This window comes from Adiantum capillus-veneris, chromosome 9 (assembly GCF_014529385.1).
Source record: "Adiantum capillus-veneris isolate H3 chromosome 9, ASM1452938v2, whole genome shotgun sequence".
In the NCBI taxonomy this organism is placed as follows: domain Eukaryota; kingdom Viridiplantae; phylum Streptophyta; class Polypodiopsida; order Polypodiales; family Pteridaceae; genus Adiantum; species Adiantum capillus-veneris.
The window spans coordinates 64,492,527-64,564,615 of record NC_140939.1 but is presented as its reverse complement, the minus strand read 5'-3'; the positions used below and the strand labels follow the sequence as shown (position 1 = coordinate 64,564,615).

Below are 72,089 nucleotides of genomic sequence, written 5' to 3'. Positions count from 1 at the left end.
TGGACAACTTATTATGCTTATCCTTTATGTAGATGACATGCTTATTGCTGGTCATTCCAAGAAGGACATTGCTGACTTGAAAACCAAGTTGAAAAGTCAATTTGACATAAAAGATTTGGGTGAAGCCAATCACATTTTGGATATGCGCATTACTCGTGACCGTAAGAACAGGTTGTTGTACCTTTCTCAAAAAGAGTATGTGCACAAGGTTCTTGATCATTTCAACATGCAGAAGGGGAAAGCTTTGAGTACTCCATTGCTTGCATATTTGAAACTTAGCAAGAATGACTATCCCAAATCCGCTGAGGAAAAAGCTGCGATGGCTAAGGTTCCTTATGCTTCAGCTTGTGGTAGTCTCATGTATGCCTTGGTGGCTACAAGACCCGACATTGCACATGCAGTGGGAGTTGTCAGCATATTTATGTCTAACCCTAGTAAAAAGCATTGGGATGCTGTCAAGTTGATTCTCAGATACTTGAGTGGCACTAGAGATAGACAATTATACTATGGTCATGGAGAGTCATCCATTCAGGGATTTGTAGATTGTGATTATGCAGGCTGTGTTGATAGTCGTAAATCAACAACAGGTTAGATTTACACATTTGTTGGTTCTACTATTTCTTGGAGATCCGTTCTTCACGACTGTACATCCATTTCTACCACAGATGCAGAGTATGCTGCATTGAGTGAGGCATGCAAAGAATCTATTTGGCTTGCTCGCCTAGTGAAAGATCTTGGATTGGAGCAGCGTACACCAGTACTTCATTGTGATAGTCAGAGTGCTATTGCCTTGGCTAACAATCCAGTGTTTCATTCCAGAACGAAACACATCGATGTGCGTTATCACTTCAGGCGTGAATGCCTGGCAAACAAGAGCCTTGATTTAGTGAAGATTCCTACATCAGAGAACACAGCGGATGCACTCACTAAAAGTCTCTCTAGCCATTAGTTTCAGCACTGTCATGAGTTGATGGGCATTGGGTGAAGAGTGGTTCTCTTCCATTCTTATGGTTTCCCACATTGGCCACCAAGTGGGAGAATGTTAGGTTTAATGGCCATGTGGTCGACCGCCCATCACTAACTGCTATTAACCCTAAGTGTACAGATATACACTTGTGTGAGCCACTAACACTAAGTAAAATGTGTATTGTGACTTAGAGCATAAGATAGAGAAGAAAGAAATGGGGCACACAGTGTGTGTTGGCTCTCTCCCTCCAACCTGTGTGTGTGGCTATGGTGGAATGTGTGTGTGTGTGTGTGTGTGTGTGTGTGTGTGTGTGTGTGTGTGTGTGTGTGTGTGTGTGTGTGTGTGTGTGTATTCTTCTTCCTCTTGTGCTGTGCTCCTGGATCCTCTCCTTCATCTCTTCAAATCTTGTACTTTAAGCTAAAATTTTTGCATCCATGGCACCACCTAGCGCAATGTATGCCATAATTATCATTAAGGATTTCATCATGTGCGTCTGTACTAAGTTTAGACAGTGTCCTTGGCATAAATATGAAGCGATAAGACCTCTCCAATGCACAATGGGAGAGCAAAGGAGAGATCTACCTTCAAGGGGAGGAAAATTAGCATCAATTTTCTTTTTTCATTGGTGTTATTTAGATTTTCATTTTCATTCAATAAGGCTCTTGAGCAAGCTATGGCGTCAACCATGGCAGCAGCAGCACCAAGATGGTGCGGGCAGCAGAGTCAGAAGACGAAGAAGTAGGAGTGGAGGAGGACATACAATGAAGTTGTGGGAATGAAAGTTTTGTAGACTCTTGAACTAGAGCTGTGTGTTGAACTCCTGGATTGGATTTGTGCTCCTGGATTGGACTATTGATCATGAGTTGTCTCCTAGATTGGAGATGGTCCTCTGGATTGGGGATGATGGTCAACCTAGATTCGCGTAGCTATTTTCTATTTTCATAGTCCAAACCCCAAAGGGGAGGGTTGTTGGGAATTGTGGGCTTTGTCCTATGTTGGTGAGTGTCTCCTCTATCCTACTGGGATGTATAGGTGGCAGATAACCATGTGTTAGCATGTGGAAAAGGTACTCAAGGGTGTGGGTACCCATGGGGGTCATTACTAGAGGGTATGGACTCACCTAAAGTTAGTTGATGGACCCCTAAATTGGCTTGAAAGGTCACCCACGAGTTTGCAAGTTGGACGAGATGATTTGGAGCCTTTGTATGATGTCATCGGTGATGCCAAATGAGATGTCTAAGCCAGCTCTATATAATGAGCCCTTTGTACACACTTTCATGTTGAATCAATCAATCTAGTTTTTTGTCTATGGCCTACTCTATTTCTATTGTGTATTTAACATTGTCATTGGCATGTTAGCACCATGAATGATCCTCTCTCTAATCCTCCCTATACACATTTGCCATAATCGAGTTATACTCTAATTGCATTGCCTGCTCCCATTCACACTATCTTCCATCTAAATGGCCTCTTGGTATTAGTAGATAGTCTCTCCATAGCAGTCAGTGACCAACAAGTAGTCTAGCCCTAACTGAAAACATTTAGGGGCACGAGAGACTCATGTAGATCTCCTCACTATGTGACTGGACTTTTCTCTCTCAGGAGCAATCGTAGTGATAGGAACATCACTAGTAGATTGAGCTATTTGTTTGATCTCACTAGAGGCTATGTCCTCAATTTTTGACCTTGTGATACTCAACCTCTTTTATAGGTTTTCTATACATCTTTGACTCGTTGAAGATAGGTTGCGAGTTGCAAATGACTTTTCTAGATTCCGAGTGCCAAAGATGATAGCCCATCTCTCCAGCTACACCATATCCAATGAAGATGCATTTGTGTGATTTGGGATCTAGCTTCTTGTGTAGCTCTTTAGGGACATGTGAGAATGCCACATACCCAAATACTCGTAATCTCTGGCTTCTTCCAAGTATGCATCTCCTGCAAAATCTTATAGTTAGGTGGCATACTAGGCAAACGATTAATAATGTAAACTGCTTTTAAAATAGCTTCTCCGAAAAACTCGGGAAGTAAGTTCACCATAGATAACGTGGCTGTGAATCTCTCTTGGATTTTCCTATTCATACACTCAGTAATGCCATTTTGAGCAGGTATGTTTGGCATAATAAACTATTGTCTAAAATTCTTGAAAATGGAAACGTACTCTCCCCATTGTCAGTGCGTAAAGCCTTTAGCTTCTTGTTTGACGGGTTCTCTACCATGGCAAGGAATAGTTGGAATGTAGAAAAAACTTCATCTTTCCTCTTCAAGAGGTAGATCCACACCTTCGAGGTAGATTCATCTATGAATGTTAGGAAATATAACACCCCTCCTAGAGATTTATGCAGCGTAGTCCCACATAGATCACTATGCACCAAATCAAGAGGATTCCCTAACCTTCTATTCAATAATGAAGTGGTAATAGTTTGTTTTCCATAAATGCAAGGTGCAAACCACTATGAGGCTAGGCTCTTTGTGAGAGCATTTGTAGGGTTATCATCTGTATGAACTTTGTGAATCATCCAAGAACTATTGTTTCTAAGAACTATAGTATAGCCCAAATCATCAAGCTGACCAACTAACACTAAGCTCTTAGTCAACTTTGCCACGTGTCTGGACACCTTGAAGAATAAACTCGGTGCCATTATGAATACATAACCTCACATCTCCAATGCCACAAATGTCAACCTGATATAAGTCACCTAGCTTGACCGACCCATGCATAGAAGCATAACTAGAGAACCATTCCCTATGGGGAGTAACATGGAAATTGGCACTTGTGTCAATGATCTAGTTTTGCACGTAGCACTCATCAAGAACCAATAATGCATTTGGACTCAAATTGGCAGTGAATATCAAGACATCAAACGGCTGCAGAACGTTAGGAACAACCTTAGCTAGTGGAGATTCAGCTACATTGAGCTCCTCGATTTTCACACTACCCTTAAGAGGGTCAAGCTTGACAAGGCTATACCCTTTTCACATTGCAAAATGCAATAATATTTCTTCAAATAGCCTTTCTTGTGGCAATTAGTTGTAAAATGCAAAAACAAGCTATTGAACTCATTTAAGTGTGAATAAACATTTTTTCCCTCTATCATGTTCAAACACATGAGCTTTTTCATAAGAAAAACTTTGTTCAAGACACTCTTGCCAATGTGCCATCTCAATCTAAGCAAGAAGACTCCCATAATTCCAATGCAGTGGTCCATAATCGTGAAGAAAATAGACTCACCAAGGTACAGGCGAATGGTTGCCATAGTATAAGCATCAAGCTCCTCCCACCGATCATCAATGTAAACATCCACTTTATGCCCTTTTAATGGCATTACAAGGCCCTTATTGACAAAATTATCAAGCATATGCTTCGCAAAGTTTGTGGCACTGATAGGGCCTTTTAATGGCATTGCAAGGCCCTTATTGACCAAATTATCAAGCATGTGCTAATTCCATATCTCAAAGTTTGTGCCATCAAACTTCTTGATATAATACTCTTCTTTTCTAGAAGTTCCAATCATAAGTAACAAGAGCAAACAGAAGAGAGTGCGACTAGGAATTTATGGCAAAAAATTCTACAAAAATTAGTGCAGAGTCTCCTCTGTAAAGGAATAAAAAATCTCAAGCAAAAGTCAACAAAAAACAATGCATAAATTGTAAAGAGTGTTGAGATGTCATAAAATCTAATATCTAACCAACCCAAATGATTTTCTCATATTAAATTGATCACTTAATGTGGGAGAATAAACGGGAACAAGTATTAAGATATAGATATGTGCTTATAGATCTATCTCAACACGAGGCCAATAGTAAAGGGGCCCAAATGGGAGATGGTCTATCAAGAGCAAGGCTAACCAATGGAGCATAAGACCTTAGGGTTAGCTTCATTGAAGACCTCCAATAATGTGTGTAAAAGTCCTTTGACCTTAGGTAAGCTAGGGCTGAGCTTGAGGTGGGAACCCGGCCCAAACTCAAGGTGCTTGTCGTGCTTGAGGTGCTTGTCCTGCTTGAGGTGCTTGTCATGCTTGAGGTCCTTGATTAAGATGCTTGAGGTGCTTGACTGGCTCCATGCTTGAGGTGCTTGACTTGGTGCATGATTAAGGTGCTTGAGGTGCCTTGAGAAGCTTGCCTGAGATGCTTGTGGGAACACCCCCTACTTCAAGTGCTTAGTCATGCTTGATGACTAAGGGGCTTGCTCATCCAAAGTCAAAAAGATCCCTACAAGGAGGGGGGCGAGCCTACAGGGGGGGGGGGGGGATGAGAGAGAACACACACACACACACACAAGGGAAGCCCCAGCTTGAAGAGGCAGCAAGGACACTTGTCAAGTTCCTCCTCATGTTGCCCTCATGGTGTGCCTGAAACCTATTGGTTGGCCACCCAAGGGGTCCAATGATAATAAAGGATATTTAATTAATTGATTTTGCATTTATCAAGTCCTCTCTCTCAAAGAGGAAAGGGGGACACTTGTCCCAAGGCTATCCCTGTTGCTTGTAATGGCTCCTGCTTGTGATTGGCTAGGCCTGGAGGGGTCCAATGAGCTTCAAGCATGAGCTACAAGGGGGGGGTCGACCCAAGAAAGCTAGGGGGGTGCTTAGGGGGTATACTCACCCACACACACTCACAAATACTCTCATTGTGTACTATGCAAAGTGCAAGAGCTCCCTCTCTTTCTCCAAGCAAGTAGAGGTTGGGAGCCTACACCAACACTCTTGGCTATGGAGTGCAAATCCATCCAAGAGCCATGCTTCAATGCTTGAGCTTGCCATCTATTTCTTCTTCATTACTATGCTATTATGTATGCTAGCACAAGAGTTATGATAAGTGATGAACTAGCTCTTTCTCGTATAAAATGTTTCTTCTTCCTCTTCCCTACCCTCATTCCCTGCTAGCTCTCTCCACCTTCGAAGGTGTTTGAGGTCTTGGGACTGAGGCTTGGTATAGTTAAAGCTTTCTTCAAGTTTAGGTTATGCTATGATGGTGATGCATGAAGCTTTCCATCTTCATTGCTTCACCTAGGTCACAAGGAACACAAAGAATGTATTGTAACAAGTCTCTCTTTATGGGAGAAATCATAATACAAATGCCTATTGGAGGGGGTACCGGCTCCACATAAATCCGGTCCTCAATTGTTGTCATGTTCTCTAAATTCTCTCTCTTGCAAAAGTATTGTCTATGCCAAGTAACTAATTGCTATGATTATGTTGCTATCTTCAATTATGTCAACCCGCTATGCTCACAAAATCATTTCTAGAAAGTAATCTCATTAAATTCCGCTACTCTCAAATTGAATAGGCAAATTCCATTACATTGGTATCAGAGCATTTGGTTTCTCTTTTCTTGCTTAAGAAGAGAGGTCCTTAAGTAGCCTATAAATGGTTGATGTTGTTAATTATAATAGAGTAAGTGGAACTGGGATCTAATATCGGTTTTGTTAAGCCCACTATGTGGGGGATGGTGCACACCTCGGGAGCTTTGGACTTAATAATGGAGTCTTTTTAGACTTGCCTACGGCTTACCCATTATTGAGCCATAAGAAGTCTGAAAGGAGCTAGCCCTTGGCAACTCTGCTATGTTAGACCTACTCCTCTACTCTCTATAATTAACCACTTTGAGCCGTGGGTGTAGATACTTAAGAGCCGATTTTCAAAGGCTAAGAGGAGTGGCAACTAAGGTTTTGTATTGCCAAAGCATACACTAAGTATAAACATAAATTTTGTTAACATGGCTGACAATAATCAAGAGAGTAGAATGAACATTGATAGCTTTGATTTTGCACATGAAGGTGCTAATGATGATGCTCCCATGTTTGTGAATTATCTCGTCACTAGGTTGCAACAAGCTATGGGTAACCCTGCTTTGCAAGCCAAAGTTACTCAACAACTTCGTGCTTATGGAATTTCCCTTCCTCTCCCAGAGGAGAGAGAGCTTAGGAGGCCTCTTGAAGAGACCCCCAAAAGAAGACTCTCTCCCATTCGAGAGGAGGAATCCAAAGAGAAAGAAAGCAATGACAGTCTAAGTTCTTCTGAAGATGTGGCTCCACGAAGACGGCGGTCTAGACGATCGCCTACTCCTCCCAAGAGGAAAAGAGCAACCCATAGTCCTTCTCCTCATCACTCTAAAAGGAAAGAGAGGAAACAAAGGAAGAAAAGGGCTAGGAAGAGGTCACCCTCTTCTCCTTCTTCTTCACCTTCCTCCTCTTCCGATGAAAGTTATGGCTATTCTCCTAGAGAATACAAGAGGGGAGGACATCGCAAATCATTTCCTGCATGGCGAAGGTCACAAAAGCTAAATAAGTTCAAGGAGGGAGGAAAGAGTATCTCTTTTCTCACCTATGATGGCACCTTTGGTGCTATCGACAAAGTGTTGGCCTTCATCCAGCAATTTGATGCAGCCTTTGGGGACGAGGGCTTCACAGAGTCCTCCAAGCTACGCCATGTAGCTATGCACTTCCAAAAATCAGCTCGTCAATGGTGGGCTAGCCTTCGTGGCAATGGAGAAGCCCCAAAGACATGGAAAACTCTACGAGTTTCCATCATGAAGCAATTTCTTCCAAGTGATACTAAAGATAAAGTTCTTACCGAATGGCGCGGCTTGAAGCTTCTCTCTCATGAGTCTATCAACAAGTATGTAGACAAGTTTTGGGATTTACATCTCAAAGCTACTGTCTTTCAAAAGATAGACTTTTCCGATCAAAGACAGCAATTCTGTGCGCGATTACCTGAAGAGATGGCCGAATACATCAACTCTCAACGGCCCGATACTATTACCGAAGTAATCCACCACACCATGGTTGCTTCACGCATCAATTTCCATCAAGGGGCTAGACGTAATGTCAAGCCCATGGAAAACAAAGATAAAAATGATGCAAAGGGGAAATCCAATGCTCAAAATAATTCCCAAGGCACTTCCAACAACAACAATAACAACAACAACAATCGGTCCAAGGAGAAGGGAGTTTACAAAGGTAAAAACAAACTCTCTCCTGAAGAGCTTGAAGCTTTTCGCAAGGACCATAAGTGTTTCAAGTGTGGGGAGCAAGGACATGGCCCCAAGAAGAATACTCGCAATGAGACTCCTAGGGCTTCCACCATCGAAGCTCCAAAAGAGGATGCTCATTGCAAAGGATCATCACTTTCCTATGCGTGGGGAAAGGTAAGAGAGCATGATGCCTTCATCTTGTTTGACCCAGGCTCTACTCTCAACTTCATATCAATAGAGTTGGCCACCAAGTTGGGCATTCAAGCTTTTGAGATGGGAGATATAGTAACAGCTGATGCAGCTTTCAAGGGACAACAAGCCTCCGTTACTCCCTTGATTGGGAAGTTGAGGCTTCATGTCCAAAGCTATGTCGACAAAGAAGACTTCTTCGTCTCTCCTGTCCAACATCAGGATGTTATCCTAGGGGCACCATGGTTTGATCGCATGGCTGCCAACATGAGGTTCCCTGAAAGGAGAATTTACTTCACCTACAGGGGAAAGAACATGTATATAGATGCTAGTGAGCGTGGTCGCACTATTCCACTTGTAAATCCTCTTTCTTTTGATAAATCAATGAAGAGCTCAGTTTCTGCGTACATGATTTATGTCAAAGAGTCTCTAAAAGCTAATTATGTTTCATCAAATGAAAATGATAGGAATCAAGAAGAGTTAGACTTGTCTACTTTTCTAAAAGGATTCCAAGATGTGTTCATCGATGATATCCCTATGGACCTACCTCCAAAACGAGGGGATGATGACCATCGTATTGAGCTCCTTCCAGGAAGCTCACCACCTAACAAACCTCCTTATCGAGTCTCACAAGCTCAACAAGAGGAGATTATGAGGCAAGTACAGGAATTGGTAGACAAAGGGATGGTGAGGCCTAGTTCCTCTCCCTTTTGTTCTCCAGTACTTTTAGTGCAAAAGAAAGATGGTACATACCATATGTGTGTGGACTATCGAGCACTAAACCATATCACTATCAAAAACAGATTTCCCGTGCCTCGGGTAGAAGATCTGTTTGATAAGCTACAAGGCTCTACCTACTTCAGTAGGATTGACCTTAAGAGTGGCTATCATCAAATAAGGATAGTGGATGAAGATATCCTAAAGACCGCGTTTCGCACAACATTTGGTCTTTATGAATATCTAGTCATGCCTTTTGGCTTGACTAATGCACCAGTTACTTTCAATCGTCTCATGGAGAAAATTTTTAGACCATATCGTAAATTCACTGGAGTGTTTTTTGATGATATCATCATCTACTCCAAGTCTTTGGAGGAACATAAGCAACATCTCCAAGTTATTTTTCAAGCCTTGAGGGAGAACAAACTTTTTCTCAACCAAAAGAAAAGTGAATTCTTCCTTCAAGAGATTCAATATCTAGGTCATATTATCTCTCACGATGGTATTCGTATGGATCCATCAAAGTTAGAGGTAATAAAATCATGGCCTAACCCAAGGAATCTACATGAGCTAAGAAGCTTTATTGGTATGTGTGCATACTATAGACGCTTCATAGCAAAATTCTCTCAAGTAGCAGGACCACTACACGACTTAACAAAGAAGAACGTTAAGTTTGTATGGACTGCTAAGGAGCAAAATGCTTTTGAAAAACTCAAAGAGAAGCTTACTTCCCAACCAATCCTCGTGCTTCCGGATCTCTCAAAGCCATTTGAGGTCCAATGTGATGCTTGTGGTGATTGCCTTGGAGCGGTTTTGCTTCAAGAAGGGCATGCCATAACATATGAGAGCCGAAGGCTCAATAGTGATGAACGAGTCTTGGGCATTTATGAGAAAGAGCTTTTAGCTGTTCTACATGCCCTAGACACATGGAAGCACTACCTATTGGGGACTCCATTTATCCTACGAACCGACCACCAAAGTCTCAAGTATTTCATGACGCAAACCAAGCTTTCCGACAAACAAATGAGGTGGGCAAATTTTCTTTCGCAATTTAATTTCCATATTGCTCACATAGCTGGTAAGCACAATCAAGTTGCCGATGCACTTTCACGACGACCAAAAGTTAATGCGGTGTCTATAGCTACTCACAATGATCTATCCTCTATGATAGATGAGTATACTACTGACCCTGACTTTAGAGACATAATGTCAGCCCTTGCTTTGGGGAAGAAAGAGGAACCATTCACCTTGCAGGATGGTTATCTTCTCCATGGCAATAGGCTATGTGTTACCCATTCCCTTCGTGAGAAGGTTATGTATGAATCCCATGCTCCTCCATATGCAGGGCATAGAGGTATTCAACCTACTCTCCGAGGAGTAGAGACGTATTTCTATTGGCCTACCATGAAAGTGGACATACAAGAGTATGTTTCAAAATGTGTAGTATGCCAAAAGACCAAGTATGATAGAGGGAAGCAACCTGGATTACTCCAGCCATTGCCTATTCCAAATTCACCATGGGAGAGTATATCCATGGATTTCATCTTTGGATTACCCAAGTCTATCCATGGGAATACAGGAATATGGACAATAGTCGACAGGTTTAGCAAGCAAGCACATTTTATTCCTGTCAAAAAGACTATTAAGGCACATCAAATGGCAACTCTCTTCATATCTCAGATTTTCAAGCACCATGGATTACCCACATCCATCGTGTCAGATAGAGATCCTAGAATGACCAGTAATTTTTGGAAAGGTCTCTTTGAAAATCTAGGAACAAGATTGAATTTCTCTTCGGCCTATCACCCACAAACGGATGGCCAAAGTGAGATAGCCAATCTTACGATACTCGATCTACTCAAGACTTATGTTACCGAAGTAGATCAACGCTCACAATGGGAAAAGTATTTACCTCTAGTAGTGTATGCCTACAATAATATTGTCCATACTTCTACGGGGAAAGCACCTTTCGAGATCATAGAGGGAAGACCTAAAAGTCCCTTGCTACTCAAAGTACATGGGAAGATCTTCGCCGCCGATGAGTATAGCCGTGACCTACAAGAATCTTTTCAAAAGATTAGGGAGGCTATAGCTATCTCTCAACAAAGGCAAAAAGCTGCTGCTGATAAGCACAGAAGAGCCTTAATGTTCAAAGAAAATGATTGGGTCTTACTCAAGTTTCCTAAGGCTCGATTAAGGCAAACGACGGGCAAAAATCCTACGGGCCATCAAAAGTATTATGCTAAACTAGCAAAAAGATACTATGGTCCTTTCCAAATCTTGAAGCCCATCAATGAGACGGCTTATCAACTCAAGTTGCCCAACCATTGGCTTATACACAATGCCTTTCATGTAAGCCTACTTAAGCCCTACAAAGGAGAGCCACCAACTGAACCATTATTGAAGACCCTCCCGAAGTTGAAGACCAAGAAGAGGTGCTACAACCCGAAGCTGTCCTTCGGCATGAAGACAAGGTACTACGACATGGTAAGATAATCCGACGCTATCTTATTAAGTTCAAGAATTATCCTTTTGAAGATGCTAGATGGATGCAAGGAGTACAACTTAAGGATAGTATGAACCTTGTCAATGCTTACTATGCTACATTAGAGTAAGCAAATGTACAAATTTCTTTTAAATGACTCATGTTTTTGTCTTATAAGACTAGTCCTCTTTTTAATTGTGCACAAATTTAACTAGTATGCATGCTTAGGATCATGTTTGTGATGACGACGTCTCTCAAACACCAAGTAGAATTTGTCACTCTACTTTGGGAGAATGAAATGGACTAAAGAGCAGACATGCTTGCGGCAACTATGTCTCCCAAGCACCAAATGGATTAGTCATCCATCTTGGAAAGATGTCGTAGGGTAAAAAAGGGATCCTCTACCCGCTAAGTACGATTGACTAATGACTAAGGCTTTATCTCTTCTACCTCATAGTCGAGGACGACTATGATTTCAAGAGAGAGGTAATGTCATAAAATCTAATATCTAACCAACCCAAATGATTTTCTCATATTAAATTGATCACTTAATGTGGGAGATTAAACGGGAACAAGTGTTAAGATATAGATATGTGCTTATAGATCTATCTCAACACGTGGCCAATAGTAAAGGGGCCCAAATGGGAGATGGTCTATCAAGAGCAAGGTTAACCAATAGAGCATAAGACCTTAGGGTTAGCTTCATTGAAGACCTCCAATAATGTGTGTAAAAGTCCTTTGACCTTAGGTAAGCTAGGGCTGAGCTTGAGGTGGGAACCCGGCCCAAACTCAAGGTGCTTGTTGTGCTTGAGGTGCTTGTCTTGCTTGAGGTGCTTGTCATGCTTGAGGTGCTTGATTAAGATGCTTGAGGTGCTTGACTGGCTCCATGCTTGAGGTGCTTGACTTGGTGCATGATTAAGGTGCTTGAGGTGCCTTGAGAAGCTTGTCTGAGATGCTTGTGGGAACACCCCCTACTTCAAGTGCTTAGTCATGCTTGATGACTAAGGGGCTTGCTCATCCAAAGTCAAAAAGATCCCTACAAGGAGGGGGGCGAGCCTACAAGGGGGGGGGGGGGGGGGGGGGATGAGAGAGAACACACACACACACACACAAGGGAAGCCCCAGCTTGAAGAGGCAGCAAGGACACTTGTCAAGTTCCTCCTCATGTTGCCCTCATGGTGTGCCTGAAACCTATTGGTTGGCCACCCAAGGGGTCCAATGATAATAAAGGATATTTAATTAATTGATTTTGCATTTATCAAGTCCTCTCTCTCAAAGAGGAAAGGGGGACACTTGTCCCAAGGCTATCCCTGTTGCTTGTAATGGCTCCTACTTGTGATTGGCTAGGCCTAGAGGGGTCCAATGAGCTTCAAGCATGAGCTACAAGGGGGGGTCGACCCAAGCAAGCTAGGGGGGTGATTAGGGGGTATACTCACCCACACACACTCACAAATACTCTCATTGTGTACTATGCAAAGTGCAAGAGCTCCCTCTCTTTCTCCAAGCAAGTAGAGGTTGAGAGCCTACACCAACAATCTTGGCTATGGAGTGCAAATCCATCCAAGAGCCATGCTTCAATGCTTGAGCTTGCCATCTATTTCTTCTTCATTACTATGCTATTATGTATGCTAGCACAAGAGTTATGATAAGTGATGAACTAGCTCTTTCTCGTATAAAATGTTTCTTCTTCCTCTTCCCTACCCTCATTCCCTGCTAGCTCTCTCCACCTTCGAAGGTGTTTGAGGTATTGGGACTGAGGCTTGGTATAGTTAAAGCTTTCTTCAAGTTTAGGTTATGCTATGATGGTGATGCATGAAGCTTTCCATCTTCATTGCTTCACCTAGGTCACAAGGAACACAAAGAATGTATTGTAACAAGTCTCTCTTTATGGGAGAAATCATAATACAAATGCCTATTGGAGGGGGTACCGGCTCCACATAAATCCGGTCCTCAACTGTTGTCATGTTCTCTAAATAATCTCTCTTGCAAAAGTATTGTCTATGCCAAGTAAACTAATTGCTATGATTATGTTGCTATCTTCAATTATGTCAACCCGCTATGCTCACAAAATCATTTCTAGAAAGTACTCTCATTCAATTCCGCTACTCTCAAATTGAATAGGCAAATTCCATTACATGAGAGGGCATCAACTAGCATATACTGCTCAAAATAACTATCAAAAGATTGCCAACATGGCATCAAAGCACCTATGCCCTTCTATACATATCCTATGGCAAGGCCACGAGTGGGATCTCTAGCAACCTTATCCACCTTGCATTGGGTAACATGGCCCCTAATGTTTAGCTTCAAAAAACCTCACATAATGACACTCACAAAAGGTTATGCAGACATGATCTAGCCACAGTCTAAAAAATGCTTGGGACTGCCAAAACAAGTCAAAATTGGCTCCACAATGGTGTACAATGGTAATATCCACAATGCAATGTACATGGGTTGTAACAAGCACTTCTAAATGTAAGGCATGCACTCAAACAGATGCCAACAAGTGTGCAAGCAAAGATCACATAAGTCAGCTCCTTGCAGGGAGTAAAACTTTCTCAACAGAGCTCATAGCACAAAATTCATTCCAAGATATGCATAATCCATACACATAAAACTCCCATTGGAACAAAAAAGATGCAAAAACCTTGTATTTAGCTATTGTAGACCTTGTGAGTGTAAGAGAGTTGCAACCTATAGATCCAAAGATTACAATTTCAAGAATAGACCACAAGTATATACATCATAGTCAAAGACGCATACGGCAAAACAAAATTGCTCTAAAAAATGCATAGAACTGCTACTAATGGCAAGGTGTAACCTGCCTCCCACTACTGACAAGATTTCTCTCTATCTCGCTCTCTACAATGTCAGCGAGTGTGTGAGAATCTCTAGTTGATGTCACATTCATCATTGATGTCGATGTCAAGTGTCACTAGAAGAGGCACCTCACCCAAGCAAGCCGATTTCGAAAGAAAATCCGATGTCATAAGCCGAGAAAATGAGTTGTTGATGTTGAAAAAACACTGAGTGTCAAATGCCAAATGCCGAAGAAGCCGATGCTATCAAAGTCAATGCCAAATAGAAGTGCTCGCCAATACTAAAGACACAAAATGAGAGGCGTGTGTATGTTCGATGCCAAAAAGTGTCACGCAATGCCATGTGTGTGCACCATGAGAGAGGTAAGGAAGCTCTCTCTCTCCTCTCTCTCTCTTTCATGTGCTCTCTTCTATAACGGTGTGGGTGTGGGGGTGTTTGTGTGTAGTACACACACAATCTCTCATGCTTCTCTCACATAGGTTATGCTACCTCCAAGATCCCCCAGTGCTTTCTCTACCTCTATCTATTATGCTATAGAGCACAAAAACTCCTTGTTTCAATGTTGCTTCCCAAAATACATAACACTATGGTTTTTCTTCTTTTTGCTTTTGCAATCTCTAGTGCTACATGTAGAACCTTGCGTTCTATTTTTAATTTATAGAGCTCTACTTGCCTTGCTAGCGCTATGTATTCAATACTTCCTTCAGCTTGTGGCCCATTAATGTCCTTTCACTAGCATTAGAAGGTTTCAACGCTATTTGCACAATTTAAAAGATGGTGTCCCCTTTACTTTGCCAAGCTTTCTACTCGTATTCTACAGACAGATTGTTGATACACATATCTCAAAAATTTATTCTCTTTGCTAAGGCTCTAAGCCTTTATTTGGTTTGAGATATAAGTGTATGCAAGCAGGGCGAGGCTACCATCAAAACCACTCTCGGATACTACTTGTGAAGTACACGCACATGGATGCATACGTGCATGTGTGCGGAGGGGGGAGAAGCAGAAAGTTGGATTTGGGTGGAGCACAATGAGGATAAGAATACCTCATGCTCATTATTCTTTCTGTTTAAGTAAAGAATAAGTTAGTGATGGGCTAGTTACGTAGTGGGCGTCTGGCCACTTGGCCTGAACCCCAACATCTCTCTCCTTCACAATGACTGAAATTATCTTTCTCTCTCCTCTCTCTTCATTGCTTGCAACAACCACACGATTCTCTCTTCTCTTTATTTGTTACCCAATGATCCCTATGTGTAAGGTCTTCTTATGAAATATCCATTTCCACATTGTGTTCCTCCTTTTTCTTCTCCACAAAGCCACATAGAGAGGGAGGACCTCAACATTCTTACCACGCTTCTAGGGCTAGAGAGGGAAACAAAAAAAAAAATTATTCCTCTTCTTCTAACCAACTATGTCTTCATACCCTTAAATCGATATATCGATTAATTATGTTAACGAAAATTCTTCTTCTTTTACCTTGCAATGTGATTGGTCGCATGCATCATACTTGCTTAATCATAATGCTCTTATTAACTATAATTAAAGTATGTGAGTATGATGCATTTTTGAAAGAGCGACGGTGCTCAAAGCTGTGTGCATAAATTGTGAGGTTGGATGAAATTTAAGCTTGTGTAGAGCTTGAGGTTTGAAGTTTTTGGTAAATTTAGGCAAAGACAAAGCAGGTAGAAACATAGAGTGCATCTCATTTTTTTGTTCTTGAGCTCCAAAATGTAGTTTTTGCATACCTCTCTTATATGGACTCGGATATCTATAATCTTGGAGTCTAACCAAGACATGCTTCAGATGCATTGGTGACATCACTTTTTCGAAAATCTCCATTAAGTTTTGCAGTCATGTGTGTTTTTGGCCTTTGATGTATGCTATGTGCGGTTGAGAGACTAAGTTTTTGATATTATGGCTAGCCACATATTGGCTTGTAGATTGCTTTCTAGGGGTGCTATTACACATAGGTTTTTACAAGGACGGGTTACATGTTTCATCTAATTGTAGTTTTCACACTTTGTAGCATATTTACACTTGTGTGGGATGCATAGAGTATTATGATTGCTCTATGGTTAGGCATAGTTTTATGTGTTGTGCAATTTTGAATGCTTATGTGCTCTTTTGAGAGCAGTTCATCCACAAAGCAAATGGCTTTGGTTTATGCTTGCAGTTTTTATACACATGCAATTTTTTGTGTATTGTGCTTGCTACAATTCTTGCATTGGGAATCACGTTGATGCATACTTTCATGCGATTTGGTGTATGAATGTTTCTTTGATGTGGGGGAAGTTGTTCTCCCACTTTGAGACATACTCGATCATTAATCTAGACACTCGCTTTGATATTCAATATGTATGACATTATGAGTCTACATTGATGTGGGGGTTGAGTTGTTCTCCCACTTTGAGACATATGCGGTCATTAATCTAGACACTCACTTTGATATTTGATATGTATGACATTTATGGGTCTACATTGATGACTCATGAGAGATGAAGATCTCATTTACGTCGACATTTGAGATGTTCTAATTGTGATCATACATGATACATTAGATGTCATTGCTTTAGGTGTATAACGCAACAAAGGAGACATATGTGTGATGGAAATTTGATGATGATGCCAATCAGAGAGATGATTGCAGTGACTGAGTATGCCAATGATGGTGTCATCAAGTTTGCCTCTAGTTTACCTCCAACCTACTTGATGTCTTTGGACATACTTTCTTCATGATGGTTGCTAGATGACAACACTCCTCTCCATATCACACCATGTGGCAATTGGTTTAATATATAGTGGGAGACTGTGTTGTGTGCATGGTTGAACATATGACATTGTTGGTGCATGAGATGTTTGTTCGTCATTGCCTAATGGTGCATCTTATACTCTACGTCATATGCGTTGTGTTCCTAAGCTAAAACAAAGCTTTATCTCAATGAGATACCTCAGAGACAGTGGATGCCATGCACTGCTTGGAGAGCATCTTTTTAGATGCATTGGGGTTCATTAGTGATTGCGAGAGGTGATAGGAGTGGCATCGTATACCTATTGCATGTTTAACATGTCTCTATTCCATTGCAGACATGTAGAGAGCAAGAGACGAGACGTCTCTTTTGCAGATGAGCTCCATGATGCTTAGACATTGCATGTAGAGCCAACTATGCATGCTATGTCTGTGGATACAGGGGTAGAGCAACATTGCTCTAGTGAGTCATAATATGATGAGTCATCATGTACAATGAAAAGATGATTGATTTGGAACTTTTTGATATGCTCATGATAGAGGCTATCGTGGTTATGTCAGGATGTTTGGATATAGTTCCTATGGATGGGGGGAGGTGATGAATACCCGAGAGTTGACACATCTATACACAACTTCTCTTGATGATGCATATGATGCAGATAGTATTGAGACGTTCTGGTTAGTGAAGATCACACAAGTATCAGCAGTGTTTGAGACTCTCATGTATGACCTTCTAGTGTTAAGACCCGACATAGCAGTTGCAATATGAGCTTTTGCAATTGGGATTGTTAGTCATGCAATGACTGACACTAGCATGATACATGGTGGAGCTATGCAAGTTATTACAAGATACCTACAAGATGCATGTAGGCTCTAGTAGCGATGCACATATGTTGGTTATCACTAGAGTTGATAAAGTTGCATGCATACACTTTGACAGAGCCACTGGGCGTAGGTTGAAAGATCATCTCTCACTGTTGTATATACTAGTAGCTAGCTAGTAGGTGGGAGCGGGATAGAATGGCTATTAGGCCGGTGTGGACCAGTATTGCTAAAGGAAATGGAATGTAAAAAGGTATATATACATTGCATGCACGCTACCTAACCTCTTGATATTGTTGATAAGAAGAGTACAATGGCAACTGGCTTTCCAATGTGAGAGGGATTTTCATTTTCTACATTATCACCCTTCACTTTTGCATTGTGGGTGTTTTGAAAGGTTTTTCATTTTTTAATTCACTACTAGCATGCCTACTTGTGCAACTTTTAAAAGGATCAATACTTCGTGAGATTCTCCATTCACTTGGCTTCCTTTCGCTTTATGTGGAGTCCTCTGCATAGCGTAACTGCCTTTGGCAGGTTGTCATTACATGACATACCTCGATTCCCTCCTTTTCCGACCCTCCTATCTCCTCATCCTGTTCCTTCTCCCCATCTGGACTAAATGGTGGTTGCTTCCCTTATCCTCATCCTCCTGGCCTCACCCAACTCCCCTCGCCTCCGTTCCATCAACGTATACCCTTTCACCATTGTCTCCCTTCCCCCTTGTGCAACGATCCCCCCACAATCACTTTCGTATGCATCGCCAAACAAGATCTTTTGACATACGTGGTTTGCATGCAGACAAATGAGAGGGAGAGACACTTTCTTCTAATTCTAGCAGGAGACAGAGAGAGCTTCACTTCACATCTGTTCATCAACCACAAAAATTGAGAAAACACCATGAGAAAGAGAGGGAGAATTTCTTTCGACTCTTTCAAAATTAAGCACGTGCATAGAATCTCGAAAGATTCTCCTTTCAATTTTATATTCAAAAATGGGTATCACCTATTGAATTTTCAAATTAAAATTCCAGTACGTGAAAGAGTGGTAAAAAAAGTTAATCATGGTTCTCTTGAGAGAGACGAGAGAATTGGTACAATTGAAATTTGAAAGAGGCCTTTGGGGATAGTTGCACCCAATTCACCGATCCTTTGGCAAGAGCATTTAATTTAAGTCAAAATAATCATTATTCCTGTGTCAAGGCAATGACAATAATAAATAATAAATAATTGCATAGAGAATGCTATACCACAAGAGGTTACACGTGGCCACAATTTCGTGGAGCTCCACGCATAAGGCTGCCTCTACAACGGCGGTAGCCTTCGAGCTGGTTTGCTGTTATCAAGGGTTGCACCCAGGGACATCTAGGGTTCACGTGGCAGATCTTGCAGTGCCTCCAATTGTCTGACCGAAGCAACGAGCTTTGCCATGTGTTTTCCTCTGTGTTGCCATTAGGTTTCCCTCGCAGATGCTCTGCGTAGCATGCTAGCATTTTTACATCATCAGACATGTCTCTGCGTATTAAGGCTGTGGTCGAAAAGTTCATCAAGGAGCTTAAGGAAGCCCTTGAAGCTGATCTACACGACCGGGTTATGAAAGAGCGTGAAATGCAGAGCTACATTGAGGAAAGAGAACGCGAAGTGGCTGAACGAGAAGCGGCCTGGAAGGCCGAGCTTGCACGCAGAGAGGTGATCTTTTGTTATCACGTTTAGTTTGTTGTTGATTTTTATATTGTGTTATGCACAGCGATTTGATAAGGATGATAGAGTCATGACCATCTTAGAACGTTTGTGTTTAGGCTTGGCAAGTTAACAAGAGCTAAACAAATAACAGGATTGGCTAAGGTCGAATAATATCTTGGGTTTAATGATTAGATGAGGACAGCGACCGTGGAATCTTTCGATGCAGAAGATGTGGCTGAAAGTTGCTAACATACCCAGAACACACTAGGTAGCAATCTTCTTAGTTTGACAAATTTTCCTCAGAGGGTCTTTGGGCAGGTTATCCTTGGGTCTCTTTGAGTAAAAGTAGAACAGAGAGTGAGAAAATACATTCTTTTCAAATGGAGGGCAAAACAAGAATTTTTGAGGAACAAGGTGTATTACTTCTTTGGTATGGGATGGGAGCTGGTGTGACTACCGGGTTATGAAAATTCTTGTTTTGGCCCGCCAATCCTCTATGACAGGCTCCATCAGTGCCGCACTTCTGATCATGCTTTTGCTGCTAGCTCAAGATCACCCTCTTGTGGCCTTCAGCTACCCACATCGGGTCGGCATTCATTGCTACATCAAAATAGGCCCAGGGATGCATTACCACGCTGGTAATCATCCTAGAGTCCAGTTGAGTGGTGCATTTAGGTATGGAATCTATATACATTCATTCATGCAATCTAAAGCAAATAGCACATCGGTGTGGGGAGCCCTATTGTGTGTCCTCTCTCTCTCTCTCTCTCTACTTCTCTACCTCATCTGACTTGATTCTCTCCATTGACTTCGTAAAGGGAACCATTAATAATGCAAAGTTACATTCACTAACGCAAGGTTAGCAACATAATAATTGATTGTGTGATTGCTCGATTCTACCTAATCTCTCAGTTCCAATGTATTAGACATTGGTATCAAGAGACTTGTTTTCTCCTTGAGTGTAGGGAAAAGCAAACATTGTGTATTGGCTGTTGCAATCGTGGTGCATTTATGAGGGGATAGATAGTCCCTTGGACCGAAGTCTATTACGCCTCTCTTGCACAAGGGAAGAAATCTTTGCATGGTGAAAACCTACCATTGCGTGTAGGATTGTGTGACTTGAGTGTAGGGAAAAGCAAACATAGGATACCTCTTGTCGTTGTCATGGTGTGCTTACAAGGGGATAGATAGTGCCTTGGAGCGAAGTCTATTATGCCTCTCTTGCACAAGGGAAGAAATCCTTGCATCGTGAAAACCTGTAGTGGCATGGAGGATACTTCTACAACAAATGGTCCTCTAGTGACTGTAACAGACTTGGAAACTCCAAGTCAAGAATCAATCGCGACAACACCAAATAACCAGTTCAAAACAATTCACAGATCACAATAGATTTGCACTGGCCCGACGATTGGCCCCAAAGATTGGCGTCCCTTTCGGTATTTTTTTTGTATTAATCAGTTCAAAGTACAAGAGAGTGGCTTGGGTTTCACTCTTAGACTCTGCGTCCAGATGCCCTTAGAAGTGAAGGCCCAAACCACTTATTTAAATGTTTACAAGGGATGCCAAAAGCAGAGCCCCAAAAGCTTCAAATCAAAAGCAATTGCTTTCGCTCTCTCACAGACAGTCAAAACTTGAAAGCAAAAGCATTCTCTCTCTGTTTCTCATTGCGTAGAGAAAAAGCAAGATTTGCGTCGCTCAAAACCATTTTTTTTCCACCTCCGCGATTTCCGAAAATTAGGGTTTTTAGCAAAAATTAGGGTTTGCAAGAATTTTAGGGTTTTTGGCAGAAATTAGGGTTTCTGCTGTCCGTAGCCACGTCATCACTTTGTGACATACCCTCCTCTTGAAAGCATTGTAATCGATCGCGATTACGCCTGCAAAACCGACAAAAGCTATAAACCGTCTTAGCAGACACTGACTATTAGTACCTACGTACTAGGAACACACATCTAGCACATCTACAAAATCGACAGTCACATCACACGGCATCACAAGACATCACCAGACATCACAGGACATTCAACATTCATTCGGATCTTAGACCATGATTTATCGGCAATGTAGCTAGCAATCACATCTAGGTCCAATCGGGACCTCATCGATGTCCGATTGACTAACCCTTATTGCAACCATGTCTATTTGAGATTAATTAGACCAAAATGCTGCAGTCATTTCATCTATCAGTTCCTGCACTCAAAAGAAGTCAAGAACAAATCAGTATCATTATGAGGAATTCCATTTCATAAAGTCATCCAGCAGACTACTGTCAGCTCTCAGTATCCCTGAAGCTCAAAGAGACATCAGTGACTTTAGTATCAAAATCAAGGTATCTGTTGACAAAGGAGCGGAGTAACTCCCCTCTTGTGCATCCCACTGCACCAGATCTTTGGCCAAGCTGAATTTCTGGGTTCCGTTTGGAGTAGACTATGCTAAACCAAAACATCGAGGTAAAGTTTCACAATCCGAGGAGTATCTGCTAGGTCCTCCTCCTCCATCCACTTCGTATCAAATGCAGGAAAGTTCTTGAACTTAACCAAGAACCGCCTTCGGACTTTACCTTTCTTCGTATCGTTATGTGCCAAAATCTGTTCATGAACAAGGATCTCCTCGTTTTTTCCTACTTCGGGTTGCTCATCAAGCTCCCCATCTTCAGGCACATCACCCTTAACAGATTTCAAGAGACTCACATGCAGTGCATTGTGAATCCTCCAAGTGTCTGGCAGTTTCAATCGGAAGGAGACATCATTTATCTTTTGAGTGATCTAGAAAGGTCCGTAGTACCGCATACTCAGCTTTGGAAAAAGCCTCTCCTTTCCCTTTTTCTTTCTTAGGTGTGCCTTCTCAAAACGTAAGAGCACCCAATCATCCTCCTTCAATTTCAAGTCGCGACGATGGCGATCCGCTGCCTTTTTCTGTCGTTCTTGAGACTCCTGCAAAGTCTCGCGAACCTTGGCAAAAGCCGTATCCAAATCTCGCGAATATTCATCCGCTTCAAATATCTAATCTTTCGTGCTCAAGAAGGATGGAATCTTTGCAGCACTTTCAACAATCTCAAATGGCGTCTTCCCCGTCGAAGAGTGTATCTTGTTATTGTAGGCAAATTCCACCAAAGGTAAGTTCTTGTTGGAATTAGGGTTGCAGAGAAACACACACAGCTTGGAGAAGACGAAGGAAGCTCAAGGCACACGATAGAGAGTGTGTTACTTGGTGTGCTATGGAAAGATAGATAGCCCTAGAGTGATGGGCGTATATACAATGCACGGGGGAAAAAACCTCCTAAAGAGGGAAAAAATGCCCCGGCGGTCCTAGTGTGTTCACACACATCACTACCACATGTATATGGTAACAAATCCCCCCTGGAGTGATGCGGTGAACGAGAGCTGGCACATGAGTAAAGGGAAGTGCCATGCCCCGAGGACAGGATCAGTCCACAAAGGGGAGTAAGCCCAAAGCTTTGCGGAAAGCTTCAAGCTTCTCACGAGACAATGCCTTTGTGAAAAGATCTGCAAGGTTGTCCTGTGTTGGCACATAAGCCAAGCTGATCTCTCCTGCTGAGAGCCTCTCCCTGACATAGTGGTAATGCACCTCAATGTGCTTTGTGCGAGCATGAAAAACTGGGTTCCTCGCAACTGCCAATGTGCTCTGACTGTCAGTGTGGATAGTGTTGGCAGTGTCCTGTCCAACACCCAAGTCAGCCATAAGGCGTCTGAGCCATACACACTCAACCGTAGCTGTGAAGATTGCCCTGTACTCAGCCTCACAACTCGAAGTGGCCACAGTAGGTTGCTTCTTGCTCAACCATGATATACATGAACTGCCAAGCATGAAACAAAAACCACTTGTGGACACTCGCGTGTCAAAACAACCAGCCCAATCTGAGTCCAAAAAAGCATGTAAGTCTGGCGGCAATGATCCCCCCTTGGGATAAAACAAGCCAAGATGTAAAGTGCCACTAAGGTAGCGGAAAATCCTCTTGACAGCCTGCCAATGCTTAGACCCTGGGCTATGCATAAATCTGCTGACCTGCGAGACTGCAAACTGAATATCTGGCCTCGTGTTGCATACATAAATGAGGCAGCCAACAGCAGTTTGGTAAAGAGTGACATCAGCAGGATCGCCAGCATCATGTAGACTCAACTTCAAACCTGTTTCCATGGGAGTGGCAATAGGTTTGCAATCCTCAAGTCCAAACTTACATAGCAATGTCTCTATGTAACTTTTCTGACACAAGGCAATACCACCATCACACTGCTTAAACTGTATACCCAAGTAATGATGCAACAGCCCCAAATCTTTCATCTTGAAAGTAGCATTCAAATCAGCCTTAAATTCAGCAATATGTCTCTCATTTGGTCCAGTGATCAGCAAATCATCAACATAAAGAACCACAATGAGAAATACATCATCCTCACGCTTTACATACAATGTGCTTTCTGTTGGATTGTTACGAAAGCCTCGTTTAACCAAATGAGTGTCAGCTTTCTCATACCAAGCACGAGGAGATTGCTTCAACCCATACAAAGCCTTCTTACATTTGCACACTTTGTCCTCTTGTTCTTTTATGACAAAACCGCGAGGCTGCGTTACATAAACTTTCTCAAATATGTCACCATTCAAGAAAGCAGTAACAATGTCTGATTGATGTACATCCCAACCAAAATGAGCTGCCAATGCACATAGAAAACGCACAGTAGTCATACGACAAGTGGGAGCAAAAGTCTCTTCATAATCTATGCCTTTTTGTTGTGCATAACCCTTTGCAACAAGTCGAGCCTTATGGCGATCGATCTCACCATCCGGCTTGCGTTTCAACTTGTAAACCCACTTCGTACCAATGGCCTTTTTGCCAGGAGGCAAATCACATAAAGTCCATGTGTCATTCTCTATAAGTGCATCATATTCTGATTTCATGGCAGCAATCCAATTTTCTGAATTTTGTGCTTCATCAAAAGACAGAGGCTCCTCAACATCATGTAAACTAGACACAGCCAAAGCATAACAATCTGATGCATAAGATGCATGGCGAGAGCCTGAACGAGTACGACTAGATAAAGGTGCATCCCATTTACTGTCACGCAAAGTGTGCACCAGCCATTTTGGCATACCTCTAGCCTGCTCATTTTCAGCCCTTTCCTCATCAAGTACATCATGTACATCTGCATCAGTAATAGGCTGTTCTAAAACATTTTCAGAAACCCCCATAGGCTGTACATTTGCCTCATTGGAACTTACATTCGTATTTCCACCACTGAAAAGAGGCAACAAAGTGTCATAAATGTCCTGTGAGCTTACATTACTGTCTCTAGTACATGACAGCAAGGGCTGAACAGAGTCTTCCACAAACACTACATCCCGTGAAACCAGAATACGTTTTGTTTGCGGATGATACAACCTGTAACCTTTGCTTTCAGCACTATAACCAACAAAAATACATTTGACAGCCTTATCATCCAATTTTCTGCGCTGCACTTGTGGCACCAAAGCATATGCCAAACAGCCAAAAACACGCATGTGCTCAATAGAAGGTTTTCTATCATGCCATGCTTCATATGGAGTAATAGACTGCAAAGCTTTCGTAGGACACCTGTTAAGTACATAAGTGGCACACATGATGGCCTCAAGCCAAAAAGAATGCTGAAAAGCTTGACTTTTGACCATACATCGTGCCATTTCCGTTAGTGACCTGTTTTTCCTCTCAGCAACACCATTTTGCTGAGGTGTATAAGACACTGTACATTGGTGTTTTATCCCACGACTAGCCAGAAATGCATTAAATTCATGAGACATATACTCCCCCCCTCGATCGGAACGGAGGGTGCCCATAGTATATTTTGAGACATTTTCAGCCATAGCCAAAAATTGTTTGAAGCACATAAAAACTTTGGACTTCGCTTTAAGCGGAAATACCCATGCATGCCTGGAGTAATCATCAATGAAAGTCACGAAGTACAGGTAATTGCCCAAGGACGGAGTTTGCATGGGCCCACAAACATCACTATGCACAAGCTGCAACCTGCATGTGGCCCTAACTGAACCATCCTTTGGAAACTTAGAACGCTGCATTTTACCCAGAATACAGCCTTCACAAACATGTTTGACAAGTGCTTCAAGAGGCGGCAAAGAAGCAACCATATCAGATTTCTGCAAACGCAGCAAACTGGCAAAATTCAGATGACCAAAACGTGCATGCCAAAGTTTTGCATCTGAAATAGCCCTTGAATCTGCAACAGCATTTGCAAAATTTTGTCCACACTTGTCATACAAAGTGAGCTTATACAGCCCACGGCACAAAAGCCCAGATGCAACAATTTCATCACCAAAACTGAGATCATGAACTGTACATCTGTCATCCACAAATTTGACTACAAGTCCAAGTCTAGCAAGTGCAGATACAGACAAGAGATTCTTCTTGATCCCAGGTACATAAAGTGCATCAACAAGTGTGAAGGAACTGCCATTAGCAGCAGTGAGCACAATCTTTCCAACTCCCTGAATTGGATAAGAGGCGTTGTTGGCACAAGTGACTGAATTCCCATGAGGGACAGACTCGAGAGAGGTAAACAATTCACGATGTGAGGTAATGTGCTTTGTAGCACCACTGTCGAAATACCACACATGTGAATCTGCAACAACTGACAAGCATGCATCATGGACAGCAGGATTGTAAGTGCACTCTGCGCTAAAAGCCCATTCTGCATCAACATCAGCATCACAATCTCCTTTCACAGAAGACTCAACAATGGCTGCATTTGTAGTGGAACCAGCATTTGCAGTGGAACCACCCTCTTTCTTCTTAGCCTCTTTGGCCTTCAACTTAGGACACGACTTGATCAAGTGATCATTGGCTTTACAATAATGGCAACGCATCTTCTTTTTGCCCTTATCACCAGAATTGCCAGACGAAGTGCTGCCAGCAGAAGCATTAGGAACAGAATTTTTGCCACTCGCAGCAGAACCATAAGAAGTGGCTGCATTACTGTTACCACCCTTTCTTTGAGAAGCAATAAAAGCCTGTTCAACTGCACGCTGCCTAGTCCTGTTTTTTCTAGAAAGTGACTCTTGCAACAGCAATGTGCATAATGCATCAAACTTGACAACTTCAGGATTTCCTTGGGTCATGAGTCTCCAAGTACTAGCAAAAGTCTGGTAGGAATCTGGTAAGGGATCAAGAACAGTCTGCACAAGGGAACTGTCCGAAATGACTTCACCTGCAGAAATGAGTTGCTCATTGATATCCTTGACACTAGCAAGGAAAGTGTCCATATCATCTTCCTCATGCATAATCTTCGACTCTAGCTCTTTACGCAGCAAAGCAATTTTAGCCTCATTGCGGCTTGCATAAAGACCTGCTAGAATATCCCAAGCCTGTTTTGCAGATTTTGCTGAACGGATGTGAGGAATAATGGTGCGCTTCACAGACAACGCAATCAATGCATGAGCCTGTGCATCCTTAACATCCCAACGAGCTTGTTCTGCCGTAGGCAAAACAACTCTAACAGCTGCAATCCTTGCAGCAAGACCTGCAACATCCTCAACATCGCCTACATCTTCAGAACCAGGACGTACATCAATGCCCTGCACAATGTTCCAGACACCTTTTGACACAAGAACATGTTGCATCATATAAGCCCACATAGGGTAGTTGTCCCCATCCAACCTGTCCTCAGCAGCAAACATCTTGAACACATCTGTGTTGTTGTTGTCAGCCATGGTAAATGCTGCACCTGATGTGAAAACTGTCCGAAAATAGGAGAAATGGAGCGGGAACAACTTGTGCTATATAGCACAAACCGTAGAAGACTATAAGGCACCTGTTATGCAGAAAACGGCACTGACAGAAAATCTGCACAAAATGACGAAATAGCCTGTGCAGTACTGCCTGTAGTGGAAACGGAGGCCGAAATGAGCCCAAATCAAAATTTTGAGCAGACCGAGCTCTTCGAGCTCGCCCAAAATATTTGTCGACCTGCGAACGCTCGCCAAAGCTCACTGAAATCGGAGAAAGTGAGGAGGCGTGTGCTGGAGCAGCTGGCGACTAAGCCCGGGAGGACGTGACCTGCTCTGATACCAATTGTTGGAATTAGGGTTGCAGAGAAACACACAGCTTGGAGAAGACGAAGGAAGCTCAAGGCACACGATAGAGAGTGTGTTACTTAGTGTGCTATGGAAAGATAGATAGCCCTAGAGTGATGGGCGTATATACAATGCACGGGGGAAAAAACCTCCTAAAGAGGGAAAAAATGCCCCGGCGGTCCTAGTGTGTTCACACACATCACTACCACATGTATATGGTAACAGTTCTTTTCCCATCGAGTCTTCTGATCCGAGATACAAGACTTCAATAAATTTAAAACCACTGAATTGGCAATCTCAGATTGCCCGTTAGTCTGCAAGTGGAATGATGACGAGAATTGCAACCGCGTGCCAATGTTCTCCCAAATTGCCTTCTAAAACAAACTCATAAATCTGGGGTCTCTGTCGGAGACAATCGTCTCAGACGTGCCATGTAATCAGAAAATCATCGTGATCATTCTGTGTTCTCGGGAGATCAAAAATGAAATCCATTTCAATATTTTCCCAGGGGCAAGTAGGTATGGGTAAAGGCTGTAACAATTCCTGTTCCTTATGCTTGTCAAACTTGACCTTCTGGCATATTGCGCACAAACTCTTCCACATTCTTTTTGAGTCTCGGCCAAAAGAAGTATCTCTCTACCCCTTCATGGTGGTAGCAATGCCGCGGTGACCCGTAAAAGGTGGACAGTGGCATTCAGTCATAACCTTTTCCCGCAACGGCTGTGTAATGCACAACATAGTCTTTCTCATCAAGTAGCCTTCCCGAAGGGAGTATCCAGCTACTGTCTCCCCATCCCGTATCTGTGTGAAAATATCTGCAAAATCTGTATCTGTGGCATACTGATCGATCATATCCTCGAAGCTCCTATGATGTATCACGGAAATAGCCAGAACCAACGGCTTCCGAGACAAAGCATCTGCCACCACATTCTTCTGTCCCTGCACATGGACAATCTGGAAGTGAAACTGTGACAAGATGTTCGTCCACCGCATCTGCTTTTCCGAAAGCTACTTCTGTGGCAAGAAGTAGCGCAAACTCTGATGGTCTGTAAACATAGTAAAATCTGCTCCGAGTAGGTAATGCCGCCACTAAGTAAGAGCATGGATAACCACCAAAAGCTCTTTCTCATAAATTTGTGCTGTCATCTCCGGCCTAGAGAACAATCGGCTCTTGTAAGCAATGACATGGCCTTCTTGCATCAAGACCGCACCCAGACTACGACCATAAGCATCACAAAATACTTCAAATGACTTCTGCAAGTCCGGCAAAGTCAAATATGGTCCTGTAGTCAATTTCTTTTTCAATGTCTGAAAGGCAGTCACCTCTGTGGATCCCCACGAGAAAGGGACTCCTTTCTGTATCAAGTTATGCAAAGGGGAAGCAACCTCTGCAAACTTTCGAATGAACCGTCTGTAGTACGAACACAATCCCAAGAAGCTTTCAACTTCATGGACATTCTTCAAATCGGGCCAATCACGGATAGTGTCTATCTTGGCCGGATCCATTTGCACTCTTGTTGTTGCTGAGACAAAGTGTCCCAAAAAAATGTATCTCTGAAGCATATGATCTTTGTGTTCTGCTTAAAGTGCCAACAAATAGCCTGTACTCTTGAAAAATCTTGTCCATCATCCGGTTAAATGTCGCAGGAGCATTGGTTAAGCCAAACGGTATCACCAAAAACTCAAATAACCCCAAAAGTCGTTCGAAAGGTTGTCTTGTAGATGTCTCCCGTCGTGATTCGGATCTGATGATATCCACTCTTCAAGTCAATCCTGCTAAAGCACGAGGATCCCTGGTGAATCGCGGAAATAGCCAAAATCTCTGGCTTGCGAGACAATTCGTCTACCACTAAGTTCTTCTATCCTTGAACATCGACGATCTGAAAGTGAAACTATAGTTTGTCCACCTCATTTTTTTGTTGGAAAGTTGTTTCTGAGACAAGAAGTATCGCAACCTCTGGTAGTCGGTGAACACTGTAAAGTCGGCTCCGAGTAGAAAATAGTGCCATTGACTAAGAGCATGGATAATTGCCAAAAGCTCTTTCTCATAAATCTGTGCAACCCGTTCTGGGCGTGAAAACATTTTGCTCGCATAAGCTATAACGTGGCCCTCTTGCATTAAGACCACTCCAACTTCGCTCCCAGACTGCGACCACGGGCATCACAGTAAAACTTCAAATGGCCTTTGCAAGTATGGTAATACGAGCACTGAACCAGTTTTTTAGAGTCTTAAAGGCTATAATCTGAGATGGTCTCCAAGAAAAAGGAACCCCTTTTTGTATCAACATATGCAATGGAAAAGCAATCTCTGCAAATCGAATGAAGTGTCGATAATAAGAGCACAAACCCCAAAAACTTCATGAGAGGCTTAGAGGCTGAAATCTCAGATGGTCCCCAAGGAAAGGAAACCCCTTTTTGTATCAAAATATGCAACGAAGAAGCAATCTCCACAAATTTTTGAATGAACCGTCGATAATATTATGAGCACAAACCCAAAAAGCTTTGAATTTTGTGTACATTCTTCAAATCTGGCATGGTTTCAACCTTGGCCTGGACCATTTTTACACCCTCCGCAGAGACAATGTGTTCCAGAAAGTGTATCTTTGGCAAGAAAAACTCGCTCTTTTTCCCATTAACTACAAGGCGATGTCGCCGTAGTGCTTGGAAAACCTGTAACAGATGGTGTCTGTGCTCTACTTAACTCTTGGAGAATACGATGATGTCGTCAAAAAAGTTGTTGACAAATGATCCGCACTTTCAAAAAATCTTGTCCATCACCTATTGAACGTTGCAGGAGCATTTGTGAGATTGAAAGGTATCACCAAATACTCGTACAATCCGAAGGATGTCTTACGCGGTCTTGTATACATCTCCAGGATCGATCTTGATATGATGATAGTGTAAGGTGCAGCGGATGTGAATGTTGAACTTTGCTCAAGATGAGTGCTCCGAACTGTGCTCAAGGTTCCTTTTACTTATGGAAGGGAGAGCTTTCCGTTCCTTTAGTGAGAGAGTGCAAATGATCACAAACAAAGTGGTAAACACTGAATGAAGGTGCTGAGACTGAGAGATAGAGAGAGAAGAATATGGCACTAGAAAAATTGTCAAACCCTCCTCCGAAGGCCCCACTCTCTATGGTGAGAGCGGTCTACTATTGATTGCACAAATCTCTACAGCGATGGACTTGCCGACGATGTCGACGACGATGAGGATGGCGACGAGACGGGCTGAAAACTGAAAACGCTAAGGGCTGAAATCTGCAAATCTTGTATCTGCTGAATTCTGACTCTATGTCGGTGACGACGGCGATGACGACGATGTGACGACGACGCGCTGAAAACGCAGATGCTGAAATCTGCGTTTTCCGGGCTGAATCTGCAAACGTTGGCTGATCTGACTGTCACAAGACGGGCACCACGTGCCAATAGAAAAGAACAGATTGAACATACTTTTAGCACTTCAATAACAATTGAATTGAAAGAGAGAGACGACACGCGACACAGAATGGCGGAATTCCACCCCAGAGAGTATTGGCCCCAAACCTTGGCGCCCCTTTTCGTATTTCTTTAATTGCATCAACACAGTACAAGCCGGTACTCCAGACTCCAGGAAGCATGCCAGAGAATGAGCCCTAGCCTCATATTTAAAGGCCCTTGGCCTAAAAAGCAATTACAGTGAAAAGCCTTCAAACTTAAAAGCATCTGGTCTAAAAGCAAAGCCAAAAAGCTGCCAGCGTAAATCATGAAATCCGTACAGCTTGCCACGTCATCAGCCAGCACAAAACGCGGAAATCTCCCTGCTGCCCTTAGGGTTAGGGTTAGGGTTTCTGCAGTTTTAGGGTTTATGGCAACATAATTAGGGTTTACAGGTTTTAGGGTTAGGGTTTCTAGAATTAGGATTTGCAGGTTTTAGGGTTAGGAGTTAGGGTTTCTGGCAGAAATTAGGGTTAGGGTTTTTGCTCTCGGGCAGCCACGTCATCACTTTGTGATAGTTTAGGCCCCTGGGCCACATCTGTAAGTTGGCTCCATTCTTTAGGCTTTGACACGTCAGCAGTTTGTTACACTGACCGTGCGGCGAGGATCTACTGCGGGAAGGTGAGATGTGCAAGGTTCGGGGGCTGGGGTGCGGAGTCTATATGCTGAAAACTGAAAACGCTGATGCAGGAAATGGTTATGACGCGGGGAATCTGCAAAACACTAGGTTGAAATGCTGGTCCAAAAACGCTAGGGCTGAATCTGTATCTGTTGCAGAAAACGCTAGGAAAACTGCATACGCCAGGTTGATTCTGCAAGTGGCAAAACGCTGGGGCTGGTCTGCACTTGGTGAAAAACGTTGGCTGTCTTTGGTGGCTTGAAAACGGTAGGTCCTCTTGCCGTCTTGCTGAGAAGGTGCACTTCAACTGTGGTCTGCTGCCTCTTCTGCCAGAAACTGCTAGCGCTAGCTTTTCTTATATACTTCCTTAGTCAATTTGCTCTACCTAGTTTCCCAACAAAGTCACTTATTAATAATAAGTGAAAAATGGCTAAAATAGGAAAAATATTTATGTGCACTGTAAAAATGCTCCTGATGGTAATCTGATGATTATGCTGTGTGCAACTTGAGAATATGCATCTACTCTAAGTGCCTAGACATGCACGGTCTGCAAAAAGACTCACAAAATTGCCAGAACACTTCCTAAGATAAGCTAACTGAACTGAACTGAACCCTTGTCATGAAGTAGCTTGTCCACGTACTCATAGGGTTAGATGTGCACGTGACAAATAGCCACTTTTCAAGCCGATTCTTTTGAAACTTGTGGAACCCTATAGCGTGTCCAATATATCATTGATCCTAGGTATTGGAAACTTGTTCTTGATGGTGATTTTGTTGAGAGTGTTGTAGTCAATGCACATTCTTCAAGGTCCATCTTTCTTTAATACTAACAACAATGGCAAACATTAGGGTGATGTATTGGGCTGAATGAGACCCTTCTCTAGAAGCTCTTTCACTTGGTTCACAATATCCTCGTTTTGGGCTTTGCTAACTTGGTAAGGTGGCCGGCTTGGTGGTGTGCTGCTGGGAATCAAATTAATGGTGTGATCTTCAAGACAGAGGTAACTCTCCCAGTAGGCCTTCAAAGAAACAATCAGCTTAAGCTTGCAGAAAGTCTTGTCGTTCGTTCTCAAGATCGAACAAATTTGACGTTTTATTGTCATCCAACTCATTTTAGTAGATCGAGTAAACAAACGGACTAGATTTCATTAATTTGGAAATGGCTGAAGCCGATACAAGTGGGACGGACTTGCCCTTTAATTTTACATCAAGTACTATATCTCTACCCTTCTCTTTCTTCAATGTAGCTTTTCTCGGCCTGTCGACCACAACGTTGTTCTTGTGGAACTAGGGGATTCCCAAAAAGAAGTCACACCCTTCCAAAGGCATGATGTAATAGTTCTCGTACCCTAGATACCCCTGACAACGCAACCGTAGTTTGCCTGTAAGAGGTGTAATGGCAACTTCCCGTCCTGATGCAACTAGAATTGCCTCGGCCGATGGTTTCCTCTGGCGTAATTCCAAATCGAGCCACCAATTCAGTTGAGATGAAGTTGGCTTTGGCTCCTCCATCAAAGAAGATGAGGGCTTCTTGATCTCGTACTTTGCGCCATGCTCTACAGAGCTCATCCATTTGTTCAGGGTCGGTCCTCACAAAATCCGATACCAGTCTTGCTTTTGTCTTTTCTTTCTTGGTTCGCTCCTCTGTTGCTCTGGAAGTCTTTGGCTTGTCCTCTGTCTGATCATTAGATGCTTTGTTGGGGCACCTGGCAAGCACATGGCCTTGTTCCCTGTAGCATTTACCTTCTTTGTAGTACTCGTCTCGTTGCTTTGCTGACAATCAAGGGCCCAAAGGTTTCTTTTTCTACTGCTTACCCTTCCGTCTATTACTGTTTTTTAATTCTTGCCCATTCCGGACTGCCACAAGCCTATCAGTAGGGTAAGTCAAAGTGCGTGTGTGCATTGCAAACCCTTCCTTGGCATGTCCCATTAACCGTTGCATGGACTTGGATTTCTTCTGCAGACAATAACTGCGTTTCTCTTTGGGTAGTTGACAATAAAATCGCTCAATTTGTTGCTTGAAGGTAATTTTCTTGAAAGAAGAGGCCAGTGTTACAAATTGATGAAGCGGCAGCTCTGCCCGGACACACGCGTGTTGACTGTACGGACGTTGACGTGGAAAAAGTACGTATCCTCGGAATTTCCGCTAACATGTTGACGTGGCAGGCTGTACGAACAGGCCCGCTTTTTGCGCTAACAATTGTACGGAATTTCCGTAAATTGCACTGATTGCTTTTTGGACAGTTTTTGGAGCCTGAAGCTTTGGGGACTGTTTGCTTTTGAGTTTTGAAGGGCTCTGCTTTTGGCATCCCTTGTAAGAATAAAAAGGCCCAAAGGACCTCTCTTCAAAGCATCTGGACGCAGAGTCTGAGAGCGAGGACCCTATGGGAGTTGTACTTTGCTCAAAGATTAATATGAAAGACATACCGAAAGGGGCGCCAGTCTTTGGGGCCAATCTCTCTGGGCACGGAACTATATCGGGCTGTGTCGACCAAATTGAACTGTGATTTTAAAGTTGTGAAGTATTTTAAGTGAATCTCTCTCGCGTCGCGATAGATTCTAGACTTGGGGTGCCCAAGTTTGTTACAGTGGTATTAGAGCATCAGGCTGTGCTTTTCTCAAAGCATACCGGTCCTGTCAAATTACAGACAGGGCACTTTTGGAAATTGTTATTTTAGGTATCTTCGGTCCCGACCCCGGACTTATTAGCCACTCCCAGCCTTCATACATCGCGCATCGGGCGTGCTCCTATCTTTATCGCTCTGTCTTACAGGGCATAAAGCCATAAAGAATCCCACATTACTTATGGATTCCAACAAGAATCAGTCGACTTCTTTTGCATCTGCCAATGCGGGAGGAGATCACGAAGAAGATTCTCATGATCAAACAGAGGAAGAGTACGGCCCACCTCGGCCTACTTAGTACGAACTTGAAGAGATGGAACATCGACAGCAGGTTGACGAGGCAAGAAAGCAGATGATTAAAATTGCGAAGGACCCGAAATTAGCAAAATTTTTGTCTCAACAATTCATCGCAGAAGTGTACACCCAGTGGCAGAAAGCCACACAACCACCCATCAAACCGGCGATCAAGAAGCCTCCTACTCCGAGAATGTTTACTGAAGAAGAACTCCATGATGCGGTCCAAGCCCAAATCAATCAGCTTCTGACACGAAGAAGCCGCCGGAAAAGGAACTGAAATAATGGAACAAGGGATCTAATTTCCCTGGTTACTTGGGTCAAAAATCCACCTTTGAAAACTCCAGAAAGCAGAAGAAGCGTGTAAGCTTCGAAGGATTGCACAACTCATCCTCATCTTCTTCTGACTCGAGTGATGAGGACAAGAAGGGAAAAAAACAACGGAAAGATCACATGTTTTATGCAAAAAGAAAGCATTTTTATAGAGCCAATCAATATGATTTCCTCGACGACAAGGGCAAAAAGCCCAAAGAATTCAAAGAGGGAGGACATGTAGTAAAATTTGAGCACTTTTCAAGGTTTTGAGATGCTCCCAAGGCTTTAGCCTTTGTCCAACAGTTTGACATAGCATTTTCTGGAGGCCCCTATACAAAGCACTCCAAGATTAGATGGAGACATCCTTTCTGGAAGGCAATGCACGGGCATGGGGGTCCACTCTGTTGTTAAGGAAACAAGCGCCGACAAAGTGGTTGAAATTTAAGAAACTCTTTATTTCTTCATGGCTCACACAAGAATACAAACGAGACGTGATTACTGACTGGAACCATCTCCGGATGGTCAAGACAGAATGTTTGGATTCTTACTGTGAAAGATTCTGGGAAATTTTTCTACCTGGTCATCCTTTAAGAAGACCAGTTTTAAGGAGCAAATTGAATGATTTTGTTGTGGGCTTCCCAAAGAAATTTGAGACTACTGTCTCGAAAGGAAGTCCGAGTCTACACAACAGTTGATGGGACATGCGAAGCGGGGATTTGCTATACATTCGGGTGAATTAACTTACCCATCAGATGAACCTTCAACAAGTCATAGCAGAAACAATCGACGAAGAGATAGACGACCTTCTCTCACATAACACCAAAGAGATAAATATCTCAAAGCAGGAAAGTGTTTTGAATGTGGAGAACAAGGACATGCTCCAAAAGGGCACAAGAATTAGGATGACTGGCAGATTGAAAGAACAGCAGGACGAGGCGATACTCGTTCCAGAACAGATTTTTGAATTAGCATTACTTTGCTTTATGAATTTATGAAACAAGACTTTTTGGAAGATGATTTTAAATTTTGAATAAAACTAATGTTTTATGAAAGATTGTGTTAATTCTAGAAAAAGAGCAGAATTAAGAATGAGATGGAGCAGTGACAGCTCCCGAATGAACCTGATAACGAATATGAATCACGACTGATTCAATGGAATGAATGATTGAACCACTCTGTTCATTATGAATTTAGTAATAAATTGGGATCCTCGGAGATGATTCTCACACACGACAGTGCTTGAGGCGACAGGTTCTCGCGCACGACAATGCTTGAAGCTTATGACTACTTGCACACGACAGTGCTTGAGTCAAAAATTCTCTTTAGACATGATCGCAATATGGGATTAGTTAACTCGACATCAATGAGGTCCAGAATGGATCTAGATGTGGTTACTAAATAGTTGCTGGCAGTCATTGTCTGAGATTTGGAATGAATATTTATGTGATTTATTGTCATGTGATGTGATGTCATGTGCAGTGATATGACTGTCGTCTTTGTACATGTGCTAGATGTGTTGTGTCTAGTGCGTAGGTACTAACAGTCAGTGTCTACTAAGACAATTTATGGCTTCTGTCTATTTTGCAGGCGTAATCGAGGGCAATTACAATTCTTTCAAGAGGGGGTATGTCACAAATTGATGGCGCGATGGTTCTGTCTAGACACACACGCGTGTTGATTGTACGGAGGCTAACGTGGCAACAGTACGGATCCCTGTAATTTCCGCTGACTTGCTGACGTGGCAGGATGTACGGATATGCCCGCTTTTTGCGCTGACAACTGTACAGAATTTCCGTAAATTGCGTTGATTGCTTTTTGGGCAGTTTTTGGAGCCTGAAGCTTTTGGGACTGTTTGCTTTTGAGTTTTGAAGCTTTTGGGACTCTGCTTTTGGCATCCCTTGTAAGAATAAAAGGGCCCAAAGGGCCTCACTCTTCAAAGCATCTGGACGCAGAGTCTGAGAGCGAGGACCTTGCGGGAGTTGTACTTTGCTTAAAGATTAATATAAAAGAAATACCGAGAGGGGCGCCAGTCTTTGGGGCCAATCTCTCTGGGCATGGAACTACGCTGGGCCGTGTCGACCAAATTGAACAGTGATTTTGAAGCTGTGAAGTATTTTAAGCAAATCTCTCTCGTGTCGTGACAGATTCTAGACTTGGGATGCCCAAGTTTGTTATAGCAAGCAGATAAATATCGCAAATCTCTGACAACAGACATCCAATGTGTCTTCCTTAGTCATCCTAAGATGATCCCAAGCTATGATTACATCTTGCTCGTATTCGTGAGTGAGCCATGAAGAAGAGTTTAGGTATCTCCTTGGATTCGTCCTATCGGTTCCAGTTTCTCCCAGGGACACATGTTAGGGAGTGAGGGCTATTTTGTGGCTGTGCTCGACCAGTGTGAGGTAGGTTTCTCATGTCGGGATGTATTTAGCCATGTTTAGCCTTGGGTTTTGGCTCAGTTTCATGGCCAGTTTGGCTCCTATAGAAACAAAGGTTTTTGCCCCATTCCAGATGCTCCCATACGCCCTATGGCCTCTCTCTAACACTTCTCTTCCTTGTTGGCTGGTCGTGGGGGTTGATACTTGGGTCAGCAGCCTTTGAGCTGACCCTATATAGGCCCGTTGGGGAGCCTCTTTATTGTAGACCAGCCCCAATCTGGGATGCCCTCCCTTGGGTGCTCCTGGGGGGCAGCCCTTTCAGACCGGCGCCAGTGGGCAGGAAGGGGGCCAGCCAACGTTTTGGGTAGCTCCCATATCTGCGCTTTTGGAGCAGCCGCCAACAGCAGAGGAGGGACAGCCCAACTTTTTTGGGCAGCCCCCTTGCCAGCGTTTTTAGGGTGAATCCAGCATAGCTTCTCCTCGGAGTTTCCTTCTAAAGGCATCCCTTCCGTAGGGCATCAAGTGCAGAGGCAGCTACCTTGATTATGGTGCAGGCCTATGAGAGTGGAGGTCCCCATGTTCTCTAGAGAGCAGCCACATTGGCAGCCTTGAGGCATGTCCCTCTACCCCTTCATTTCGTTCTTGATGCCAGGAGGAGGATCGGTCTCAAAGCGATGGCCCATGTTGAGACCGAGCTTGTGGTCTCGTGTGCAGGAGCAGTTGGCAGTGTTAGTAGTAGTCGCAGTTGTGTGTACCTCGGGTCTATCCAGTGGGCATGTCAGTTCTATGCCGGACCACCCTTGGTCACTTGTATGAGCAGCTTCTTATCAGCATGGAGAGCCTTTCCCAAATCTCTCTCTCTCTCTCTCTCTCTCTCTCTCACAGATGCCCTGTCTCTTTCTACCTCAGTGATCTCTCTTCTCTGCAGGTGTGCCTTGTTCATGTATGTGGCTTTGCAGGCGTTCTAGATCGGAGTCGAGGTGTCCACCGAATCATGAGCCAGTTCTTGTCTTCATTGCAATTTGCATCTTCCGTTGCCACCTTGACATGGTATCATAGCCCTAGGTGTCACGACGCTCGGATTTGGCTAATCTGGTGCTGTTTTGGACTTGATTGAGAGAGAAGAAGCTTGCTGTTTTTTCTTGGTTTTCTGTTTGGGGCAGGTTTGGGTATGTGGAGGCTATGGATCCTCGTCTATGACTTCCCCGCCTTTACCCTTGTTTACCCCGACCTCTCTTCACCGAGGGGAATCCGATGGGGGTTTCAGGATGTGTAGCAGTACTGGATTTCTTTGGTTTTCCCAAATGAAGTCATGTTGCCGTGCCTTTCCGCAGGGGGAGCAAGCATATGGTTGTTGGATCTAGAGGGGGAGCTATTCATTTCCAGCTTCTTCTTGAGAGAAGTGTTTGGACAGCAATAGGATTTTCTTCAACACTTGTGGAGCAGATTTCTATGGCTGTGTTCTCTTTAAGGAGATCGATTGGAAGATTTGCTGTGCCTTTTGCAAATGCATGTCTTCTTGGAATTGTCGACCGAGCTTCCTATCTGATGGGTAGCAAGTTGATGATTCGGTTGCGTTTTTGTACCAGATTGTGGATTATGGATGATAGAGGGAGATCACTTTTCTTCTAGAAGCAGAGGATGCTCTTTGATTTTCCATCCAAGGATGGAAAGTTCCAGTTTGTAAGCTATTTCTAACGGATGTTTTTGAATGAAGCTCAGTGTCCACCTTCATTTTTTCATGGGACTAGCAACATGCCCAACTTTGTAGTCTTTTTGGGGCAGTATATCTTGGCTGCTAGAGAATGTATTGCAAATATTGTGGCTCTTCTGTTTCCCGTAGTGCTTTGAAATAGCTCGTGTTGTGCTAGTTGTGTGACGAAGGGTCTTGTGTGTTGTATGTTTGCACATTAATATCCACTCGGTTTATTGCCTCATTATGTTTTTGCAAAGTTTGATTAGGTTTTCGAGTTGCTGCTTGCTTTTGACTGAGCAGTGAGAAGTTTGGTTGTGGTCATGAATGGTTGATGTGTTTTCTGTCCTTACCCATTTTTTGCTTTGTATTGCAGAGCGAGATTGCAAAACAAGAGGCAAGGTTGAAAATTGAACGAGAAAATCTAGAAAAAGAGAAAAGTGTGCTTATGGGCACAGCCTCTGATAATCAAGACGGCGCTTTAGAGATAACTGTTAGTGGCGAAAAGTACAGATGTTTAAGATTTTCAAAGGCAAAAAAGTAGGGGAGTATTGAGCCTGGCGAAGGCGAGCTTCAGCCTTCATCATGAAGCAGCATCTTGGAGGTGACAATGGAAAGTGTCTTATATCTATGCATTCTTTATCAAATTGATGCCTCTGTAAATTATACTTGACAAAATATGATGACCATTGTACACTACAAGATCTGAGGGAAACTTAGTTGCATCTATTGAAGTGGTGCCTCTTTGCTTGTCAGGAATTTATGGCAAGGGCAAAAAAAGGTTGTTTCTGCACAATGAAGTTATTGAGCTGCTGTGCTTTGGATTGTATGTTCTCTTTTGGTGTTCTTGTGTGTGATAGCTTGGTATGTTGGCCTACATAAGGCCTCATCAGTAAAGCATTGAACTCTTGGAAGCAAATGTGGACCGTTGGATAAAGCTCGTCGACTTGTCAATTAGTGCCACATGGCAAGTAAATGATTGCAGACTTTTTTCCTTCCTATTTCTTACAAGGAAAGAATTGAGCAGAGTCCTTCATGCGTCAAGGATATTAATAATATCAACTCTAATGATTGGTCACACTTATACTTGAAACCAAGAGAGGAGGCGATTTCTTTTGGTGGCTACTAATGATGGTTTAGTAAAGAGGAAAGTCTTTTTTTGAGACAATGGTTGTTTGGTGGCTACTAATGATGGTTAAGAAAGAGGAAAGTCTTTTTTTGAGACAATGGTTGTTCTCATGATCTCGTACGCAATCTCTTGCTTTTTCATTGGTTATCCTCTGTTTTTTCTTGTAATACTCTAGCAAAATTACCTACAAGCTTTAAGGAACCCTGTCTCATTTTTTAGTCTAATAAAATAAAATGGAAACCACCAAGTGTGTTAATCTAATGTTGGACTCGGCATTGACTAAGCATTGTCTTTTGTATATGTAGGCAATTGTGACGTTTGGTTTCTTCTTTCTATAAAGAGGGGCATTGAGTAGTGGGTCAAGGCTAGATGCAAAAGCTTTTTATGTTTATACAACTTAGTGGAAAGTAGAATATTATCAAAGAAGGCAATCACACAATTTGGTTATCAATAAAGATTCTATCCATCTTGCGACGTTGAGTAATAGTTCCATTTGTGAGGCAATACAAAAAATTCATAGTCACCACTTTGAGTCCGAACAAATGACAGTTTAATCCATTCTTATTCAAAGTTAATCAGATTTCAAATATAGTTTTTTTGAGTTTATCAAGCAAATCATCAATACAAGGAATGAGATACCTATTCTTTATAGACACTTTATTTGAAGCATTGTAGTCTATGCAATCCCTTTAGGAATTAATTCTCTTTTCAATTAGTAAGACAATGGCTCCAAAAGGGGAATTGGAAGGTTGTATCAAGCCCTTTGTCAAGTAGTTTAGTGCCTTGTCTTTGAGTTTGTTTTTTTGGAACGAGTTCTTTCCTATATAAAGTGTTATGAAGATGCTGACTACATGGAATAAGGTCTATCCTATAATCTTTGGGCTAAGAACCGATTAGGTGCGTCAAATTTTTACTTTGGGTACATTATATGGAATCTAGGAAAGATTTCATCTTTGAGTTTCAAAGGAAAAAGGGAGGGAACGACACATGAAGGAGAACGAGAACGAGATTTTTTTTTGATGCAAAAAGCTAGGCGACAGATGGAGGAGGAGAAGAAGAAGATTGTTTTAACGTCGTGGGAAACCATCCTGAGAGTGTGTCTTCCTCATCCCGTTCAGAGTCGATCAAGTGCCTTCTTGGTACTGGTTGCCTTCACCTCTTGATAACTACCAATGAAGTTGATGCGGAGGCAAACTTGCATTTCTTTCTCTCTCTATTCCTTGCCCAGGGCAACCTGCCCTTGTTCCCGTCAGAGAATGGCCCATCGGCTCTCTCTCTATTCCTTGCGCAGGGTGAGGGACTAGGGTGGCTTTTGAAGGCTTCGCAGGTTTTTTTAGTTTTTTTTTTTTTTTTTTGGGGGGGGGGGGGGGGGGGGGGGGCTCAAGACTAAAGAACACGGGTCTTGAATGAAGACTTCGTCACGGAGGAGAACCCCACGGACAAGTTGCGTCCATAAAACTTGGACAAATTTTGTAAGCTCGGACATCCGAGGTGTAAACTCAGACAAGCATAAATGAGTATAAACTCACCCCATTTCAACCAAAAATCATTGCGTGCGCCTGGTTAGCACATTGGGTTGCCACATTGCCCGTCTGGGTTCGAGTCTCGGTGGTGGAAGCGTCGCCGTTTTTTTTCCGTTGTCGAATCTCCTCAAGATCCTCGTCGTCCGACATCTGCCGTCGATCCCATGGCCGGGTCTTCATTCAAGACCCCGTGCCATTTAGTCACGAGTGTGGGGGAGGGGGGGGGGAAGGCTCGTTCTCGCTTCTCGCTTGCACACTTGCATGCCCGCAAGTGCCAGTCATAGGAGTTGCCTAACTATGGAAGCGGAGGGTGGCGGGGTGCATGGAGCAAGCTTGGGGAGGACCATTCCACTTTTGCCTTTGAATTGGAGATTCTCAAGGACTCTAAGAAGCTAATTAATGGGTTTTACTCCAATGGGTTTGAACCAGTAGGGGGTACTAGCTGTAGGGGATACTAGTTGGGTAGCTATGGAGGGTAGTTTATAGGAAAACAATTTTGATACCATAAAAGATATGAGTGATTTGATACAACGGTTGGTGAAGGAGAGGACTCTTTGACTTCATTAGTATAAATCAAGTATCATTTCTTATCATTGGTTGGTGAAGGAGAAGACTCTTTGACTTCATTAATATAAATTAAGTATCATTTCTTATCATTGCATTCTGCACACTAAGTTTGTATGTGATAGATTAATGGAAGCATTTGAAGTGATTTATCTCTAAAGAGTATAAGTAATTCCTCAATTTTTTTGAAAGTCAATGCATGTGTAGAATAATCGGTATCATGATTGTATTGATGACAAAACGACATACTTAGAATGATATCTATGGAATACGAGGTGCAATAATGAAATTCTTCTTTTTATTCTCCACTGGGGCTATATAAGCCACCACTCATGTACATATCATTGTTCCATTAGTACATTCTCATTGTGCATTACTCGTTGCCTTGCATAAAGCTCTCTCTCTCTCTCTCTCTCTCTCTCTCTCTCTCTCTCTCTCTCTCCAACATGGTATCAGAGCGAGATAATCAAGATTCTCATTTTCATTATTTTCATTTTCAAATTATTTATGCTTTAAATTCCTATTGGAGTGGGAGGTATCTATCTAGTTGGCGACAGTTGGAGGATTTTCTATCTAATTAGACTATGGATAAATTTAAGCTATGATGTCATCCCAAAAATCAAATTGGGAGGCTTTTTAAAGGCCCGAATTTTGAGAATTATGGTGCATGGCATTTTCTCCCAAGATCGCGCACTATCAGATTACCATATCCATGAGCTCTTGAGCTTCAAGCCCTCAACCATCTCACGCAAGCCACCAAGGGTGCCTCCATCAAGGGGGAGCCACCCTTGGCACCAAGCGCCCCGCGCCCCCTCTCTCTTTTATGCCTCCACTCAGCAGGCTACCACCCCACTTTGCATCTCTTCCTTGCTGCCTTTCATTGCTCAACAGCCAGGGCTTTCATCTTCCATCCCTTTCACCTCCATTGGGCAACACTTCAAACTATCTAGCACTACAATCTCATGCCATATGCTTCTAGATACACACCCTTAGCTGATTGCACCGCTTACTCTCTCACTCAATATGATAGAAGCCTAAGAAGGTCTTATTTCTTGCTTAATAAGAGTTTCTAAACTCTCAAGGGGGACATTCTAATAAGTATTATTAGCCACAACATGGCATTGGAAGGAGACCACTGTCATTTCAATCCAATCTTATGATAATGACTGTTCAACAAAGTCAATGGCTCATTCAAAGCACAACCGTCAAAAGTTATTGAGATCACCATTCTCAAAGGCTACAATCTCAACACGAGCCAACTCGTTAAATGATGAATCTATGGAAACAGAAGGACAGAAAATAATCAATGGTACCTCAAGCCACGATACTACAATTCAGCCATAGCCACCACTCTAGGCCCTCTTCTTGTGTAAACTATGGAGCTCTAGGGCCTAAGTAGTGGGGAACTCCAACATCCACTCCCATCTAGAGGAGACGACTCTAGCCTTCTCAAGGATCCATAAGATATTGAGAGAGTTCATCCAATATCCAAGATCAATGCACTGATTTGGATTGAGAGCTACTTTCTCCCCTAAATAATTTTGAATTAAAAAATCATGAAAACTTTTTTTTTATTTATTGCACTACACGAACAACCTCAAAGATTTTTCCTATGGGTTTTACTTTGATGTGCATATATTATGTTTGTAAGACTTTAGACACTACCCATGTCTTTGACAAGTGGTGAGACCGCCCATGCATCATTTCCTTCAGTTCACTTCATGGGCTACAATTATGAAACTACCCTTTTCTATTGCTCATTTGTAAAGGATTTTGTGGAATCATGGGGGTTTGTCTGGTCTCTGAGTCGTATATAGAACATGTGGAGGTTAACCTTTGAACCAAATAACATAGGCCTCTGAGCCATGTTGTCTTTTGTTTAGTCTCTGAGCCATGTAGGGTCCTGACACTTTTACGTACATCAATAATCTTTTGAGCTTGATGTCATCTCAACAGTTAGCTCCACCAATGAGCTGAAGGGGGATTTGTTGGCTTTATGGGATACCTCTCTAGCCTAGCACACTACACCTAACATAGTTGATTAAGTCACTATTCATTGACATTGCACACCATTGGGGATATATAAGTTACCACTCATGTACATTTCATGATTCCATTAGTAAAATTCTCATTGAGTATTGCTCCTTGCCTTGTGTCGAATTTGATGGTCAGTGAATAGTGGGGTTGTTGTTGGAAGATGTAGGTAGGACAAAAAGAGTTGGAGCTATAAGTGTTTGCAATTGTTTTGTAAGAGATTGAATCTTATTTTCACCATCACAAGCAAAAGAAAATGCCTCATATATAGAGAAAGGCTTAACTATCTTTAACTCATCTTGGATACCTTTTTGAAATCCCCGTCTTTTGTTGAAGTTCAAGCATCCAATGGTTTCATCAAGTAATATAAATTTTCTATCATGGATTCAAAGAGATCATAAAAAAGCATTACATGCTCGCAAGTTGTGCATTGGAAAAAAGAGAAAACCATATGTAAGTATGATGGGGAAGTGGAACCATCCTCAACACCTAGTTAAATCTTAGGGAACGTGCCCTTCCCTCAGATATTTGTTTTCTCCTTTACCGTTGAAGGGTCTGGATATTCTTCTCCTTTAGTTTTAGAGGGTTGCTATTATGATTCTCCTTTGAAGTAGTGTCACATTCTTTTTGGATTTGTAGTGCATGAGGAAGAATTATTACCTTCAACTTTTGTAAAACCCATGAGTGCTCTCTTCCTCGTAACAAGCCATAGTTGGAAGCTTCTACATTTTTATATTGTAAACCCAAACACTAAAAAAGACCCATCGGATTTGGCGAGGGACAACTTGATGGCTATAAGAAGTGCATCAAACATACTAGCTTTTAGACCCTACCCTTGCCCTTGTTGAGCATATTCTACAATCCATGCACTCCAAGAGACGACTTCATTGGATATACATAAATCTCTTCTATCAATTGGGTCCTTTGCTGCTAGTCTTGCAACTCTCCTCTCTCTTTGGCTAAAGAAGATCGTGTCATTGCAACTTTTCGAAGTGAACTATTTGGTTTTTTAATGATTTTCACACGTGACACATCAATGGAGTACCTTGTTTGCCCTCTTAAGAAGGCTATTTCATCTTCATTGAGCTCAATTTTAAACTCCTCTTAAATGCTTTTGTCCTGATAGAAGAGTCCAAATCCATCAACATCATAATTTGGGTAATCCCTCACATCCACGACCCCTATCCCTATTAGCTACTTAGCTGCCCATCCCTCTTAAGAAGGCTAGTTCATCTTCATCCAGCTCAATTTCAAACTCCTCTTCATTGCTCTTTTCTTGAGATAAGAGTCCAGATCCATCAACATCATAATTTGGGTAATCGCTCATATCCAAGACCCCTGTCCCTATTAGTTGCTTAGCTTCCCATCCCTCAAGCCGTGAATTCATTCTCTTTAGTGGTTGCCTAGAAGTGCTCATTTCATACTCCTCTATAATGATAATCATAGAAAGACCTTTGCAGCTTGAGCAAGGCTAATTCATACTCATCCAAAGATCTTCTTTTATTTGTTGAAGATCTTGACCTGTCTTTTGGTCCACATCTCTCATGGAAAGGTAAATTTTATTCCCAATCATGAAAACAAATGTCACCCATACCTCTTGATCTCTCTTCACAACAACTTTTATATTAGCAATCATATGTGTGGCAATTTGCAATACATGAGTAATCTCTTTGTTTGATCATGAACCCCGCAAGCTGCACAAAGCAACCATGATCCATGACACATAAAACCCTACCTTGGGCATCATTGAAAAACTCAAGCTCCTTTGGATGATGCCCTTTTGAAGAGCTAGGGTTTCTTAATGTTCATCATTGTCATCACTGCCAACATATCCAATATATCCATCCTTGTGATCGTCATCCTCTTCGTGAGTCCTTCAATCACCATCCTTGTGGCTAAAATCCCTTCTATAGTCATCCTCTCAGTCATGGTCTCTTTGTCTTTCATACCTTCTCTCATGTTCACCATTTGTATTGTGATCCTCTCAGTCATGGTCTCTAAGTTGTATTTCATACCTTCTCTCATGTCACTCATTTCTATCGCGATCTCCATCATCATGTTGATCATGTCTATTGTGCTCTTCACATCTCTTCTATTGCTATGGTATTTCTATTCATAATCATCATCACTGCCAACATATCCATTGTATTTATCCTTGCAGTCATCATGCTCTCTCTGTGCGTCCTTCAATCACCATCCCTATGGCTAATGTCCCTCCTCTATTCATCCTAACTGCTTCTCGTCTCCTATTATTCAACTCTCTCCTGCTCTAGCTATTAGCACTTCTTGTGAGCTGGCTATTGGCTTCCTCACCTTTTTGGCCTGTGATGATGATCTCTGGCTATTATTTACTTCTTCTACTTGCTCTCACTTGTTGGAGGATGGTGACTATGCTAAATATTACTACTCTGCTATCCTTGAAGCTCCATCTTCGACTGCTACTTTTTGACATCAAATTCTATATGCTTGCAATTCCTCATACTTCTGCTGGTGTAATTAAAGACTCGATTGCTTTGTTTCTTTTAGTTGCAATGGAAACAAAGAGTTGGTCACTCTCGTTGAGTTTATTGTGCTTACGATCCCTTGTATATTCATCATGAACAACTTCTCATCTCTTGTTGTTCGGCTCTCTCCTGCTCTAGCTATTGGCTTCCTCACCTTTTTAATTAGCTCGTGTTGATCACCTCTAGAAATTCTCGCTTCTTCCAGTAACTCTCGTTTGTTGTGGGATGGTGCTGGTGCTAAATATTACTACTCCACTGTACTTGTGCTCGAAGGTCCATCTTGGGTTGTGGCTTTTTGATGTCAAATTCTCTAGCAAGGCTTGTAATTGGTTGTGCCCAAAGAAAATCTCTAGTTGAGATTATTCACTCACACTAAAACCACCCACCTTAAAGCACACCACATCCCCTCTTTTCTATTATTAATTTAAAAATCCTCAAAAACGCTTGGGTGGCGTGAAGCACTTTGCTTCCAAGTTTCATGACATCTCCCTTAGAAAATCATGGTAGAAATCTATCAAAAAATGCGTACAATCTAGCACTTTCCTCTTTGTTTCATAGAGTTAAAGAGGTAATTGTGGGTGATGGATACACCTATGGACTGTGACATAGCCTATGTTGCAACCAACGATGATTGGATGAGCCCTACTAAGCACCGAGCAAACTTTATTGAGCGAAATTACATGTAACACACACACACACACACACACACACACACACACACACAGAGAGAGAGAGAGAGAGAGAGAGAGAGAGAGAGAGAGAGAGAGAGAGAGAGGGAATTATTTGTTGTGATATTGAAGTAAAGAGAAACATCTTTATTGAGCACTAATTAACGTCATTTATTAATAACAAAGTATATTCACGTTTGGCTTCATCAAGTACAAAACATGATATTTTAGCATGAATCACACTTGTCATTGATGAAGGCATGTCTTCTACGTGGCTTGTATTGGGGTCAGCCCAACTTGGGCGGTCACTTGAGTGCGAACTCTTGTAAATGCCTTTATAATGCTCATCAAAATCTAATGATAACTTTCTTTCATTTGTATAGTTTGTGTGAATCTTATCTTCTCCTCTCTATCCCTCATAGCTATATCGGTTCTAAAAGCAGTGCGCTTCCGCTTCGGAGCTCAACAATTGGTATCAGAGCCGATGGTTAAATGGTCCTAAGCATGGAAATATTTGTCGAAGTAGAGTTCTTAGGATATGAAGAGTATAGGGGATTGGTCTACTGGTTGCACATAAGAATACAATGCTGTAAGGCAGATATTGGTCAAATTGGAGAAAATCAAAGTGTATTGATGGAAGTGGAGCTTGCTGGGGGCTTCTCAAGGACCGCTCGTCTTCGTGTCTATCCCTCATTCTGGCATGGTCACCCAACGGGAATATTTATAAGGTTTAAGTCTCTGAATGGGATCAATTATAGCATCAGCATAAAAAGCGAGGAGTTGCAACGCTGTTGCCCTGTTGTTGGTGGCTATGGAGTGGCAGATGAAACAATATCCAAAAGAGGAGGGTGTCACTTATAGAATCTTCTAAATATTGTGCATGTGCCGCTGGAGAAGAAGCAGCAGTTGCAAGGTGGGCAAGAAAGAGATCATCTACAGCAATCGGAATGCCCATCGCCCGAATGTTTTGCAAACACATGGCAGAAGCAACCCGAAGGCATCAGACTTGTGCTTGCAGGTGGGAAAGGTCCTTGTCTAAAGCAAGGTGCAGCCATTGCAGTGCTCGAAGGCAGCCAGCGTTGCAGTAGGTCAATGACACACACACACACACACACACACACACCCTCGGTGTGTGGTGCGCATGCATGGGCATGTGAGCGCGCGCGCGCGCGCGGGAAAGGTCCTTGTCTAAAGCAAGGTGCAGCCATTGCAGTGCTCGAAGGCAGCCAGCGTTGCAGTAGGTCAATGACACACACACACACACACACTCGGTGTGTGGTGCGCAAGCATGGGCATGTGTGTGTGGCGCGCGCGCGCGCGCGCGCACACACACACACACACACACACACATTCACACGTCGTCAACGATATGGCATCGAAGATTTGTCAGCGCTGACGTCCCTGAATCAAAAATTTCTTTTATTTTTTAATAAAAAAAAGCTTCTTTTAAAAACTAAGTTACCTTTTTTAGCTTTGAGGTCGTTCCAGCATGATTTTTGCTCAGCAATGGTTCATTAACGATGAACACTGCTCCTTACAAGGGTGGGGTGTAGGTGTGTTGAAACATGTTAACATAATGATTATGATATGTATGCTATCATTTTGTGTTTGGCGCTTACACATGTGACATAGCCTTCCTTCAAAAGCCAAAACATGAATGTATATTGACGTGTATGTCAAAGGACACAACTCACAAATTAGTACTTGCCTCCATGTGTGTCAAGAAGTCTATGTCAAATCCATATTGTGTGGGATTAGACACTACCCATGGAGTCGTCGTATTCGATAAGACCTTCCCTGTGACAAGCTCCATTTTGTATTTCGCTCTCGTGAGGTTATTGGGTAAACCTTAAACCCAAGGTTTGGGAGTAAACCAAAACCCCCGCATATTGGTAGCTCTGAAGTAGCACCAGGTTATGGGAAAACCTACAACACTTGGTTTTGAGAAAACCTAAAACTCACGTTTGCCGAGTATACCAAGAAATTGTGGATTCATGAGAGTGTAGCACTTAGTTCAAGGGGACGTATGACTGTTTTGTACAGCTAGGATAAGTACTCTTGTGAACCATGGTGATGAATCATGTTGAACCACCATGATGTATCAAGTACTAAACCTAGGAATGAACTTATGATGAAGATTATGCCAAGTTTGGCCGAAGGGGGGGCGATTGTTGGGTCAACCCAACTTGGGCGGTCACTTGAGTGTGAACTCTTGTAAATGCCTTTCCTTTATAAGGCTCATCAAAATCTAATGATAACTCTCTTTCATTTGTACAATTTGTGTGCATCTTATCTTCTCCCCTCTCCTCTGTTCTTTGCTCTCTATCCCTCATAGCTATGTTGGTTTGAGAAGCAGTGCGCTTTTTCAACAGCTTGTTGTGAGTACAAACAGTGTACCATGGATTCTATGATGTACTACGTAGAGGTACAAACATTGTACCTCGACGTGGCTTGTCGCTAGTACAAACATCATACCATGGTACAAACATCATACCATGGATCCTATGTGGATTGTCGTGAGTACCAAAATTGTACCATGGATCCCGTGTGGCTTGTCATTAGTAAGAACATTGTACAATATGGATCTTGCACCATCCTTCTCACCTCCGCCTCAATGTACACCTGCAAGCACTTCAATGAAACAAAAATTAACACATCAAAGTAAATCAACCGTTTTAAACACTGCAAATAAAGTTAGAAAAAATAATTCAAAATCGCATCAATAGCTCGATTAGATGCTCTCATATATCACAATGAAGATAACGCTTGCAAAACCAAAGTATAAGTAAGGGGAGGTACTCAAAGAATAACATGTCCATGGCCAAAGGAAGTGGAATGCTCATCGAACGGGTTCCCAATGCGAGGCCTATTTTCCTCATCCACCACATTTGCAAAAGTCGAGGCCTCCTATCTCTCTCACCCTTTAGACCGGGGACAAAGAAGAGGTAACACAAATATCAAAATTAAAGCCTCATCACTATCCAAGGTTGCACATGCACATCTCAAAGAGAGACATGATCTAAGGACAAGAGTAGTCCCTCAACCAGACTTCAACCAAAGGCCCTTTGATTGGCACAAGACTAGAAATATAAGAAGCACTACGCTACATGTATCCACGCCATGCAAGTTGGTTTAGGATCATGGACTTTGACAAGTAGTGTTTCATGATAGTATTTGTAGGATTCATGCCCATGGAGCAAAAAATGGTGTGCTATGAGTAATGTAAAGTGGAGGTGGTGCACCACACCTATGAACGAAGAACAACATCAAACTATCACACCGCAAAGAAACATGATAAACCCTAAGAAAAACATAGTTTGATCAATTAACACATAAATTACTAACAACGACATCAACCTCATAATCTCCACCTATATCCATAAATTCATAAGGTGAATGATGAATAACCATAACCTGACAATGAATAGTCCAGTCAAACGCTTTACTTGTCCTCTTAATCCAATCAACAATATCACCTATCACATTGAAATCGAAGTTTTGACATAATTAAACAAAGCAACAATATTTCAACTAGTTTAGGATAGAAGATCCTTTACCTGCAGTACATCCCATGACAAGAAGGCGTCCAAAACTTGTCAATGTACTGAGTGTCAAATGGATGGGAGATCTCACATGCTCCTTAGTGCATGCATCCCATCGAGGTTGTGAGGGCATAGAATGTAGGACACCTCTAAAAGGAAATTCCACAAAAGAAAAATTGATAGACCACGGAACGAGCCTACCATCCCTTCTGTATCCACCAACGTTTGTAGATCAAACTCTAACTATATGCTCATGTAGAGGCATCCATGTCAGTGACTATACACTCAAACGAGAATCACATGCAATGTAACATTTAATGGCCTAGTAACTTGTGTGTAGTAGAAAATAGCATGAACATAGTGAGCATTTCATTAGAATAGATTCCTAATGAGCATAACAAGAGTGCCTAGGTGGAGAGAGCAAAAAAAAGCATAACACCTAGTTAGATAGGCATGAACAATACTTCAAAAGAGAGAGAAATTTAACTATTGACAACAGTTGAGGACCAGATTTACATGGAGCCGGTCCACCCTCCAAAAGGCTTTGTATTATAGGTTCCCCCCATGAAGGGAGACATTTTATGATACAATTATTTGTGTTCCTTCAATAACTAGCTAGTGCAATGAAGATGGAAGCTTCAAGCACTAAGCAAATACTTATAAAACACAACATCAATTCCCTCACGGTCTCAGACCAAGACCTCACACACCTTCGAAGATGGTGAGGGCTAGCGGGGTATGAGAGTAGATTGAGAGGAAGGAGTAGTCCTACGAGAAAGAAGTACATCTCCTCACATACTCACTCATAATAGCTTAGCATAGCATAGCTTAGTAATTAGCATGGTAGAGGAGATGAGCATGCATTGAAGCTTGGCTCTTGGTTGGATTTGCATCACAAAGCCAAGAGTTGTTGGTGTAGGCCTCCCTTCTCACAAGCTTGGAGTAGATGATGAGCTTTTCATTAAATCTTGAGAAGGAGAGAGAGAGTCTTCTTGCTTCACACATGAGCTAGTGTGAGTGTGTGTGGAATAATGCCTTGACAAATTCAACCCCCTCTCTCTCTTGGTCGACCCCTCTTGCATTTACTCATGCAGACACCCCATTGGCCCATGCCAGGCTTAGCCAGTAAGAACTAAATAGCATAAGTGCTAGCCTTCTGACATGTGTCCCCCTTTCCCCTTTTGTGAGAGCTTTATGTAATTAATTAATGAAACTAAACTCTCATTGTACCCCTTTGTCTTGTGGCCAATAGGAATCAGGCAAGCCATGGGGCTGCTGAATGCTCATTGGACCCCTTGGGAGACTGGCCAATAGTCTTCTAGAGAGCTTAATTATTATTGGTTCTTTTATTAAGTGGTTTTAAATAATTAAGCTAGATTTACTCTAGCCTAATTCTCATTGGTCCACCTCTATGGCCATCCAATAGAATTTGAGTGCACCTTGTGGGCAACTGGGCTAGGTAGCTGACATGTGTCCCCTATTCCCTTTGTGTAAAGGGTGCTTGTGAGTGTGTGTGTGTGTGTGTTTCTCTCTCATCCCCTACTTACAGGGCTCGCCCCCTCCTATGTAGGAGTCTTGAAGACTTTTTTGTACACACACAAAGCATCCAATTCCACTAAACTTGACCATTTGGCCTTACCTTTGAATTTTGGAACCCTAGCATTTTGGAAGTCTTAATGGGCTGAACCTTAAGGTCTTTGGAGCCCATTGTTGCACATTGCTCATTTGCAGATGGTCACCCCCTTTGGATCCCTATTTTCCCTCCTTTGGATCCCTACTGTGGCCGATCTGCCAGCTTAACCAATATTCCAACTTTTTCTCCCTTGGTACTTCCCCATGTTAAAGGATCAGTTTAACATGAGAAAATCATTTAGGAGAATTAGATATTAGTTATTATGACCTAACCTCTCTCTTGAAATCATAGTCGTCCTCGACTATGGGGTAGAGAAGATAAAGCCTATTTATTAGTCCTTTTTCTAACGGGTAGAGGATCCCTATCTTACCTACGACATTTTTCTAGAATGGATGACTAATCCATTTGGCGCTTGAGAGCATAAGGCTGCCGCAAGCATGTCTGCACATTAGTCCTATCAATCTTCCATAGTAGAGTGACAAGGTCTACTTGGTGTTTGGGAGACGTCGTCTCCGCAAATTTGATTTTAAGCATGCATACTACTTCACATTTGTGTTACCATATACATGTGGTAGTGATGTGTGTGAACACATTAGGACCGCCGGGGCATTTTTTCCCTCTTTAGGAGGTTTTTTCCCCCGTGCATTGTATATATGCCCATCACTCTAGGGCTATCTATCTTTCCATTGCATACTAAGAAACGCACTCTCTATTGTGTGCCTTGAGCTTCCTTCATCTTCTCCAAGCTGTGTGTGTTTCTCTGCAACCCTAATTCCAACAATTGGTATCAGAGCAGGTCACGTCCTCCCGGGCTTAGTCGCCAGCTGCTCCAGCACACGCCTGCTCACTTTCTTCGATTTCAGTGATCTTTGGTGAGCGTTCGCAGGTCGACAAGTATTTTGGGAGAGTTCGTAGAGCTTGGTCTGCTCAGATTTTTGATTCGGGCTCATTTCGGCCTCCGTTTACACTACAGGTAGGTATCGCACAGGCTATTTCGTCATTTTGTGCAAAATTTCTGTCAGTGCCATTTTCTGCATAACAGGTGCCTTATAGTCTTCTACAATTTGTGCTATATAGCACGTGTTGTTCCCGCTCCGTTTCTCCTATTTTTGGAAAGTTTTCACATCAGGTGCAGCATTTACCATGGCTGACAACAATAACACAGATGTGTTCAAGATGTTTTTTGCTGAAGACAAGTTGGATGGGGACAATTACCCTATGTGGGCTTATATGATGCAACATGTGCTTGTGTCAAAGGGCGTATGGAATATTGTGTAGGGCATTGATGTACGTCCTGGTTCTGAGGATGTAGGCGATGTTGAGGATGTTGCAGATCTTGCTGCAAGGATTGCAGCTGTTAGAGTTTTTTTGCCTACGGCAGCACAAGCTCGTTGGGATGTTAAGGATGCGCAGGCTCATGCATTGATTGCGTTGTCTGTGAAGCGCACCATTGTTCCTCACATCCGTTCAACAAAATCTGCAAAACAAGCTTGGGATATTGTAGAAGGTCTTTATGCAAGCCGCAATGAGGCTAAAATTGCTTTGCTGTGTAAAGAGCTGGAGTAGAAGATTATGCATGAGGAAGATGATATGGACACTTTCCTTGCTAGTGTCAAGGATATCAATGAGCAACTTATTTTTGCATGTGAAGTTATTTCGGACAGTTCCCTTGTGCAGACTGTTCTTGATGCCTTACCAGATTCCTACCAGACTTTTGCTAGTACTTGGAGACTCATGACCCAAGGAAATCCTGAAGTTGTCAAGTTTGATGCATTATGCACATTGCTGTTGCAAGAGTCACTTTCTAGAAAAAACAGGACTAGGCAGCGTGCAGTTGAACAGGCTTTTATTGCTTCTCAAAGAAAGGGTGGTAACAGTAATGCAGCCACTTCTTATGGTTCTGCTGCGAGTGGCAAAAATTCTGTTCCTAATGCTTCTGCTGGCAGCACTTCGTCTGGCAATCCTGGTGATAAGGGCAAAAAGAAGATGCGTTGCCATTATTGTAAAGCCAATGATCACTTGATCAAGTCGTGTCCTAAGTTGAAGGCCAAAGAGGCTAAGAAGAAAGAGGGTGGTTCCACTGCAAATGCTGGTTCCACTACAAATGCTGGTTCCACTACAAATGCAGCCATTGTTGAGTCTTCTGTGAAAGGAGATTGTGATGCTGATGTTGATGCAGAATGGGCTTTTAGCGCAGAGTGCACTTACAATCCTGCTGTCCATGATGCATGCTTGTCAGTTGTTGCAGATTCACATGTGTGGTATTTCGACAGTGGTGCTACAAAGCACATTACCTCACATCGTGAATTGTTTACCTCTCTCGAGTCTGTCCCTCATGGGAATTCAGTCACTTGTGCCAACAACGCCTCTTATCCAGTTCAGGGAGTTGGAAAGATTGTGCTCACTGCTGCTAATGGCAGTTCCTTCACACTTGTTGATGCACTTTATGTACCTGGGATCAAGAAGAGTCTCTTGTCTGTATCCGCACTTGCTAGACTTGGACTTGTAGTCAAATTTTTCGACGACAGATGTACAGTTCATGATCTCAGCTTTGGTGATAAAATTGTTGCATTTGGGCTTTTGTGCCGTGGGCTGTATAAGCGTGGTGGAAATACGAATGTAAGTTCCAATGAGGCAAATGTACAGCCTATGGGGGTTTCTGAAAATGTTTTAGATCAGCCTATTACTAATGCAGATGTACATGATGTACTTGATGAGGAAAGGGCTGAAAATGAGCAGGCTAGAGGTATGCCAAAATGGCTGGTGCACAGTTTGCGTGACAGTAAATTGGATGCACCTTTGTCTAGTCGTACTCGTTCAGGCTCTCGCCATGCATCTTATGCATCAGATTGTTATGCTTTGGCTGTGTCTAGCTTACATGATGTTGAGGAGCCTCTGTCTTTTGATGAAGCACAGAATTCAGAAAATTGAATGGCTGCCATGCAATCAAAATATGATGCACTTATAGAAAATGACACATGGACTTTATGTGATTTGCCTCCTGGCAAAAATGCCATTGGTACGAAGTGGGTTTACAAGTTAAAACGCAAGCTGGATGGTGAGATCGATCGCCATAAGGCTCGACTTGTTGCAAAGGGTTATGCACAACAAAAAGGCATTGATTATGAAGATACTTTTGCTCCCACTTGTCGTGACTATTGTGCGTTTTCTATGTGCATTGGAAACTCATTTTGGTTGGGATGTACATCAATCAGACATTGTTACTGCTTTCTTGAATGGTGGCATATTTGAGGAAGTTTATGTAACGCAGCCTCGCGGTTTTGTCATAAAAGGACAAGAGGACAAAGTGTGCAGATGTAAGAAGGCTTTGTATGGGTTGAAGCAATCGCCTGGTGCTTGGTATGAGAAAGCTGACACTCATTTGGTGAAATGAGGCTTTCGTAACAGTCCAACAGAAAGCTCATTGTATGTAAAGAGTGAGGATGATGTACTTCTCATTGTGGTTCTTTATGTCGATGATTTGCTGATCATTGGACCAAATGAGAGACATATTACTGAATTTAAGGCTGATTTGAATGCTACTTTCAAGATGAAAGATTTGGGGCTGTTGCATCATTACTTGGGTATACAGTTTAAGCAGTGTGATGGTGGTATTGCTTTGTGTCAGAAAAGTTACATAGAAACATTGCTATGTAAGTTTGGACTTGAGGATTGCAAACCTATTGCCACTCCCATGGAAACACGTTTGAAGTTGAGTCTATATGATGCTGGTGATCCTGCTGATGTCACTCTTTACCAAACTGGTGTTGGCTGCCTCATTTATGTATGCAACACGGGGCCAGATATTCAGTTTGTAGTCTCACAGGTCAGCAGATTTATGCATAGCCCATGGTCTAAGAATTGGCAGGCTCTCAAGAGGATTTTCCGCTACCTTAGTGGCACTTTACATCTTGGCTTGTTTTATCCCAAGAGGGGATCATTGCCGCCAGACTTACATGCTTTTTCGGACTCAGATTGGGCTGGTTGTTTTGACACGTGAGTGTCCACAAGTGGTTTTTGTTTCATGCTTGGCAGTTCATGTATATCATGGTTGAGCAAGAAGCAACCTACTGTGGACACTTCGAGTTGTGAGGTTGAGTACAGGGCAGTCTTCACAGCTACGGTTGAGTGTGTATGGCTCAGACGCCTTATGGTTGATTTGGGTGTTGGACAGGACACTGCCAACACTATCTACAATGACAGTCAGAGCGCATTGGAAGTTTCAAGGAACCCAGTTTTTCATGCTTGCACAAAGCACATTGAGGTGCATTACCACTATGTCACGGAGAGGCTCTTAGCAGGAGAGATCAGCTTGGCTTATGTGCCAACACAGGACAACCTTGCAGATCTTTTCACAAAGGCATTGTCTCGTGAGAAGCTTGAAGCTTTCCGCAAAGCTTTGGGCTTACTCCCCTTTGTGGACTGATCATGTCCTCAGGGCATGGCACTTCCCTTTACTCATGTGCCAGCTCTTGTTCACCGCATCACTCCAGGGGGGATTTGTTACCATATACATGTGGTAGTGATGTGTGTGACCACATTAGGATCTCCGGGGCATTTTTTCCCTCTTTAGGAGGTTTTTTTCCCCGTGCATTGTATATACGCCCATCACTCTAGGGCTATCTATATTTCCATTGCATACTAAGAAACACACTCTCTATTGTGTGCCTTGAGCTTCCTTCGTCACTTCTCCAAGCTGTGTGCGTTTCTCTGCAACCCTAATTCCAACAATTTGTGCACAATAAAGAAAAAGAGAGTCTTATAAGACAAAAACTTTGTTCATTTTAAACATTTGTACATTTGCTTACTCTAGGGAAGCATTGTAAGCATTGACAAGGTTTAGGTTATCCTTTAATTGTATGCCTTGCATCCATCTAGCATCTTCAAAGGATAATTCTTGAACTTAATAAGATACCGTTTGATAATCTTACCGCCTCTTAATACCTTGTCTTCATGTCGGAAAATGGACTCGGGCTACAAAACCTCTTCTTGTTCCTAGATCTCCGATGGGTCTTCAATAGTTGGTTCTTGAGGTGGCTCTCCTTTGTAAGGCTTTAGTAGGCTCACATGGAAGCATTGTGTATGAGCCAATGGCCGGGCAACTTGAGCTGATAGGCCATCTCATTGATTCGTCTAAGAATCTGGAAGGGACCATAGTACCTTTTTGTTAATTTAGCATAGTACTTTTGGTGTCCCATAGGATTCTTGCCCGTCGTGTGCCTTAATCGAGCCTTGGGAAATTTTAGTAAGACCCAATCATGTTCTTTAAAGGCTTGGCCTCTTCTGTGCTTATCAGCAGTAGCCTTTTGACTTTGCTATGAGATAGAGATAACATCCTTAATCTTTTGGAAAGATTCTTGTAGATCTCGGCTATACTCATATGGAGCAAAGATCTTCCCGTGTACCTTAAGTAGCACGGGACTTTTTGATCTTCCTTCAATTACCTCGAAAGGTGCTTTTCTCGTGGAAGTATGGACAACGTTATTGTAAGCATACTCCCCTAAGGGTAAATACTTCTCCCATTGGGACCTTTGATCTACTTCCGTTACATAGACTTTTAGTAGATCAAGAATTTTTAGGTTAGCTATTTCACTTTGGCCATCCCTTTGCGGGTGATAGGCCGAAGAGAAATTTAGCCTTGTCCCTAAATTCTCAAAGAGAACCTTCCAAAAATTACTGGTCATTCTTGGATGTCTATCTGACACTATGGACATTGGCAAGCCATGGTACTTGAAGATTTGTGATATGAAGAGGGTTGCCATTTGATGGGCTTTAATGGTCTTTTTGGCAGGTATAAATTGAGCTTGTTTGCTGAACCTGTCTACTATCATCCATATTCCTGTATTCCCATGGATAGACTTAGGCAATCCAAAGATAAAATCCATGGATGTGCTCTCCCATGGTGAATTAGGGATTGGAAAAGGTTGAAGCAATCCAGGTTGCTTCCCTCTATCAAACTTCATCTTTTGGCATACCACAGATTTAGAAACATATAATCTTGTATGTTTGCTTTCATGGTAGGCCAATAGAAATATGTTTCAATCCCTTTTAGGGTAGACTGGATCCCTGTATGCCCTGCATAAGGAGGAGCATGAGATTCATACATTACTTTCTCAAGTAGTGAGTTAGTAACGCATAGTCTACTGCCATACAGAAGATAACCATTTTGTAAAGCAAATGGTTTTTCTTTCTTCCCTAGTGCAAGGGCTGAAATCACATCTTTAAAATTGGGATCAATAGCATACTCATCTATCATAGAAGATAGATCATTGTGAGTTGCTATGGAAACTGCATTCACTCTTGGCCGTCTTGACAGTGCATCGACTACTTGATTATGCTTTCCAGCAATGTGCGCAATATAAAAATGAAAAGCAAAAGGAAATTTTCCCACCTCATTTGTTTGTTGAAGAGCTTGGTCTGCGTCATGAAGTACTTAAGGCTTTGGTGATCCGTCCGCAGAATGAAAGGAGTCCCCAGTAAATAGTGCTTCCATGAGTCTAAGGCATGTAGAACTGCAAGGAGTTTCTTTTCATATATGCCTAGAGTTTGCTCAACAGGGTCAAGCCTTTGACTTTCATAGGCTATGGCATGCCCTTCTTGGGGCAAAACAGCTCCAAGGCAATCACCACAAGCGTCACATTGGACCTCAAATGGATTTGAGAGATTCGGCAGTGTAAGCATAGATTGAGAGATAAGATTTTCTTTAAGATTTTTGAAAGCATTGTTCTCCTTGGCAGACCATGTATACCTAACGTTTTTCTTTGTTAGGTCGTATAATGGTCTTGCTATTAGTGAGAACTTTTCTATGAAGCGTGTGTAGTATGCACACATACCTATAAAGCTTCTTAGTTCATGAAGATTCCTTGGTTTAGGCCATCCTTTTATTACCTCTAACTTTGATGGATCCAATTTGGATTCCATCTTGAGAGATAATGTGACCTAAATACTGAATCTCTTGTAAGAAAAACTCACTTTTCTTTCGATTAACATAAAATTTATTCTCTCTTAAGACTTGAAATATTAGAGTAGATGATAATATCATCAAAGAACACTCCAGTAAAGGTTCAATGAGGCCTGAATAGCTTCTCCATCAAGCGGTTGAATGTGGCTGGTGCATTGGTCAAGCCAAAAGGCATGACGATGTATTCATAAAGACCAAATGTAGTGCAAAATGCAGTCTTTTCAATGTCTTGATCAACTATCCTTATTTGATGGTAGCCACTTTTTAGGTCAATCCTACTGAAGTAGGTCAACCCTTGTAGCTTATAGAATAGGTCTTCTACCCGTGGAATGGGAAACCTATTCTTGATAGTGATCCTATTTAGTGCTCTACAGTCGACACACATACGATATGTGCCGTCTTTCTTTTGCACTAATACCACGGGTGAGCAAAATGGAGTGAGCTAGGCCTAACCATGCCCTTCTCAATTAACTCATGCGCTTTTTGCATAATCTCCTCTTGTTGAGCTTGAGAAACTCTATAAGGCGGTGAACTTCCTGGAAGAAGTTCAAATGCATGGTCATCATTGCCTCGTTTAGGACGTAGTTCACAAGGGATGTCGTAAATACAGACATCTTGAAACCCCTTGAGAAAATTGGATAACTCTAATTCCTTGTGATTGTTTATATTTTCTTTTGCTAAAGCATTAGGTTTATTTTGAGAATCTTTAATAAAATTTATGTACACGGAAATAGAGCTCTTTATACTTAAAGTAGATTTTCCTTTTAGGGAATTTAACATTGGCAGCCATGCGATCAAACCATGGTGCCCCTAGGATTACATCCTCGTGCTTGAGAGGAGACTTTAAGAAGTCCTCTTTGTCCACATAGCTTTGGACGTGGAGCCTCAATTTCCCAATTCAGGGAATGATTGAAGCTTCTTGCCCCTTGAAAGCACCATCTGCAAGTAGGACATCTCCCATCTCATAGGCTTGGATGACTAGCTTGGTGGCCAACTCTATGGATATGAAATTGTGAGTAGAACCAGGGTCAAAGAGAATAAAAGCATCATGTTCTCTTACCTTTCCCCAAGCATGGCATAGAGGAGATCCTTTGTGACGAGCTTCCTCTTCTTGGATTTCGACCAAGGTAGCTCTAGGAGGCTCATGGCGGGTGTTCTTTTGGGGATAAGCACGGTACGCATACCCTTGCTCACCACACTTGAAACAACGGTTATCCTTCCGATAATGGCTCAAGCTCTTTTGGAGAGAGTTTGTTTTTGCCTTTGTAAACTCCCTTCTCTTTAGCTTTGTTGTTATTGGAATTGTCCAGGAGACTTTTGGACATTTTCCTTCCCCTTAGGCTCATTGGAACCCTTGTTTTTCGTGGGCTTAAGATTTCTCTTAGTCGCTGTTTGGAAATTGATTCAAGAAGCCACCATAGTATGGTGTATAAACGCAGATATGGTGCGTGGCCTTTGGGAGTTGACATACTCCACCATTTCTTCAGTTAAGCCCGCAAAAAATTGTTGTTTCTGCTCTCCAAAATCCATCTTTTTGAAGACAGTGGCTTTGAGATGTAAGTCCCAATACTTGTCTACATATTTGTGAATGGATCTGTAGGGAGATAGCTTCAAGCTTTGCCATCCGGTGAGTACTTTGTCTTTGGCATCGATGGCCAAAAACTGCTTCATGATGGAAGCTCTTAAAGCTTTCCATGTTCGTGGAGCTTCACCGTTGGCCCGTATTCTAGACCATCATTGCCTGGCGGACTTTTGAAAGTGCATGGCTACATGGTGTAGTTTAGAGGACTCCGTAAAGCCCTCATCTCCAAACGCCGCATCAAATTGTTGGATAAAGGCCAGGAATTTGTTCGTAGCACCAAAGATGCCATCGTAGGTAAGGAAAGAGATGCTCTTTCCTCCCTCTTTGAACTTCTTGAGCTTGGATGACCTCTTCCATGCAGCATAGGATTTCCTATGGCCTCCTATTTTTTATGGTTCAAAAGTTGCACCATCGCTTTCTTCAGAAGATGAAGAATTTGAGGAAGATGGAGAAGAGGGTGACCTATTTCTCGCCTTTTTCTTGTCTTGATCCTCTCTGTCTGCACCATCACTTTCATAAGATGAAGAAGATGGAGAAGAGGGTGACCTCTTTCTTGCCTTTTTCTTCTCTTGTTTTCTGTCATCCTTCTTTGAATTATGGTGTGGAGAAGTGTGCGATGGTCTTCTCTGTTTAGGAGGTGATGGAGAGAGTTTTGCCCGCCGTCCTTGTGGAGCCATCTCTGCCAAGGTGGCAGGAGACTCACTTCTTTCTCGTTCCTTGGGTGGGGGATCTTGAGTTCTCCTTTGGGAAGGAGATGCATCATCAAGAAGAAAATTTTTGAGCCCTTCGTATGGATCCTCTTCTTCTTCCCGAATTGGAGAGTAGCCTCTTTTGAAGGTCTCACAAGGAGGCTTCCTAGGTACTCTCGCTTCATGGTGGGGAGTTTGGAGAATCCCATGAGCACGAAGCTGCCGTTGCACTTCACTTTGGAGGGATGGATTGCCCATGGCTTGTTGAAGCCTAGAGACAAGGTAGTTAACAAGCATAGGGGCATCATTAGTAGCTTGCTCATTAGCAAAATCAAACCTATCAACATTAATTTTACTCTCTTAACTATTGTTAGCCATTCTAATAGCTTTTAGGTCTAAACTTTTTTAGGTGTACTTTGGCACTTCAAGCCCTAGTTGCTACTCCTCTTTACCCCTTTAGAAAAGCACTCAAGCTACTGTACCCGTGGCTCGAATACCATTAATTGCAAGGAATAGAAGAGAGGGTCTTTCAACACCAAAACAACACCAACTCTTGTCAAGCTTCTAAATGCTCAATAGTGGTTAAGCCATAGGCAAGCCCCGTTGGACTCCACTATTAAGACCATAGCTCTCGACGGTGATACCTCATTATCTGCATGAAGGCGGGCGCACTGCAAGGCTGAAAAATCCCTGTTCTACTTATTGAATTGCAGTTAATAATACTAACCATTTATAGCTAGCTTGAGGACCTCCCTTCTTGAGCAAGAAAAGAGTAACATTGTGCTCTGATACCAATGTAACATTTAATGGCTTAATAACTTGTGTGTAGCGAAAAATAGCATGAACATAGTGAGCATTTCATTAAAATAGATTCCTAATGAGCATAACAAGAGTGCTTGGGTGGAGAGAGCAACAAAAATCATAACACCTAGTTAGATAGGCATGAACAATACTTCAAAAGAGAGAGAAATTAAACTATTGACAATAGTTGAGGACCGGATTTACATGGAACCAGTCCCCCCTCCAAAAGGCTTTGTATTATAGGTTTCCCCCATGAAGGGAGACATTTTACAATACAATTATTTGTGTTCCTTCAATAACTAGCTAGTGCAATGAAGATGGAAGCTTCAAGCACTAAGTAAACACTTATAAAACACAACATCAATTCCCTCACGGTCTCAGACTCAAGACCTCACACACCTTCGAAGATGGTGAGGGCTAGCGGGGTATGAGAGTAGATTGAGAGGAAGAAGGAGTAGTCTTACAAGAAAGAGTAGATTGAGAGGAAGAAGGAGTAGTCTTACGAGAAAGAAGTACATCTCCTCACATACTCACTCATACTAGCTTCGCATAGATTAGTAATTAGCATGGTAGAGGAGATGAGCATGCATTGAAGCTTGGCTCTTGGTTGGATTTTCATCACAAAGCCAAGAGTTGTTGGTGTAGGCCTCCCTTCTCACAAGCTTGGAGTAGATGATGAGCTTTTCATTAAATCTTGAGAAGGAGAGAGAGAGTCTTCTTGCTTCACACATGAGCTAGTGTGAGTGTGTGTGGAATAATGCCTTGACAAATTCAGCCCCCTCTCTCTCTTGGTCGACCCCTCTTGCATTTACTCATGCAGACACCCCATTGGCCCATGCCAGGCTTAGCCAGTAAGAACTAAATAGCATAAGTGATAGCCTTCTGACATGTGTCCCCCTTTCCCCTTTTGTGGGAGATTTATGTAATTAATTAATGCTACTAAACTCTCATTGGACCCCTTTGTCTTCTGGCCAATAGGAATCAGGCAAGCCATGGGGCTGCTGAATGCTCATTGGACCCCTTGGGAGACTTGCCAGTAGTCTTCTAGAGAGCTTAATTATTATTGGTTATTTTATTAAGCGTTTTTAAATGAATTAAGCTATATTTAATCTAGACTAATTCTCATTGGTCCACCTCTATGGCCATCCAATAGAATTTGAGTGCACCTTGTGGGCAACTGGGCTAGGGAGCTGACATGTGTCCCCTATTCCCTTTGTGTAAAGGGTGCTTGTGAGTGTGTGTGTGTGTTTCTCTCTCATCCCCTACTTACAGGGCTCGCCCCCTCCTATGTAGGAGTCTTGAGGACTTTTTTGTACACACACAAAGCATCCAATTCCACTAAACTTGACCATTTGGACTTACCTTTGAATTTTGGAACCTTAGCATTTTGGAAGTCTTAATGGGCTGAACCCTTAGGTCTTTGGAGCCCATTGTTGCACATTGCTCTTTTGCAGATGGCCCCCCTTTGGATCCCTATTTTCCCTCCTTTGGATCCCTAATGTGGCCGGTCTGCCAGCTTAACCAATATTCTAACTTTCTCTCCCCTGGTACTTCCCCATATTAAATGATCAGTTTAACATAAGAAAATCATTTAGGAGAATTATATATCAGTTATTATGACATGCAATGGTAATGTTGTCCCATGATAAAGCTAAACATCTATGATCGCATGCGTGCATGCATAACAACGTGCTCTCTAGGAAAAACAAAAGACATGGAATGACGCAAGCTCTGTGTGCCAAGAGCATTTGTCAATTAGCAACAACATATAGAAGTAAACCATAGGTTTAACTTCACTCTTTTTTCACTTAGGATGTCGTCTTCTCTATCCATGTGTAATGTCTTATCGTCATTATCATCAATACATGGACATATTTCAGGTCTCATTTTGAAAGGCACTATCTGCACATAAGCCTCAATAGTCGCTACCGTTAGGAGATTTCGAAGTTCGTTTGGAGGGCCTTTTAGAAGAGAGAGGAAAAAGAGCTCTTCCAATGAGAGAAGAATCAATGCTACATAGAAAAATAGGTTGATGTTAATAAAAATATGAAGAAGGTGTCACTTACTTATTTAATAATCTAGCGATCCTTGAAAATGGTCATCTTTTCATTCTATGTAAGTGTCTTTTTCGTGCGGTACATGTTACTCATTTAATATTTCTTTCGTCATCATTAAAATACAAGAAAAATCACAAAACTATCAACTAGAGGTAGAGTTTGATGGTCCGAAACGCTCAAAAACCTAAAAAATGGATGACAGTTAGAGACGGAGAAAAGGCCAAAAACCCGTAAAAGGAATTTTTGATGAAAGGCGTGTGAGGTATTTTGAAACAAAAACCCCATTTATAGGGGTTTTTTTGGCTTTTCCTTCCTCTCTGGGTGTCAAAAGGAAGCAAGTAGGAATCCGTTTTTTAGGTTTACGGGTGTTCCGAACACATTGTAGGTGTCAAAAGCTTCAAATTCTACCTCTATTGACATTTTCATGATTTTTTTTTTTGTATTTCACTGACGACGAAAGCAATATTAAATAAGTATCACCTACTGAAAAGATGACCATTCTTAAAGATTATTATGGAAAGTTGGATTCACTTTTTAGAGTGTCTAGTTGTCCATTTGGACGTACTTAATAAAGGTGAGAGTGTATTTAAAGAAAAATTTATAGAGAGAGAAATATAATTTCTTACAAGGTGTTCCAAATGATCTCCAAAATCTACTAATGCTCCTGATCTACATCATACAAAGTGCCTAAGCCAATGTTTTGACTATCACTACTATCAGACAGGTCTGTCTCCATTGCAAAGCTTACTTGATTACTATATACAAGTTTTGGAGTGGATGCACTTCTCCTCCCTTATCTCTAGAGAAGAAGACGAACTGCATGCAAACGAAAAAATAATTTTCAACCAAATTTTGCACACAAATAGAGTGACCAAGCTCAGTACCAAAGAAATCAATAAGTTGCTGCTTTGACACCATATCTATGGTGACAGATTTTAAAGATCATCTTCACAATGCAGTTAATAGGCTCACAAATAGATATATCACCTATTAAATGCATGACATTAAATAAAGCTAAAGATCCTATAAAATGCATGCATTAGCTACATCTCAAAATCCTCAAGATTAACAAGGGCGCAACTCCATAGCTCTTAAGAAGCAAGAGATTATATTGTATTCTCCCGCTCTACCAACTTCTCCCTTTTGAAGCCGAGCATTGCTTGAAACAATCCCGCGCCGATACGGGATTATATCCGATAGTGTTCGGCTCTGAGAGGAAGAAATAGGGGGAGGATTAGAATGACAAGAGGCGAGGGCGTAAATACCATACATTCCAATCATTTATATTTGTAATATCCTTGTAGTATAAGCCAATTATGATACCAAAACTAGCTTGGAAAAATTCCCAACATGCATGATCAATGGTACATCGTCCTCCACATACATAAGAGGAAATTAAGAAGCATGCCAAGGAAACCAACCCATTCTAATCCATGCACAAAGTAAGAAGCATGCAAAGGAAAAGAACACACTCACCTCCACCGGTGTTGGGCAGTGCTTGTTGAAATGTCCGACGTTGACACAAAACTATTCCAAGCGATGTCTAAGGATGGAAAAGGCAAGAGGAATATGCAAGCATTAAACGGTAAAACATGTCCATCCAAACACATGAAAAAGAAAAAAAAAAGAGTGAAGTATAGAGGACTCAAAATCAAGTTATCACAAATATGTTATGTTTTGACACTATGCATAAATTCAAAAAGAAAATATAATTCTCTTCCTCCATCGTCCTCTCACTTCCATCGCCTTGAAAACCGCTCGAAATGGTTTCGTGTCGATGCGGGACTATTTCAGTGTCCAATATTGCAAAGCGGCACCAAGACAGTAATTCTAGTAAAAATTCTACTCAAACTTATTCATTAAAATTCCAATGTTCTGGAGGTACAACATCCCCCCTCCAGCGAGAGTTTACTCCTCCCGTTGTCGCCTAGCTGCCCATACAACTAGGTATGTCCACCGCATAGAAAACACGACATGGACATTCCCACCGCATAGAAAGCAAGACGTGGGTTCCCTCTGCATAGAAAGCAAGTCGTGGGTAGAGGCCCTAAGCTAGTAACTCTAGCTACTGTGAAATCGTCGCGAGCCGCCCCCTGTGATCAGTAGGGGGATGAGGACTAGTTCAACATTGGAAATAGAATGAACATGCCGAGCTAAATTTTCCCTAGCAGACATTCTTTCCTATTTCAAACAGTATATCCATCAACCATTCTTTCCTACTTAGAATTTAATATACAATTGAATTCAAATGCCGAGGTTTCCGTCGGATTTCTCCAACATGTTTAGGGATATGTTCTTTCCTAACTTATCGTATGCAATGTTAAATTTAAACAACTTGAATGAAAATGTGACCTACCTCCTCCATTTCCTCGTCATTGGCCTGTGAGATGGCCGGTACTTGGTCGTCCATGGGAGCTTTTCCTTTCCCATTCACGTTGCTTGTTCCCGCCTCGCGGTTGTGGGCACCACCGAAGCCAGTTCTCTTTACCGGGGCCATTTTATACTCACTACGTAATTGACAACTTGGAGAAAAAGAACTAATGTCCGAGAGTACCATAACAATCAAGATGACAGATTATAATCACTGAACAATTCTTTTTATACAAGGGGGTTAGATTTCCTTCAAGACATAGTAATTTATGGATAGTACCTTACTTGTTCTATGGGAATTGGCTCTAAAGTTAAACACTTGGCCTAGGTAATTAGGAATTTCATATTTTTACTAATTGAATTACTAGAGGGGTGAATTAGACATGCTCAATCACCTTCCCAAAGTAAGTAGAGAGATGCAAAATTACCATATGCATAGGTGAGAGGATTCTCCTTCCTAGCGGATTAATGATGGATTAATTATCCTTAATTACATTCTAATCTATGAACATATTGAATCTAACTTAGTTACTCAAACATTGTGTGGTAATAGGATGAACTTGACCAATTCCACATCATTACCGGCTTGACAATTATTTACTATGATGACTAGCGGGAGATTTCTTCTTACTAATCGTGCATTAATCTATGATTAGGAGAGGTTAATTGCTTGAATAATTAACAACTGGATTATGATTATGTAATAGACTAATGATATGGAGAATTAGAGAGTAGTTATTGAGTAATTTAGTTATGATTAAGCATAATAGTTACGAGATTATGAGAATGATAGAGAGATTTGCAGCAAAGGATAAAATAAATCAATATTACCGTGATTAGGGGCTGAAATCTACTCGAAATTCTGATCCAATGGAGTCCTCGAGATGAGAATCGGGCATCACTTCCCTCCTTTGCTTCTTCTCCAAAAACTATGTGTGCCGGCAGCACCTTCCCAAGGTGTGTATGTAAGCGTGTGTGTGTGTGTGTAGTGAGTGGGTGTGTCAGCATATGTGTGTTTCTGTGTGTGAGCACACTCTTAAATAGGCCCCTCCATGCTAAAAATCGACCTTGATTGCTATTTGCATCTGAGAGCTACTCAACTCATGCATGGCAAGTCCAGTTACATGCTTACCAAGTGTCCAGTTAGCTAGTCTAATTGACTCTCACTCTCTCTCTCAAGCTTGGCAACTCTCCCACAACTCCCAAAAGAAGAGAGGGCGCCCCCTAGCTGCTAAAGCAAGCTCTGAGTGGCATGGAACCTGTTACCACACAGCCTCGAGCCCCGGTGCCTCCCCACACAACCTTAGGAAATTTTGGTTTTATGCTAAAACGGGCCATACGAGTCGGAATTTAATGATGTATATTGCTATACTAAGCTCTAACTAAAGTGTATTTGTCCGAGTACCTGCCATATTTAGCAGCCCTCGGGGTCCGAAAATGCATTTTTTTCAAATTCGAGGTATGGGTGCAGTTTTTCGAGACGGTCAAAACTAGACGGGTCGGGTGACCAAAAACCTACTATTTTTGGAAATTTTCACAAAAATTATTTTAATTCACTTTTGGAAGCTTTATAACATTCTAAACATCATGACACCGACAGAATTTAGAAAACTGTTAAAAATAATAACTTTTTCCATTATGTTCATTTGTTACCGTATATATATGGTAGTGATGTGTGTGAGCACACTTTGGACCATCGGGGCATTTTTTCCCTCACTAGAAGGTTTTCCCCCCTGTGCATTGTATATACGCCCATCACACTAGGGCTATCTGATCTTTCCATTACACACTACATGTAATACACTCTCTTTTGTGTGCCTTGAGCTTCCTTCATCTTCTCCAAGCTGTGTGTGTTTCCTTGCAACCCGAATTCCGACAAAAAATGATTACAAAGGTTGACTTTATAGGGACCTTGATCCATTTTTACCAAGTTAGTAGGCTTCGGCTATTTCTTTTTGGAAATTTTGCATGAACCGCCTCTTGATAGGCATTGTCGGGTTCTCTCTCTTTCTCTCTCACTTTCCTAGTGCATGCGGGATGGGCCTCCTCCCAAGCACTAGCGCTAGCGCTGGTGGGGAGGGCTCTCCTTTTTGCCTCTAATAAAATATTGGGTCCCCCAAGGGCGCGGAAACCCGGCCATATAGGCTTGCCACATTATCACTTTCATCACTACCTGTTCGATGCTAACCAACAATAGGTGCCGCCTACACGGCCAAGGGAACCCCAAGGGCGCGGGAACCCGGCCATATAGGCTTGCCACATTATCACTTTCATCACTACCTGTTCTATGCTAACCAACAATAGGTTCCACCTACGTGGCCACCAAATGGCCAAAACCACCTAGCTACACCGTCACACAAGCAAGAGCCACTGAGCAGCGCCCCTCGTGGGAGCGATGGTGGAAACGCCATAGCTGGCGCTCAAGATACTCACCTCCTTCTGATGCCAACTGAGGGTCCCGTTGTAGACTTTCTATCCTCCCAACTCCACTCCTTGCTGCACATATCGGTTATTCCAAGCACCACATGGAACTACTTCGCTTACAACCCTTCAAGGCTTGGCAAACTTTACAAAAGTCATTAGAATCTCAACTCTTCTCCTCCCAACTTCTTTACCCTACTATTCCTTGCTTGGTGACCCGATGTTTGAGCCACAAAACCATGCCAGAACTCTCCCATATCGACTCCAAAATCTACCATACCCCGCACTTTTTGACTTTGCCATGGCCTCGAACCGAGGGCCCAAAAAACGAGGAAAATTATTCGGCATCACCTCTCGAGCAACCGTATCCAACTTCAACCCGGAATAGTTTGGCCACCATAACTCGGATCAATGAGCCATCGAATCCTGTCAAGTCCCCATGATGTATAACACCATTTGGAATCTAGTCAAGCTAAAAAAAAACACCAACTAGCAACCTATCGATGCGATTAACTAGGCACATAACTAGCCTCCGACACATCCTTAACTAATCATATCTTTCCCATTTGAGCTCCGATCAATCCTATCTACTGACTTCATCTCTGACCATCTACATGCACTTATCCTATCCATTGGCAAGAATCTGCAAAGCCTTCCAAATTGGAACTGCCATAACTTCCACACCATAGCTCTGTTTGAGGAGCTATCTAGACTGACTTATAGAGCATCCCAAGCACCACATCCCAAGGCAAAATTCCAACACTTTGAACCCCCTTCCTTTCCACCCCGATTGTCCTTTTTTGGGAGTCTTCTTGGCCTAAGAAACCACATTAGACATACATCACCACTACCACTTGCTTGCCCAGGATCTTCCCACATGCTCAAGTGCTTTGTCCTACACTTGTAGACACCTGTAGCATTGCATAGTCCTCTTCCCAGCTCCGACCAACTTTTCTTGCACAACATGCTCCAAGAAAAGGTATGTTGGATGTAAAGAATGAAAGACTCACTGTTGTCAAATTCTTGAGTGCATTGTGTGATAGTTGTATATTATTGTATTCCTTCTGAAAAGAGAAGCTTTCCCACATGTGTAATACATTTAGGCTTTCACAAACACCTGTTGTTGATGAGGGGAAGAATAGAAGTGCAAACAAAGTTATATCTGGTGCCTTGATGTATAGAGCTACCTTTGAGTAGAAAGGAAAACAAAAAATGAAATCATTATAGACAAGCTTGTGTCTCAAGCATCTGATTGTTGATGCAACTCAATCAAGATGTAAATACTAAGTCTAGAGATGAATGGAGATACAATAAGGAAATAGAGAGTCTGGAAAACATGGCCAATCTTTATTTACACAAAAAATCTTTTGACGAAGATTGCCATAGACCAGAGTTTTTTACTTTCTCACTACCCTAGTTAACACCATACCACATAACAAGCAAAATGCATCCACCTCTTCAAGTCTCTGGCTAGAGCAGAAGCTGCCTAGAAAAGTCTAGGCAATTAGGCACATAAATCTCAATAGAAAATGGCATGTTTAGATGTGGTCCCTCTGAAGAGAAAGTATGTTGTAGTAGGTTCACAATTTTTTTTAACGTAATGTGCAAAAATGGTGTTCTTGCACCTTGCTTTTTGGGAAGGAGAAAATATCCAGCTATCGGCCCAAAACCAAGAGGAATTGTGGAGGGATTCGTATGGTTTTGCACCATTAGAAACACTAAAGTTTGGAATATTACTGGGATGATTATTAGACCTCTTGGGCATGCCTCGGGAATGTGGTCATGGAAAAGGGAACTTTTTTGCAATCATGGGAGGTTGAAATGCTACAAAAAAAAAGATTTGTGCCTCAAAGCAACAATGTGGCAGCATGTGTGGACACCCTTCCTAGTGAGCAATGTGGAACACAATCTAGTTCTTTTTGTGCAAAATTTAGAGATGGAAAGCATATTAGATAGAGGTCAAAATTAAACAAGGACTTCAATGAGAGGATAGCATTGTGCAAAAGCATGTAAGAAAAACCAGTGAGAGAGGTTATATTGGTGCCAATTGTGTTGCACATTTTCCATGTTAGCACTCCTGGTTTGGTTCAAAAGGGGGTGACTCATGTTGTGACAATTGTGGATTTCCCTTGATGTATTTGTGTAGAGCTCCAAAAAAGAGTCATTGTCATGCCAAGGGTAGGACTGGGCAGGGCAAAGGGTCAAGACGGACAAGCAGTCAAGGGGGTCCCTATGTTTAGCAGGCCAAGGGTCAATATAGGGCATGGCTGGGAGGTGTTGAGCATGGTCCGGTCCCCAATCTCCTATACTAGTTTCAGAGCCAAGGGGCTATTTGGCGGAAGGGATCAAGGAGGGGCGTGGTTTTTTGTTCGTCCACTGCATGTGCATGCAACCCATGAAAGCCGTGGATAAGGACTCTTGACAGGCGAGGAAGTTGTAGCCGAGATGCACCGCGTGCAAAAGACCTAGAGTTGAGGAGGGAGACAAGCTCAACCTCCATCAAATTAGGTGCTCTCAAGAACGCCGGGGCGCCCTGACATCCTGAGTATTTTGTGTTTCATCAGCGAAGCCCGACAAGCTCCGTAGAGGAACTTCTTCTCTCTCTCTTGCATGCTACATCGGCCCCGTTGCCATAGATTTTTGAAGCTCAGGTTCCACATTAAAATTCCCAAGGCCATGAGACCTTAAGGAAACTTTATTTTACATTGGAGAGGTTACCCACAGGGAGCCCACGGGCAA

General features: G+C 42.3%; 1 protein-coding gene across 1 annotated transcript; it reads left to right on the top strand.

The window, feature by feature from the left end:
* Positions 1-18,993: 18,993 nt before the first annotated feature.
* LOC147450585 (beta-mannosyltransferase-like protein) lies at positions 18,994-39,699 on the top strand. The gene is made up of 2 exons (XM_086519758.1): positions 18,994-19,409; positions 39,249-39,699. Exons 1-2 carry the CDS (start codon positions 19,230-19,232, stop codon positions 39,414-39,416), a joined length of 348 nt encoding a protein of 115 aa, XP_086375884.1. The 5' UTR covers positions 18,994-19,229; the 3' UTR covers positions 39,417-39,699.
* The last annotated feature ends 32,390 nt before the right edge of the window (positions 39,700-72,089 follow it).

What these genes read in the sequence shown, in the direction of transcription:
- LOC147450585 (XM_086519758.1), top strand. Translation starts at nt 19,230, where the DNA reads ATGTCTCTGCGTATTAAGGCTGTGGTCGAAAAGTTCATCAAGGAGCTT. An exon ending in CCGAGCTTGCACGCAGAGAG is followed by an intron (nt 19,410 to 39,248) that starts GTGATCTTTTGT and finishes TTTGTATTGCAG; the next exon opens with AGCGAGATTGCAAAACAAGA.